The 72,089-nt window shown below is 42.9% G+C and overlaps 3 protein-coding genes across 4 annotated transcripts; 1 reads left to right on the forward strand and 2 right to left on the reverse strand.

Annotated features, from left to right (window-relative positions):
• The first annotated feature begins 4,261 nt into the window (after positions 1 to 4,261).
• Positions 4,262 to 23,648, forward strand: LOC147337101 (uncharacterized). 2 transcript variants are annotated; one of them, XM_086285779.1, is made up of 6 exons: positions 4,262 to 4,511; positions 14,025 to 14,130; positions 19,124 to 20,392; positions 20,718 to 22,559; positions 23,141 to 23,201; positions 23,380 to 23,648. In XM_086285779.1, the coding sequence occupies exons 2-4, from the start codon at positions 14,113 to 14,115 to the stop codon at positions 21,408 to 21,410; spliced, it is 1,980 nt and encodes a 659-aa protein (XP_086141905.1). In that variant the 5' UTR covers positions 4,262 to 4,511; positions 14,025 to 14,112; the 3' UTR covers positions 21,411 to 22,559; positions 23,141 to 23,201; positions 23,380 to 23,648. The 2 variants fall into 2 exon arrangements, with proteins under 2 accessions (XP_086141905.1, XP_086141904.1); XM_086285778.1 differs by lacking the exon at positions 23,141 to 23,201.
• Positions 21,847 to 25,491, reverse strand: LOC147337102 (uncharacterized). Its single transcript, XM_086285786.1, has 2 exons — positions 25,142 to 25,491; positions 21,847 to 24,254 (listed from the first exon to the last, which is right to left on the reverse strand). Exons 1-2 carry the CDS (start codon positions 25,399 to 25,401, stop codon positions 23,984 to 23,986), a joined length of 531 nt encoding a protein of 176 aa, XP_086141912.1. The 5' UTR covers positions 25,402 to 25,491; the 3' UTR covers positions 21,847 to 23,983.
• A 21,089-nt stretch (positions 25,492 to 46,580) lies between these two features.
• On the reverse strand, positions 46,581 to 58,811 carry LOC147337103 (protein NLRC3-like). Its single transcript, XM_086286253.1, has 8 exons — positions 58,708 to 58,811; positions 58,415 to 58,493; positions 58,067 to 58,253; positions 56,120 to 57,938; positions 55,032 to 55,205; positions 54,589 to 54,756; positions 47,422 to 47,468; positions 46,581 to 47,273 (listed from the first exon to the last, which is right to left on the reverse strand). Exons 1-8 carry the CDS (start codon positions 58,809 to 58,811, stop codon positions 46,738 to 46,740), a joined length of 3,114 nt encoding a protein of 1,037 aa, XP_086142379.1. The 3' UTR covers positions 46,581 to 46,737.
• Between the last annotated feature and the right edge of the window lie 13,278 nt (positions 58,812 to 72,089).

Here is a 72,089-nt window from a genome sequence, read left to right on the forward strand (position 1 = left end):
CACTCGGACTGGCGGCTGCTTCGGGTCTCTCCTCCTGCCTCCCCTTCCCTCATCCACCTGTTGCCTCTGTGGAAGCCCCGCCATAGCCACCACCAAACAACGGAGTTATTTCTACACATCGACCTGCATCTGGCCAATCCACCACCTCTCATTGTTCATGCCATTACAAAAAAAATAAAAAAATAAGTCACTGGGGATATGCCCGATGGCCAGTCCAGCTATGTTAACCTGCAACCAAATCTGCAGCTCCATACAGCAATGTTACGACTTAGATTATATCTTATAACGCATAACTCTTATGTTAGCTGCCCTCAGTAGCATACTGTCTGAAATATTCCACGGCTGCAATAATTCTTTAAGTGTTATTTTTTTCCTTGGTATTCTAATTTCACCGAAGTTTACTAAACTCAACAAACTTGATATTACTTACCGGGACATTTATTCTGTCCTCATTTTCTTTCACCGAAAAATTGTTTCCTGCAGTGCCATCTTTCGCGCTTGGCTCTCCTACCTTTGCTAACGTGATGCGCATAGCGCAGAAGGATGCTGCATTCACTTACACTCGGATATCTGAGCGTCACCGTGAAAACATAATCGGACATTTGATATTTGATTGAATTTTATTGTTTTGCCTTTGGGGTGGCACCTGGGGTGGCCAGTCTGGTTTGGGGGGTGGCCTGTGCCCCCCCAGGCCACCCCGCTGGACACGCCATTGTGTGTTGAAAGCCCATTCACTCACACATTCACACAGTATGTGTGTGTCTGTGTTACACTGTGGACATCCCTTCTGTTGGAGCGCCATCTTGTGGCAGGTTTAAGAAATGTTCTTCTTGTAAATCCAAACTGATGCACCTCCATAGCAGACTGTGGAGGCTTTCAGTGACATGAAGACTTGATTTATACTGTCATATTCTCCTGTTACACAAAGCACAGCACGCTGAACATGGATGAACTGAAACTCCCAGCATGTGACTGAGGAAAAGCACAAATCATTCTCACACTGACTCCTGCTTGATTTTAGATTTGCTTTCAAATCCTCACACTTTCATATGAAGCACTAAATGGGCTCCAGACTGTTTATCTCAGCTTCCTGTCAAACACACTGCTGCTCACACCGAGGCTCAGTTTACTCCTCCAGCCTGGCTTAACCTGCTGTCTGTTAAAAACAGTCCCACACTCCTCTGTTTAATCCTTCTGATCAGACTCTTTGATTTTGTATTGTTTTTACCTGAAGTTGTGTTTTTGACATGGTTCTGTCTGTGAAATAAAGCTCACACACACACTGCTACAGTCCTTCATACACTTAGAAACGAAGCTGCTCCTTTCCTCAGTGCTGACACATAAAGAAGAGTTGCTTTTATATCCAACACGTCTCTGTTCCAGAAAACAGCTTCAGCAGCCTCTGAGTCTGAACTTGGAGTTGGTTATAAGCCACAGGCCTGTGTGCACAGCAATGAGGAAATATAATGCAGTAAGTGAAACATGGATGTGTGGAACAGATTATCCCAAAGGTTGATTCTGTTCATCTGGACGTTCTCAGTGAAACATTTGGTCTCTCGGTCAGGTGACTCCTTTAGTCTCAGCTGACTGCAGCTTTCCAAACCTTTGTCACTGGATCACTCACTTCATCTCCAACGTGTCCCTGACACAGACAGCTGGAGCCGTTACAGCAAAATCATTGATCATCGTTTTTAGAACATTAGCTGGTGTTGGTGGGCAGGCTAGCAGTGCTAATTGTTAGCACTAGTTCTGCTGCTCTCCCTTTGTCTCTGTTATTGTTGGTCTTTAGTGAACAATAGAAAGTGTCTTCATGAGACTGTTGCCTAATGTTCAAATGTAGATAACACCACCTGCACCAACCTGTTACACAGCACAACCCTCTGGTGTAGCTTTGGCTGGAGCACATATTGGCAGCTCCAGTGACATCACCACTCCATGGTGACATCATCTCTACAGACTGTGGCTGTTACATATCCTCACCTGGTAATAATAAGACTGTCCTCAGCTGCACACAGCTCCAAGATGAACAAACTGAAGTAAATACAAATTAGAGTTACGATAGATTGAAATCTTGTAATCAGAGCTAATTCTTAGTGAAACTCTCACAACATCATATCATGATCCTGGGTTAGTGTCTCGGTCTCAGATCACAACATCAGCACAGGCTTGGCTTGGGTGAGGTATTGAGTGGTTCTTGTCCATGACAGCTGCAGGTACAGTGCCATCAGCCATGCTGCACCACATGTCTGCCCAGGAACATTAGTGTGGCTGAGTCTCATGTAAACATTGTGCTAAAGTGGTGGGAAAGTGGCTGCAAGCTGGCTGCACTGTGTCCAATACTCTCAGTATGATATCCACAAACCTCTGAGTGTCACAGAGTGGGCCTGTGCTCAGCTCACTGTGCCCCATTCAATTCTACTTGCATAGTTTTACAAGTAAAATTAAAAGTTGCTCAATGATAAGTTATTGTAGTAACAACTAAGTCCATGGTCATTATTTGTTAATAGTAGCTTAAAGCTTCTGCACCAATCATGGAGCAGCAGGTTTAGAGCATGTGGATCTACAAAAGTAAGTCCCAGTAAGATGGGCTGAGCCTTACATACTAGAAGAAACATGTCATTCCCAGCAGATGAAGCGCCCTTTAAAGCAGGATCTCACTTTAAACCTAAAGAACTTGCTATGAGCATGCAGTGCATTCATGGTTATTATTCATACAATTGTGGGGAGCTAATAAAGTGCAACTATCACATTACATTTTATTATTAAATTGTTGTTAACAATCCCTTCACTTCTGCTTATCTAATTCATGGTTGCAGGATGGCTGACAGCTTCCATTAGGCAGGAGGTAATGTCCATTCTGGCCACAGTGCAACCCACAATGTGTAACTGACACTATTATATTGCATTATGTCACATTGTTACATCTTTTTAATAAATGATGACAGTCAGCTGAATTTGCTGCCCCCTTGGTGGAGGACATCAGGATCAGCAGCTGCTGCTCCATCACAAACACCACAGAAGAAGAACAACACTGGATCAGATTATCTGGACGTGTTTGACAGGGACAGTGTTCATGTTCATGGACATCAGGACAAAAACAGACGATGGAAACCTGCCAGATTTGAGCTAAACTGCTCGTTTCCATGTGTAGTCCCTGGGAGGTCACATGACCAACAAAGACACACAAGCTGTGTCCCAAAACGTCGGCTGCATCCTCCGGAGGCCGCATTTGAAGGCCGATGACGTCACAGCCAGGCGACGAAGGCTGTCCCGATTCCTCGACTCCTTCAAATGCGTCCTTCATTCCCCCGAGTTTGAAGGATGGGTCGGGTGTGTCCTTCGTGGCCCACCATATCCCAGAATTCATAGCGCGGCCCAGCCAAATTTCAGCTGCCAACAATGGCGGCCGCTACTAAGTTTTAAAATTTAACGAGGGAGCACTACTTACTTACAATGAATTCCTTACACTATATAATTTTCCCGTCAGTGTTGGGGAATTCTCAATGGTGCTTGGTGCCATACCCTCAGGGACTTTAATGTTATATAAAAACACTGACAGCTCAATATCTGCCTCAGTCACTCTCCCTGATCCAGCTGAGTCAGCAGTGGGAAAAATCTGCTTTTCACAGGAACTTGGTAACAGCAATAAGAGAATACGTAGTTTATTCCAAGAAGATATCATGTTTCTCCCATATATAGAATATCTTACTGGAACCGACATGTTCCAGATATCACCTGGAAGACAGTCTGGATGATCCCATAAATATCTAATTGTGAACAAGGTGAAGGAAATCTCATATAAAATTCTTCATAAATGTGACCCAGCCAGTCACTATATGGTAACATTTAAAAGAGACATAAATACTAATTGAACTTTCTGTGGGGATCATCCAGAAACTGTGGCACATCTCTTTTGGTTCCTCTACACAGAGATTCTGGAAGAATTTAGCAGTTTTGTTATTGTCCATATTTTAAGGGAGTTTTCTTTACGATGGAAAATGTTTTATTCTTTTTCTTTAAGTTCCCCAGGAAGAATGATAAATGTTTTTTATAAAATATTTGTTAATACTTTTAGCTATTTTATATCCATGAATGTAAGTTTATTAATAAAACACCATATTTCTGCCTTTTTATAAGGATATGAATTGTACATACAATCAATTTCAGACTCAACCAACAAAAAGCCTCTCAGAACAATATTTATATGTTGATTTTTTTCGCCTACTCATATCATCATTTTTTTACTCCTGGTTCTGTATGTTCATGTTCTGTTCTTTTGTAAACTTCATCTGTTTGTATGTTGTATACTCATTGTGTTTCAATAAAGTTCGATTTAAAAAAAAGGTACGTTCTAAACGAAGCTTCAGACGTCACTGATCACGTGACTCTGGCCAAACGAATCAAGCCTCGACACGGTGCTTCTGAAGCAGCGCGTTGATCTTTCTGACACACGCACCGGAGCGTCAGCTTCAAGCGGACCATCACTACGTCTCACATCTAAAGGTGTCAAGGTAACTTTGAACTGAGTTCAGTCAATCTGGAGTTTTTCCAAGTTTTCTGTTGCTCTCTGTGAGAGAAGAGCGTTAAAGGCGGGGCTCTCCAGAGTCCAGCAAAACAGGAAACCACAGCTGGGTGTGTGTAAGTGTGCAAACCAATAGAATGCATCGTGGTGGGGGGGGCATCACGGGCAAGAAAAAAATAAAAGAATCGGTCGTACCCATGCTTCCCCGACGTCATGCCAGCGCATATTGGGAAATTCGTAGGCACCGATCGGTTTTCTATCAGCCATTTGCTGGGAGTAAGGGCGCCCTCCGTTTGCGAGGTGCGCCTGCTGCTGGCGGCACAGGGAGGAGAGGGCGGGGCGGCGGGGAGTCTCTGGCTGGCTGGAGCGGCATCTAATAACCAACTCGCAAAACAAAATAAAAACAACACAACAAACAGATATTATGATACAGACTTATAATCTGCACCGATGTTTTTTCTAAATTCTATAAAGTGAGCGCGAGAGCCCTCGGTGCGCCTGCGCGCTGCTGAAGTCAAAGTAAACTTTATTGTCATCTCCGCTACAGACAGTCCAGCATATAGAGAGACGAGACGACGAGGCTGCAGTTACAGCGGTGCAAGTAAACAAACAATAAATATAAGAAGAGTAAGAAAATAAATCTACACTTTAGGACTCGGGGTAAAGGATCAATAACAATTTAAATTTATAATTTACAGTTTGATGATTTAAAGTCTCACACAACCCGTCAAAAGGGGCGGGGCCGGCTGCTTCCAAGTAGAGCACATTTCATTTATAATGATGTAAATCCAAGCCCATCATGGATTCACGATCTGAATCCTGGGTTGTGTGAAATCCCAGAAATCAACCTTAGACAAAGTGAATCTGTGAACTAAGGTGTAGGTCTGTTAGGCAGGGCTGTGCAGAGAGGTTTAAAGGGGCGGGTGCTCAAAGTTAAAAAGGGGCACATTGAACCAGGCTGAATAACAACAACACACTTTCATCAAGAATCTAATATGGGCAACAAGGCAAAGCAAACGTAGCTGATGCTTTACCTGATGGGTACAATGTTGCTGTTGAGGGGTTGCTGTGGATAGTGCTGGAGGGCAGGCAGGGCTGGACTGGGACAAAAAATCGGCCCGGGCATTTTGACTGGAGACCGGCCCACCAAAAATGTGACGTCATTCATGGATAAAACCGCAAAGGATTCTGGGAACTTTTGGCAAGCGGTACTAGCGCATGCAGGCTTTCAATTGAACTCAGTTACACAGCGATAAAAAGAAACACAAAAAATGGCAAGAAGCTGCTGTATTATTAACTGCAATAGCCGGTGTTGTGCCAAAAAGTGATTGTCTGCCAAAAACTGATTTCCGGTATTTGCAAAGAAACTGATTGCTCGTATTTAAATTGCTATAAGTAACTTGTTGGGCTATAATATGTGAAACATATGTCAAATGCATCCCTCATGGATGACATAAAGTCATACTGAGCTACAAACAACATTAGTGTAACAAGGTAGAAGCCGCAATCAGTCTTTGGCAGTGACTTTTATATAACCTTTATTTATGCCGTAAAAAAAATCTAATTAACATTAAAAATGTATTTTTTAAGAAGTAGTTGGACAGCAGAAATGGCTCAAATATTACAATTATTTTTCAACTACTAATTAATTACCGTTGAGCTCAAAGGTTATATTAATACACGGTTAACGAATGTGTATTTATGAAGACGATTTGTGAGACGAACAAAGGTAAACGTACCTTTGTTCGTACGATGGTCTTTCGGTGCATTTCAAGGTCCTGTACCCATCCGTCGGTAAACTGTACCTGGGCTTGTTGCAGTGACCTGAAGTTACTAAACTTCATGAGTGTATGCACTCACTCCAAGAACCGTATAATTATAAATCTGAGCGTGGTGAAAGTTGGGCAGCACGCTAACGTCTTTTGTCCCTCTGTGTGCTCGTAAGGGTCCGACCCTTTCACTCCTTTGATTTTTCCTCGTATCTTTTCTTTGTCTTTTCGTCGAGTCTGTCTTTGTACGGACCGGCATTGTTCTCCGTCGTTTTGTACATACCTTTTTTGTGCGGCAAAGAAAAATCAAGAAGGTATTGGAACCGGAGAATGAACGTTTTGCGGTGCTGCAATTGCAAATGCTTGTATTTGATGCGGTACTTGGATTGTTTTGCCAGGAGTTCCCGGCATGCAATGCGCAAAGTCACGTGGTCTGTCAATCGCTATAGGAAAAACCATAAAGCCTTTGCATGAAAACAACTGCTTTGATGTACACTGCCTTGTTGGTATATATGTATCAATCTGATAAAGTTAAACCTACACCATTCCCCCTATTCGGGATTTTAAACAGTACATAGCGGAAACAAAAAGACTGCTTGGTAGAGTTAACCTCCTGAACTATCTACAACACATGGTAGAAACCTGAAATTAAGACCAAGAACACTAGAGGTGAGACATGATCATTAATTAATATTAAAATTAATAAATGACAGATTTAGGGATATTTTCATAAAGTATTTATTTACCAAAACAATAGAAAACAGCATGGTAGCACAATATATTTTGCTAACACAGCAACCTTTAAATATGAAAGGAGACAGAGAAAGAAAGGTGAGAAAGAAGAATAAGAATAACACTTAATTGAGTTTTTGATGGCATTTTACACACAGTACTAATACAGTATCTAGAAAATATGGGAAAATACTGGCATCATATACAGTACTTACTTCTGAAGAAATTATATGGGACCCTGAAAAACAGGACACAAGTGAAAGGACAAAGAACTGTGAATGGCAATTGATGGACTTGCTCAGATGATCACAGTACTGGCATCTTTATTCCAGAAAGGAATTAGAGAAATCATATACACTAGTACTTACGTTGATGAACTTAAAAAGTTGAATGGTCTCGAACCTCTTAAACAAACAATGTATGATCAGACCCTGACAAACAGGACAGAAAGGAATAAAGATTAGATGAATATTAAAATCTATAAAGGACAGATTATGATTGAATTGTATCACCAAAGACTATTCACTCATCAATAAAAGGTCACCTACAACACTTCCACAGCAGCAACACTGAACATATCTTAAGACATGGAAACCTTTATGAAGTGAAAGGACAGACAGTGAAGGTTGAGAAAGAATTGTACTTAATAGATTTTTTCAGACGATGACAGTACTGGTATGCTTACTCTAGAAAAATGGTTGAATCATATTCCATATAGTACTTACTTAAAATGAACACACTTCAGTCCTCCTAAAATGACTGACAGCATCTGAAATGAAACAATGACAGATTAAGACTGTAAGAATATATGTTTATAAATGCCTAATACTCCAATCTCATATTTATTCTATCTATTAAGATGGACAAATTCTAAGCATTTACCAATCACTTGACTTGTTTGAAGTGAAGGTAGATACTAAACGTATTCATTTAGGCAATAACAATAAAGCTGAATTTAATATTAACAATAGATAATTAGGAATGTTTTGCTCATTTTTATTTCACCTCACCAGGTTACAAAAGGAGCTTTCTCAGCAGGTCACTCTTCTCAGCTACCCTGTCAATGACCATGTCAGAGTCCAATGACATGAGAATGTCCTTTTCAGTGGCCATCAGCATAAACATCTCCAGCTTGTTTGCAGACAGGCTGCTTCGGAGTCTGCTTTTAATGAACTTGAGTGTAGAGAATGTTCTTTCACAGGCAACCTGAGTGAGGGAGAGGGTCAGCAGGTACTTGTATGCCAGCCCAAGGAGACGATAGGCATCAGACAGCATGTTGAACCGCCTGAGTATTTGATAGCAGCACAGTGGGCAATTTTTGCAAGAACCACAGCTTTCGGTCACAATTTCACTTTCTTCGTCCCATTCTTCAGATCTGTCCTTTGCTGTTCTGGTCGTGTACTCATCTACATGTGATGTCTTAAGCCTTTCCCACTATTCAGCAAAACGTTTCAGTTCTGACTGAAGGTTATTAACTGTAGCCCTGCTGTCAAATTTAAGTAGACAGGCGCTGAGGTTCTGAAATGCATTACTTGGAAGAGAAACTGTTCTGACCTGGCTAAACTTCCTGGGGTCCAACCATGCCAAATCGGCAAGAAGAGGGCCATGTATGACAAATCGTCTGTGGATTGCTTCAATAACTGTCCAGGATGATGTTGTGCACTTTCACCTCATATGATTTCTCAGCATTGATTTGCAACTCATCTTCAGGCATCTCTCCGGCCATGCCTTTTCTCCTTTTGGCTCTCTTTTTAGGTAGTTCAGCCTCCACTTCCATGTCTGTGTTGTTCTCCCTCTCCTCTAGTTTTTGATTTGTCTGTTTCACAAATGTGTCTGCAGCTGTCTTCACAGTTGGAAAGTCCCTGGCAATACTTTTGAGGCCATCTTGTGTGGCAGTCACCATATGATGGGCAGAGAGAATGTCCATCCCCTTTGACTGGAGGTACTTTGACAGAGGAGTTGTTTGCTCAAACACTCTAAGAAATATCTGTGCTGTTAACACAGTTTCATGCTTCAAGAGACACTCTTTAAAGCCTCGTGCTTTGGCACGAACAGCTGGCTTTTCTTTTTCCCTCTTTTCAATGGCTTCCATCGTCAGCACTACATCAACGAAGAGGCCATCATCTGGTTTTCCAAAATGTCCAAAGATTTTCTGGAGGGCATCATGCTTGGCCCACCACCGTGTCTCACCTATTGGACTGAGGCATCTGTGTCTTGTGTTTTCGGTTTGTTTCTCCCACAGATTAACCCTGTGATAGGACTCCTTGATGAACACAGCTATGTCATTAAGTAAATTAAAGAGTGATCCACTTTCAATGACACTTTGTGTTGTGTCAGCAATCACAAGATTAAGTATGTGTGCATAGCACCACAAATGCACATGAGTTGGAGACTGGGCAGTCATAAGTGCTGAAAAGCCTTTGTACTGGCCCTGCATATTTGAAGCACCATCTGTTGCATTCCCAGTGCACATGGCCTTGTCTAGATTCAGATGCTCTAAAACTCCAGAAAGCAAGTTTACAAAGTACTGCCCCGTGGATGCTTCGCACCTCACTATGGAGACAAGCCTCTCCTGCACAGACTCAGTAACATACCTGATGATTACTGAACACTGATCATAACCTGTGATGTCTTGGGTTGTGTCTAGCTGAACAGAAAACATCCCAGCTTTCTGGACATCACTGGCGATGCTCTCTTGAAGGAGATGGCCAAGTGCATCAATCACTGAGTTGACAGTTGTTTTGGAGAGTAGGGTGATGAGAGATCCTCTACCTCTTGATCCACTGGTCTGATGCAACTTCTTGCTTTTTTTCAATGCAGTCATTCAAATGTTCTCCAAGGCACATATCATACTTGCCTAATAACACAATCAGTTCCAGAAAGTTACCATGATCGATGGTGTTATCACCTAAAGTGTATGCAGCCTCATTCTCCACATGCCTATAGCTGAGTCCCCTCTTCCCAAGTACTTTGATCACATCCACTATACGCTCTAAAACTTGCCGTCTCTTTTTCACTTGTGCTCTGTGAGCTGACAACTGACTGCCAGCAAACAAGCTCCTGATGTTGCCTTTTGAGCACCTTAAGAAAAAAGCTTCAGCACAGGTCTGGTGTGTATTGCTCTTTTCATGCTCCTCTGTGCGCAGATGTATATGTCGCCAGTCACTCATGCCTGTTATAAATGTGCTGGTGTCAGTCAGCCTTGCAAATGCCAGACACACAAAGCAGAACAATAAATGGCGTTCTTTGCAATAAGTAAGCCACTTCCTGTTGGTGCCATCTTTACAGCTGAACACCCTCATCACAACTGCACTGCTACTGTTCTGCTGTGGGTGGTAATCTAAGAAGGCCTGTAATATGGCAGGTTCAGGGCGAGCAAAGTAATCGATGCCCTGGCTCTCACTCTCCTGCTCTTCCATCTCTCTCTCTTGCTCTTCCATCTCTCTCTCTTGCTCTTCCATCTCACTCTCTTGCTCCATCTCTCTCTCTTGCTCTTCCATCTCTCTCTCTTGCACTTCCATCTCTCTCTCTTGCTCTTCCATCTCTCTCTCTTGCACTTCCATCTCTCTCTCTTGCTCTTCCATCTCTCTCTCTTGCACTTCCATCTCTCTCTCTTGCTCCATCTCTCTCTCTTGCTCTTCCATCTCACTCTCTTGCACTTCCATCTCTCTCTCTTGCTCTTCCATCTCTCTCTCTTGCACTTCCATCTCTCTCTCTTGCTCTTCCATCTCTCTCTCTTGCACTTCCATCTCTCTCTCTTGCTCTTCCATCTCTCTCTCTTGCTCTTCCATCTCACTCTCTTGCTCCATCTCTCTCTCTTGCTCTTCCATCTCTCTCTCTTGCACTTCCATCTCTCTCTCTTGCACTTCCATCTCTCTCTCTTGCTCTTCCATCTCTCTCTCTTGCACTTCCATCTCTCTCTCTTGCACTTCCATCTCTCTCTCTTGCACTTCCATCTCTCTCTCTTGCTCCATCTCTCTCTCTTGCTCTTCCATCTCTCTCTCTTGCACTTCCATCTCTCTCTCTTGCTCTTCCATCTCTCTCTCTTGCTCTTCCATCTCTCTCTCTCTTGCTCTTCCATCTCTCTCTCTTGCACTTCCATCTCTCTCTCTTGCACTTCCATCTCTCTCTCTTGCTCTTCCATCTCTCTCTCTTGCTCTTCCATCTCTCTCTCTCTTGCTCTTCCATCTCTCTCTCTCTTGCTCTTCCATCTCTCTCTCTCTTGCTCTTCCATCTCTCTCTCTCTTGCTCTTCCATCTCTCTCTCTTGCTCTTCCATCTCTCTCTCTTGCACTTCCATCTCTCTCTCTTGCACTTCCATCTCTCTCTCTTGCTCTTCCATCTCTCTCTCTCTTGCTCTTCCATCTCTCTCTCTCTTGCTCTTCCATCTCTCTCTCTTGCTCTTCCATCTCTCTCTCTTGCACTTCCATCTCTCTCTCTTGCACTTCCATCTCTCTCTCTTGCACTTCCATCTCTCTCTCTTGCTCCATCTCTCTCTCTTGCTCTTCCATCTCTCTCTCTTGCACTTCCATCTCTCTCTCTTGCTCTTCCATCTCTCTCTCTTGCTCTTCCATCTCTCTCTCTCTTGCTCTTCCATCTCTCTCTCTTGCTCTTCCATCTCTCTCTCTTGCACTTCCATCTCTCTCTCTTGCTCTTCCATCTCTCTCTCTCTTGCTCTTCCATCTCTCTCTCTTGCACTTCCATCTCTCTCTCTCTTGCTCTTCCATCTCTCTCTCTCTTGCTCTTCCATCTCTCTCTCTTGCTCTTCCATCTCTCTCTCTCTTGCTCTTCCGTCTCTCTCTCTTGCTCTTCCGTCTCTCTCTCTTGCTCTTCCATCTCTCTCTGCTGCTCTTCTGTCTCCTCTGTCACAGACTTCTCCACTTTTGATGATAAATCAGCTGGTGCAACATGTAAGGATTGGCACAATTTGTTAAGATTTTGAGAAATTTGAGAAACTAACCTTAAGCATAAAATAAAATTTACTATCAGTAACTTCATAGCACCCGCCCAGCAGTATATAAACTCTGTCATGCTAGTTACGCTGTACGAGTTATTAACCTGTGCAGTTAATAAAAGGACAGGTAATGTTTGTCACGCTGTTGCACACACAGCACGCTCGTTTGTTTCAGTTTGTCAGTAGCAACAAGACAGCTTACCAACGTGTACGTAATAAGCTAATACTCCTGGGTGCTACACACTACAGTGCACGCTGTACACCTACTTACTGGTTGTGTGGCATCAGTCTGTGTCTCTGAGTTAACTTGTGTTTCTCCTACAGCTCCGGACCGCAACAAATGCGCGTGCTCTTTGTGAGCTCGTTCCCGGCTCGTAACCAGCGCGTTCTGCTGTCAAGGGTGATCATTGGTTAAATGTGATCATGTGACTGATGCAAGCCAGATCCTTTTATTTAGCGAAACTGTGATTAATAGTTAAATATTATTGTTGAGGGGCACAGACAGGACTCCGCACGCACACACACATTAAAAACAAAAATAATAATATTTTAAAAAAAAAAAGTTGCCTCAACAAAAGGGCACCTTGGGCACCCATCAGGAAAGGGGTGGGTGCTCAAGCCCCTCTAACCCCCCCCCCCCCCCCCCCCCCCCCCGCACGTGCCTGCTGTTAGGTTAATTGTGCTGATCCTCAGGTTGGGGGATTTGCGTTTGTACTGGAGCGCAAAATTCAATCCAATGGAAGATGGACAACAAAAGTTCAAAGCCATCAGGTGCTCAGGTTAGAAAAAAGAGAAAAGATGCAGGTAAGCAGACGTGTGATTGGATAATGGCAGCTCATCCTGAACCAGTCAGACTAAACTCCAAACAATACATTATGTTACAGATTTTAATATTAATTAGTCATTGTTACTTGTTGATTTGTCCTTTTCTCATTGTGTGACGAATTATGACGACTGTTTGGTAGCTGTTATTGTCTCTCTCTCTCTCTTCATGTGTGTTTCTCTGGTGAAACAATAGTTTTGTGTTAATGTTAGGGCTGCACGATTTTGCATAAAATGAGAATCACGATTTTTTGGCTTAGAATTGAGATCATGATTCTCTCATAACAATAAATAAACATAAAACAACAAATGTCTCACGTTTTGTTGTTGCAGCAAAATGTTGTCCTGCTTGAAATTCCGTCACCACCGTTGCTCGACGCTGCGTGTACAGAGCAGGTAGTGCAACAATAGAAAAATAGTTGCGGGACGGCACTGTGTAGCGTTTGTCTCTAGGGTGTTGATCATTTTCCTAAATCCCTCGTTTTGCACAGTGTTGATGGAGCCATATCTTTGGTCAGGTGATAAGTGATAGCCTCCGTAATGTCTTTGTGCCTGCGGGAGTTCGACGTGTATAGGGAAGCGCTGTATAAGGTTCCCGTTATTGATGTTTGGGTGGTTGACCGGGACGGATTTTCTCCTGTCACTTTCTCGTCATCCCTGACGTGCTCTCCGTTGTTTTTTCCCTGCTAATTTTAGCATCACACGGCACAGCTTCTGTATCACGTGGTATAAGGCTCCGCCCTTGTCATTTGTTGAGCAGGAAGAGTGAGCGCTTGTTTTCATGCAGATTATGTCCCGGATCAAAATGTGAAGGTTTACAAATCACCACTTCTTTAGTTAATATCATTTCAGTCTCAGACAATCTCGTTTCTCTTACAGAGGTTGAATGCACCTTCTGCGGATGGCGGTACCACACAGTGTGCGTGGACTTCCCCTGCACAGAAGGCAACTACAAATGCTGTGAATGCTAAATAAACAGAAACAAATGATCCCTGTTGTCTTTGCTTGATGATTGGTTTGAGTCTTGACAATCCACATTGCTGGCATTGCATCTTTCAATGCCAGCAATGGCAGGTATCAGTGCTCAAACCTTTTGTGTTTGTTTCCAACAAGTTGCCCACCTCGGGAAACAAAAATGTGTTCTTTTACTTGTCAGATGAACATATGAGACACTTTGACTCTTCAGTGCAGTGTGGAGCCTAACAAAGATCTGTTTTGTGTCCCAGCTGATCAGCAGGAGGAGGAGAGTCTGACGGAGCAGCAGAGGAACATTTTCAGCTACTTGGACTCAGCTCAGCCACTACAGAGGAAACAATGAGCTCAACACAGAAGGTGACAGACAGAGCAGGACCATATGACCAAAGATATTTATCACCATATACATCTGAACATTTGCCATAACGATGTAGCTGACGATAGAATTGACACCAGACAAAATACTTTACAGCTGCACAACTTTATTAAAAAGCCATCAATGTATTTTCACTGAAACAAGCAGCTGTTGTTTATGTGCATTAAAGTTATATAAAAATGTAACAGTGCAAATGCAAATTCCTCGCTGACAGTTTAACCAAAAGGCGTTTCCAGTGGAAACTGGCCGACACATCCTGAGCATAACCATGTATAATATCCACTAAACTTCAGAAGAGGTTATACAGTCGTGGCCAAAAGGTTTGAGAATTGCATAAATATTGGAACCTGGAGAAGTTGCTGCTTAAGTTTTTATAATAGCATTTTGCCTGCACTCCAGAATGTTATGAGGAGTGATCAGATGAACTGCATCGTCCTTCTTTGCCATGAAAACGAACTTAATCCCCAAAAAGCCTTACCACTGCATTTCATTGCTGTCATCAAAGGACCGGCTGAGACCATTTCAGTGATCGTCTTCTTAACTCAGGTGAGAATGTTGGCGAGCACGAGGCTGGAGATCATCATGGCTGTATCCCGATTCAGGTTCTGCAGCTTTAAAGTCCTCAAGGGCCGCGTACTCAAAGACCGCTAAGGCCGAAGTGCGAGGCTCGTAGGCTCGTGAAATGGGACGTCTAGCCTCCGTCGCGCTGCCCAGGTTGCCTAGCAACCATGATACTAACAGCTGATAACGTTTCATACAGCTTTGTTTGACAGAAATGAAGGAGAACATATTTAGTTCATTTGTTTCTACATGAGCTCTGTGTGATTTGATGAGTATCTGAGGCTGAGACCACAGGACTGTGAAACATGATTGTTGGGCTTCATTTCTGTGCTGAACAGTCGTTTAAGATTAGCTGTAAATAACAATTAGCTGATGTTGTTCATGAGACTAAAGTCATCTCACTGTGGTAATGTAAATATAATATGGCCAATATTATAGTTATTATATTAATCACTTCACTCACAGACAAGTATCTGTGACAGTGTGTATACAGATGTATCATATATAAGAGACAAATATTGTTTATTTAATATGTTGGTACTAAATGTGGCTCAATGCTTACATATATGTGTAAAAAGCAAATGTAGGAGCTGTGATAACTGTGTCTGATAGAATGAAGAGTAGACTGATATATGAAATATTCCTTTATTGTGTGAGAAAATCAGACCATGTCATAACTGCTTTAAGTCACACAGAATAGATATCAGAGCCTTAAACAGGCTGACGTCTGCTAAATGGGTCAAACTGGGCAGAAAGTCTACAAACACATAACATCCTTATAGAATATGATGTAACACTATAGATCAACTTAGCTCAGAATATATAAAGCATATAAACAGTTACAGCAATATGATGCAACAAACACAGCAGCTACTGATCCAAAATACTCAAAGCTTCATAGAACTGAAACCAACATTTATTTTAGCTCCATTCTGCTGCTGATACAGACTTTAGGTTTCTGAACATTAAACTTGTTGCTGCCTTTCATAGTGTGTAACTTGAAGGCCCTGAGTACTTTCTCCCACACTGAAAACACTGGGATGATCACATTATTTGAACATTACCTAATAAGACTGATTCAGCACAGACAGTTATGTTAAACTTTCCTAGCAGTCCTTCACAAACAGGGAACAGTCTGTCTATTCTCTCCATCTGTCAGCTGCTGCTGGCTCTTCCTCCTCCTCTTCCTCACACACTGCTGAGTTTGTCCTGGTGGATCATCAGGGCTGCAAAGCCTCACAGATGATGTGCAGCAGTGGCTCCCTCAGTCTGTCCTCACTCTGGACACTTGCAGTCGTCACACATGGAAATCAAATGTGTGATAAGCTGCAGGATTCAAACACAAGTGTAACTTATAAACACATGTTCATACTTTTATTCCACAATCAGAGAGAAAGAAACAGAGAGAGAGTGCAGGACAGACAGACAGGTGACAGTCTCAGGTGTACACACTGCTACACAACAGCAGCAGAGAAGCAGGATTTAGTGTTTGTGTTATTACGAGTGTAAACAAGAAGAGTTCCAGATGGTGCAGTGGACACATGTGTGACTGCTGTGATTAAAGCATCTTTCTTTCAGCTTAACGAGTGAACCGTCAGCTCGTTCAAACACACGTTAAAGTGCGTTTGGCTCGACACCACCGAACAGAGGCAGCAATATAACACAGCTAACATTAACAGTGCAGTGAATCCTGCTTGTGCCGTGATGTTCAGGACTGCAAACCGAGCAGCATCACTGACTTTCAGCTTGTTGTGTTTGTGGATATATGACTGACTTTAATTATCCACAAAATCATCACATTCTCTGTCAGATTAAGGTCGACTATTGAACGGCGTATATTTTAAAGGCTTTAAAACCAAGTTAACGCTGAAAGTACAAACATCACTAATGTCACATAACTCTGCCGACAAGGCATAGCTATGGCTATGAAATGCTCTTTGTGTATCACTTCTTCATTATGAAAGATGTCATTAATGCACTAGTAATGTCTCATCTGGAGTATTGTTCAATCATTTGGTCAGCAGCTAATAAGACAGATCTTAACAGACTTCAGTTAGTCCAGAATAAGGCGTCCAGATTAGTGTGAAGATGTTCATACTATACTAATATTGATAAAATGCATAATAACCTTTCTTGGCTTCCTGTACAGGCTAAAATATTCTATGGCTTACTTGTAGTTCTAAAGAAAGCAATTCTGTTAAACACACCACATTTATTCTGCTCAGCTGCAGTATCCAGATGAAATACATCATCATATTACACAGTTTTCAACAAGCTGCAATTTAGTAAATGCTCGAGTTAAAAGTAACGTTTTGTAAAACTGTTACATTTAGAGCAACTTTTAAGTGGAATAAGTTGCCTTAAAAAATTAGAGAATTATTCAAAACTTCAATGAACACTTAAAAGCCGATTTACAGAGCTTTTAGTTGTTGTAAATATTGTAAGACATGATTTGTTTTTGAAATTTGTGTAATGTGCCTCAATGTTATTGATATTATTATTATTGATTGCTTATATTTGAACAATTGTGAAACCTCACTGTGGATGTAAGAGTGAAATTATGTGGATATCTTGAATCCACTTTATTGTGTAATATTTTATGTGAGTATTTGACGGAAGACGAGCAACATCTGTTGTGGAAGCTAACGGGGTTCCTTTAGAATAAACAAACATAGGATTTATTATCACTGAATAATTCTGTATAAATCTATACAAATTATAGAAATATGTAATAGGAAACAACAAAATAATCTAAATTATAAAATAATGTGTGTGTGTGTGTGTGTGTGTGTGTGTGTGTGTGTGTGTGTACAATCAGGAGGGATGGGCATGATTTTAGTGTTTGAACAGTCATGAATTATCTTTTTTTTTTTTTATTTAAGTGACATCAGAAACAGCAGTATGCGACATCACGTGATGGCGGAGCTTCAGTTCATCCTTTGTCATCTTTTTTTTTTTTTTAATAGGACAGGGGAAAGAATGAAAGAAAGAGAGGGAGAGAAAGAAAGAAAACCAAAGGGGAGAAGAGACGGTGAGAAGGGGGGGAAGAGAGAAAAAAAAAACAAACAACAAAAAAAACTCCTGGGTCACCTGTATGGAGAAAAAAAAAACAGAGGAGACAGCAAACAACAAAGAGCAACATAATAATAGAAAAAAAAAAGCACCATCACAATAAACTAGCTAGTCATAGATATCAATAGTTATTATTAAATAATAGACGATATTGTTCAGCACGCAAGATAGACAGCGCACAGTGTGCTTTGAGGCAGCAGCCAAGAAAGCTTTAGTCCGCGTCTGTGAATACCCATGTGTACACCTGTGTGCATACCTGTGTGGATCAGCATGCTTGCATTCCAAAGGTTTCTCCATGTAATGATCTGCTAGGGAGTGTGGGGAGCCACAGCCCTGTCCTTTATGGTATCAAGCGGGTATGGAGATCAAAACTCCAGACATCCAGGGGCCCCCAGAACACAAGAGACCAAGGAAGACCCACAGAGGGGCAGCTGCGCCACTGTCCCAGTAAGAGCTAAGGAGAGTCCCAGATGAGGGCTCATTCAGCAGCCGCGGAGCAGAAGCCAGGGGGAGTTGCAGTGATGCGCCCGTGGGCTCCGCCGGCAGCCAGCTGTGCCTGAGTGACCGAGCCCCAGGCCGAGAGGCCAGGGGCTCGGTCACCTCTGAAATGGCCCGAGCGAGCCGCCAAGGAGTGAGCCGGTGTGTACCCGGACGCCCACCCCCAGATACAAAGAACCACCAACGCACCGACACCTGAGGGAGTCCGCCACCGGCAGGGGAAGTGGTGGTGGGTGGAGATAGGCCTCCAAACCTTGGAAGGCCCGAGATGTCCCCAGAGAGGTGGTGTCTGATACCCAACCTGACATATAAATACAAACATACAGGCACACACAGACACAAACATCCATTCCCACCCTCATGCTCTCATGTGCACTTCACACTCAACCGAGGTGGAGACAAATATAAAGAGACACTGTATACGCGATCACACTCCCCAAGCGTACTCTACAAACCGGGTCTAGGTACCCTTGCCCCTGGAGGGGGGAACTGCACCCAGACCCAGGTGGTGTTACCCTTTTCCCTGCGGTGGGGAGAGGCAGACCGCCCCGACTCCGCAGCAGCAGGGAGGCCCCACACCCCAGACCGCAGCCGGACGGCCAACTCCTCCTAGCCCCCCCGCTCCAGCAGGCCGCAGAGAACGGGGGTGAGAGAATTATCTTTAACAGCAGGTTGGATGTAATGTGTTAGAACTACCAGCAGGTGGGGATAAGAGACCTTTAAGGTGTTTGGTGCCACGCTCCACCTTCAGGTTTAAAACTAGTGTTAATGGAGTTTGAAGGTTGAGTTTGTTCCACGACTGCATTTCACTCACTGCCTCTGTTTGTATCTCTGTCACTGCAGGACCAACATGGAGCCAGAAGTCAGCGCTCTCAGGAGGCCGACAAACCTCACAGAAGAAAGGGAGAGAAAAAACACACCTGTGACGAGTGTGGGAAGGGTTTTACTGTGAGGGCTAAACTAAAACGGCATCAGGTCATCCACACTGGAGAGAGACCGTTCAGCTGTGACTTGTGTGGGAAGGGTTTTACTGTGAGGGCTTCACTAAAACAGCATCAGGTCATCCACACTGGAGAGAGACCGTTCAGCTGTGACTTGTGTGGAAAGTCTTTTTCCTTGAAGGGTTACCTAAAAAAACACCAACTCATCCACAGTGGAGTTAAAGCGTACAGCTGTGATCAGTGTGGCAGAGCTTTTACTCACAGTAGCAGCTTACAGAAGCATCTAGTTACCCACTCTGGAATTAAGGCATACAGCTGTGACGAGTGTGGGATGGAGTTTACTCTGAAGGCTTCACTAAAACAGCATCAGGTCATCCACACTGGAGAGAGACCGTTCAGCTGTGACTTGTGTGGGAAGTCTTTTTCCTTGAAGGGTTCCCTAAAAAAACACCAACTCATCCACAGTGGAGTTAAAGCGTACAGCTGTGATCAGTGTGGCAGAGCTTTTACTCGCAGTAGTCACTTACAGAGTCATCTAGTTACCCACTCTGGAATTAAGGCATACAGCTGTGATCAGTGTGGCAGAGCTTTTACTCACAGTAGCGGCTTACAGAGTCATCTAGTTACCCACTCTGGAATTAAGGCATACAGCTGTGACGAGTGTGGGATGGAGTTTACTCTGAAGGCTTCACTAAAACAGCATCAGGTCATCCACACTGGAGAGAGACCGTTCAGCTGTGACGAGTGTGGAAAGTCTTTTTCCTTGAAGGGTTCCCTAAAAAAACACCAACTCATCCACAGTGGAGTTAAAGCGTACAGCTGTGATCAGTGTGGCAGAGCTTTTACTCGCAGTAGCAGCTTACAGAGTCATCTAGTTACCCACTCTGGAATTAAGGCATACAGCTGTGACATCTGTGGAAAAACTTTCAGCCAGAGAGGGAACCGAAATAAACACCTACGCATTCACACCAGACATGATGTGTACTGCTGTGAACAGTGTGGCAAACAGTTTACAACAGACGCACACTTACAACGACACATGTTTACCCACACTGAGGAGAGACCTTATCAATGTGACCTGTGTGAGAAGACTTTTAAAGCTCCACATCACCTGAGACGACACCAACAGATCCACACCAGAAAGAGAGTCTACAAGTGCAGCTACTGTGAGGTATGTATTTATATTGTTATCTTGTCATTTTAGCCTGACTGTTTGGAACAACTCTGCTCATTAAACTGTGTTAGCATGTTAGCAATTCTACTGCATGGAAAAGCAGCTCTGAGTGATTATTCAGATTTTCCTTTCAGTTATGATTTTAGTATTACTGTAGTATTATGGTGGTAGTATTGTAGTTATTGCAGCCCAGTAAACTGAGTGTGTTAACTGAAACAGTCAAATGTAGTTGGACGTCTGCAGAGATGCTCTTTATTTCAGGCGACGTTCAGGATACAAATGTTGAAGGACTGACTTACACTGTCTTTGTGTCTTTGTTTAGAAGCAGAGCGACACAGATGGATCCAGTTCTCAACCCTGTCATCACTGTGGTGGTGGGAAAGACTTTCATTGTGACCTCTGTGGAAAAACTTTCAGTCGGCAAGCTGCCCTTAAAACACATCAACGTAGACACACTGGAGACAAACTGAAATACTGCAAAGAATGTGGGAGAAGCTTCACCACATCACATCACTTAAAACAACATGAACTGATTCACAGTGGGGTTAAAAAGCACCTCTGTGATCAGTGTGGGTCATCCTTCACCACTGCATGGAAGCTTAAATCACACAAACGAGTCCACACAGGAGAGAAACCACACAAGTGCAGACACTGTGAGAGAAGGTTCTCACGGTCAGGTCATCGTAACATTCATGAACGAACACACATAGAAGGAAACTACAGCTGTGACCAGTGTGACAAGAGCTTCAGGAATCTCAGTTCATACTCTGCACACAAACGATCCCACGTTACTAATAAACTGTTTCACTGTTACCAATGTGCCCAAACATTCACCTCATTGTCTGCTCTGTGCAAACATCAGCGCGATCACTCAGGGCTGAAATCACTCCCATCACTGGATCACAGTGAATCTGAAGACACAGAAAGATCCTCTGGTTTCTGTGTCAGACTCAAAAAGCTTGAGATCAGGCTCCACAGAGTTCAGATAGAATCATTTAAACTTGTGTTGAACTGAACTGGTTGCTGGGCTGAACTTCTACATAATACAGATCTACATGGGATCTTCTTTTCTGTTGTTTTACTGAGTCAGTTTTGTCCTTTTTTCTCTGTCCTGGTTTTGCTCGTCTGTAAATGATTGAAACTCAGTCAAATAGTTCATTGTTCTCCAGCAAAACGTTTTGGAAACTCATGTTTAACCTTTAAAACTCTGACATGTTTTAGCACACAAGGCTTCATCGGGGAGTTCACTCATGATTGGACCATGAGAACAAAGGTTTTTAGTTCTTTCAAAGAGAGTCTTGGAGATGTTTGATGTTTCTGTTTTTCTGAAACCACCTGAAAGAAAAACTATTTTTCTTGCTTTATGTAGTGTGGAAGTTTTTAATGTTTCTTCATCTGTGATGTTCTTGAATGTGTTCACGTGAAGATGGTACAAATAAACTGTCCTTTCAGCTTTAGCTCCTAATTTATTCATTATTTATGGATGTAGCACAGCAGCCGTCTCTTGATTAACACATGGAGGGCTCGGGATCTGATGGTGTCGTCTCCCTAATTTGCCCACTCAGTAAATCTCACTCATGGCCAAGAAATTGAAATAAACCTTGTTTCCCTGCTGGATAGTGATCCACTGTAACTCTGCTCCTCCATCCTGTTTAGGATTTCTGTGGCTGAAGTAAAATTCCCTCCATCCATCACTTATCCCAGCTAACCCAAAGTGAAATAAAGTTTTGCTCATCTTAAAAAAGCATTACAATAATGGGCATTACCAATGCAAACTGAATGATACAGAAGATGAAAGAAGAGACTTTGACGCGTCAGTGTAGCGCGTCTGGCGCGTTTGACTCGCGAATAAAACCACGCGCGTGAGTTTTTGTGTTGCATTTTGTGCATACGCGCGTTTCGCGTCTACCGCTCGAGTTGGAAAAATCTGAACTCCAGCGTCAAATCGCGCCGCGACAACCAATCAGGAGCCTGGTGACGTGGCTGTTACCTAGGTCAAAGGGGCAGATCCAGCCAAAGCCTTTCATACTTCAATGGAGGGGGAGGCTAATCAATGCGGTAGCAAACAACTCGGAGCTGTACAACACCAGCTGCTTTCAGTACCGAGACAGGAATAAAAAGGACCGAGCTTGGAGGAAGATATGTGAAGAGATCGGGCAACCTGGTAAGTTCATTCATTTCACTGACCCGGGGAAGCCGCACAAAAGCTAGCAAGCCACCGCTATTTTCCCACTGACGTACAAATACCGTTCTGCTTTTATGCATGTTGTCATTTAGGAATATATTTTATTGTCTATTAATAAACAGCACACAGTGGTCCCGCTGTTCATCCGTCACTGCTTTGCTTTTTCGCTGATTTTTTATTGCACAGTACAGCATTGCATTCTGCAGCCTGATTGACAAATCTCCTGCGCTTGCCAAATTTATCACGTTTGGTTTTGATAACCATCGCGTCCAATAGAAAAAACAGCACAAAAACACCCATAACTATGAGCCTCATTCGGAAATAGACACCTGCACCGCGAGGGAAAAAGGCGCACGAAAGTGGCAGGCAGATGAAGACAAACCGCGGCATATTAATACTTTTACGTTTTGCAATCTACAAAGGTTTGCACTTTGAGAATCAATTGTGAGAACTGTGACCAGGGGCTAATTATTCTGAGAACCCCTGCAATAAATGAGGGACCACTGTCTACTCTACGATTATTATATTCAACCTGTTAACATTTAATACTGTATTGATAGAACCAACTGATTCTGCAGCAGAGCATCCCCAGTCCCTGAGCTCCTGCTGCTGCACCCACAGGTATGTACAGCAAGCACTGATACCTTTTTAGTCGGTGGGATTCCCTTGTGATCACCTTTACGAAATATCTACAACCAATCTGATTATATCCTGTTATTGTTTTTTTTTTTTTTTCAATGTTGAAATTAAAATCTAGTAGCAGCCTTCTCATTTCTTTGTGTTTTGTGCTGTTTTACAGGCCCACAGAGGAGGACGGCTCCGAGGCAGATGAGGGACGGGTCCCAGGACGGTCCATTGGTGGTGGAGCTGGCCATCCTGGAGTCCCTGAAGAGGCCACACCAGTCTCCAATGGAGCATTTCCTCCTCAGCCTTGTTCCTGCTCTGGAGAGCAGCTGGTCCTTTTTATTCCTGTCTCTCTGTAAATTCTTATATTTTATATATTTATGTTTAATGTTTTTCTGTTTGAGACTTTTAATATTATTTCAAATAAATGTTTATAATGACTAATGTCTCAGTTCTACTACACCGCAAATGTTGGCACACGACTTGACACATGTAGAATTTATTTCATATTATACTAATGACAAAATATACTGATACAGTGGGATGCAGAAGTTTGGGCAACCTTGTTAATAGACATTATTTTCCTGTATAAATTGTTGGTTGTTACAATAAAAAATGTCAGTTAAATATCATACAGGAGACACACACAGTGATATTTGAGAAGTGAAAAGAAGTTTACTGGATTTACAGAAAGTGTGCAATAATTGTTTAAACAAAATCAAGCAGGTGCATCAATTTGGGCACCACAAAAAAGAAATGAAATGAATATTTAGTGTATATCAATGTGTGTGTCTCCTATATGATATATGGGGTGCCTTTGTCTGGATGTGCTTCCCATCCAGAGCTGCACAGCACAGAGGGAAGTTCCAGCGCTCCTGGAATCCCTCTGTGATGGACCGCCAGTCTCCAGGTGAAGGCACAGCCATGAAGTCGTCCACTAGACAGTCCCAGATGGACGTCGCTGCCTGGGGGGTGATCTGGCTCACCGTGGACACACCGACTCTGAAACAGAACGCGATGGTCCTGAAGGAGTCCCCGGTGACAAGGAACCTGGACAAAATTGTTCAAAATCAGTATTATGTGTACTGCAGTTACAAAATACATCATTCAAATTCCAAAATACTTTTGTGATGTCAGATATAAATCACAAAACTTAAATCTTACATAAAACATTTTGTAATTATAAGGATAATTACAAAATGTATATTAGATAATATCTAAAACAGCTGTGTTTTGTTTTAACTTTAACATATCATAATTTGATTGGTAGCAACTTTTGCCACTACAGTGAGCCAATCACTCATAATTCCTAAACATGTCAATCAGGTAGGAATGAAGTGAGACATTAATAGAAATAAAGAGTTGTGTGTTGACATGTAGCCCTTTCCTTGCTTAAATCATTAATATTTTTGAAAAATTAATCTGTGATAAGACAGCTTATCAAGATAGAACCATGTAACTAGAGATGAACCAAACTGTTCACAGTTTTATCTAACTCTGTTTTAATAAAGGCTGTGACCCCTGTTATAGAGTCTGACAGCTGCAGGGATTATATACAAATATTCAACTATCCCAGAATTAAACCAGGTCTAAATAAAAAGGAGTGAGTATCACTACAAGGTTAACTCAGTGGTCCTAATGCTACAGTTTGATATCAGCAAACACCGAGCGCATACATTGATGTGACACCACAGCCATGCTATCATGCAAACACTGATAACAGCATAAATCGAATTAAATCGGGACTTGATGAGACCTTCTGAGTATCACTAGAAATATTATAAAGAGTCGTCTCTGTACCACAGTTTGCTTTCAGTAAACACCGACAGCATTCACTGTTAGCATAGCACATCCATGTTAGCAGTGTATAACTGGATGGATTAGCATATTAGCACAGATATCAATAAAGGACTACCGTATTAAATAGTTTTACTAACCTCAGGCAGACGGACAGGCGCTCTGCAGGTGGGATTGAGCGCCTGTAGTTGGTGTCTAGGCGGGCAATGCTGGGACCGACGAGGGAAAGCAGGTCCTCAAACTGGCCGACGGTGATAGCGCTGGAATCGGCCGTCATCCAGGCGCAGCTCCTGGAGCAAGTGGTGAAACTCACCAAACTGCTCATGCCTCTGGAGGACCTGATGGACCCAGGTACGGCGAGGACGTCTTTTACGCTGCTGCTCTGCTCTCCACAGTACATAGAGAAGGGAGACTCTCTCTTCAAGCGCTAGCTCGATAGCTGCCATCTTGCAAAGATACCGGTCTGGCACAACTCCCTCCCACATTCCTCCCACATTTCCAGTTCACGCGCGATGGATTTTTCTTGGACACGCGTTGAGACGCGAATGTACACGCGTCAAATTAGGGGCGTTTGGGGCGTTTTATTCGCGTCCATCGCGTTCGGTGTGAACACACCGTTAAAAACCTTGTTATGGCCATTCATGCTGTACAAAGTAATTAGACATGTGTGGTATCTACAGAAACATCAGAATCTCAGCTAAAAGTTCACAAAACCATCTCAACAACCACCAAACAGCTGAAACAGCAGGTGAACAGATCACACAAAAAAGATCTAAACACAAATCCCCCTGATCATCTGTTTTTTAAACATGAAGCGTCGTTTTGGACGTTCATTTACTGCTGGTTCAGTGAATTTTGGTTGGACAGTGATGAAACCTGCAGCCTCAGAATCTGTGAGAAGTCTGCTTTCAGCACCCAACAGCATTGTTGTGTTGTGTGCTGTGGATCCACCTCTGCAAACTCATCACTGTTTCACCATCATGTTTCTACTTAGACAATAACAAAGGAAGCAGTTCCCAGGAACTACTTCCTGTCTTGTTAACATAAGAGTACGTTGCCCTTCAAAACACCTCCACTTCTCCTCTTATTAGAGGACTGCCTTATTATTAATCTGCTAATTCTGTCAGTTGATGAAAGAAAAATGCTTGAAGTTTGGATTTAGAGGTTTGGACCGGTCACTCCTCACAGACGGACAGCTGGACCCTGCAGACTGTGACCTCTGACCTCTGCAGACACAAACATGATTGAAGCAGCTGTGATCACACAGACTGCAGATAATGCAGCTGTTTCCTGTCAGTAACATCCTCTTAGATTAGAGTTCAGCTTTTTACAGGAAAACTGGACAAAACTGATTTTTGTTACAAACTCATTTTCATTTCCTCTCAGCTCACAAACACAGTCAGACAATCAACCAGAGTCAACACTGATTATAATGTCAGTGCAGAATTATTTCTGTTACTCAGTGAGTTCAGCTCTCTGACCTCGTTGCTCCAGGTTCACCACTGAAGTCTGGATTATAACCTTTGGACCGGTCACTCCTCACAGACGGACAGCTGGACCCTGCAGACTCTGCTCTGTCCTCCTCTTCCTCCATCATCATCTTCAGTCAGTCTGAGAGGTAAACCACAAACACTCAGTGAGTTCACATTAACAGGAGGAACTGAGTTACAGTCGCTGACCTCTGACCTGTCATGTGACCATGAAACCAGGTCAATATGTCTGTAGGTTCAGTCATCCAGGTCATGTGATCTAAGGAGCTTGGAGAGAAAAGAGACGTCTTTAAGTTTCTGGAAGACGTTTCATCTGAGAAGCTTCTTCAGCTCTAAAACCAAACGGTGGAGAGTCCCAGATATTTAAACCTGAGAGGGAAAGAAAGCATGTCGCTGACCCACCACTGATGTTATTTCAAGGAGGAAACTGAGAGCCTTTGCACCAGGAGCACAAACATCAGCTCCAGCAATGATCCACTGATGTGTTTTTATTCCATGTATGAATGTTGTTATTGACAGAGATGACGTTTGTGTGTCAGTGATGCAGTGACTGTTGTTGTTACCTGTACAGGCTGGTTAGACTCTATGAAACAGATCATACAGATCTCTGCATGTTAGAAGAGACTATTAAAGGTCATGAATGAGACAAAGGCAGGGAGGCGTCCTTTACAGCTAAACAGCAGAGTGAGAGAACAGCCAGCACCTCTACATTTATCACATTATACAGCACATGTATGATACTGACAGGGATGAGAAGAATTTAGTGATTCTGATCCCATCATTGATATTACTTATTGATTCTCAGTAGCTCTGCTCTGACAGTCACCACCATCACTGAGCAGCATATCAAAGACATTTGTGCACATTAACTGCATGTTGTGGCTCAAATGTTTGTGCATGTTGGAGGCATTTCCTCTTTGTTGTGATCAGTGTTGGTCATTACTCAAAACAGTCATTATTACACATATTACACAGAACACTTTGATTAAAAGTAATGGAGTACGTTACTTCATTACTCCTCATAACATTACTTTGATGTTAAAATGAACAAATGAGCATGTAACAACATAAAGCTGAGGTACAGCCCCACACACCAACACAGATCCTGATGAGGTCACGTGATGTTTCTCTGAGTGTTTATGAACACAAATCAAAGATGAAACAGCACAAAGACACTTCAAAGTGATTCTACTGTAGAAACATGAACAGGTAGAAACCTGCAGCCTGACTGCTCATCACTTTGTTACCTGTTCAAGTTCAGCAGCAGCAGCTCACTTTATCACGGTGCTGGTCTGGGGTCAGTGTTTACTCAGCTTTAACTCACTCTGGGTTCTAGGTTAGCCTAGCTTTAGCTTAGTGTTAGCTTAGCGTTAGCATGCTGTGTGCTAGCTTAGCGCCAGAGCTCTGCAGGTGTCTCCTGTGTAAATATTAATCACAGTGACAGTAAAGGAGGTAAAGGGCTGTGACGTCATCACGTACGCTGCGTCCTCTGTGGGCTCTGAGTGAACTCAAAGTACAAACTACAAGTACACAAACACGAACGTAGCTCAGAGTGGCGGACACACTCGGCCTCGTTGGTCCAGCTGTGAGTCCGTTACCGTGAACTATGGAGCGGCAGATTTGTGCTGAACTAAGCTGCACACAGCTGATGTTAGCCAGGAAACATTACACACTGACTTTAATGGAGAGACCGGAAATACAAACACACACAGTTTGTTGTGTGAAGAAATCAAACACGAGCTGAACAAACAGTAAAGTTCCTAAAGACAAACTGTTAAAGGAGGAAACAAAGCAAACTTACAGTTTCTTCACACACCAACAACAAGCTCCACTCCACACCTGGACACTAAACACGGACACACAGGTGAGCTGCTTCCTGGAAGGAGGCGGGACTCCACCTGAAACTCAGCACAGGTGGGAGGGGCTCAGCTCTGTGTGTGCTGATGTGTTAACTTTAAAAATATGCCGTCTGACTGCTCAGACTGAGTCAGAGTAAAGTTCACATGCTGACGTGTGGAGACATGAAACCTTGTTGTAGCTGCAGGTGTGAACACACTGATCCCAGATCAGCTCTGCTGTATTTGTAACATGAACATTTCTGCTGCAAAGCTTCAAATGTTCAGCATGTTTCTCTGTTTCCAGTCTATAGATCCAGTCACACTTTCTACCTTCACCTGTGCAGTAAAGACTGAGAGCAGAGCTGAAACCAAGCGTCCAATCAGTGAGCAGCATCAACACCTGAGCTTCATTCAGACTCTGTTATTGAAGATGTTGTTGGTACAAAGTTCATCTGCTGCTCACATGAATCCATGAAAGATTTATTTCACTGAATGTTTCTTCAAAGCTCATTTCAACCTGTTGAAGTCATGAATGAAAGTGCAGACTGAGAGTGGATCACATGATGTTTGAGGTGTGTCATGTGACATGTTCAGTATTGTCACACATGTCTAGATTGTCCCTGATATCATAACTGCTCAAACACTGATGATTATATTTGAAGAATTATTCCTGATGGCAGCAAAGTTTGAATGGAGCTCTCTGTCTGTGCTGATTTGTCGCCCTCTGGAGGTCAAAGCACAAACTGCATGATGTCACTGTAACCACCACAGTGACAGGAAGTGTTTTTATGACTGAAACACTGAAATGATGCTAACGGCTGTCGTTAGGCTCACTGACAGCAGTGCTGATGTGTTCATGTCAAACACTGGCTCAGGTCAGACTCCTTCATCCTTCTCCAGCGTGAGGCCGCCCTCAGACCCACAGGAGCTCTGACCTTTGACCTCCTGACCCTAACCATTTTAGTCTTGTTGCATCTGCAAATCCATCCAAACTGTAGCCGAGCAAAAGAAGCTGGAAGCTGTTCTATGAATGATGTTGTTGAAGGAGCTTGGAAAGAAAAGCGTCTGGACTTCTTTAAGTTGCTTGAAGAGGGACATGGACGTCTTAACGCCCACTCACATCCTGGGACATTTGATCACAGGAAATCACATGATGGGGTGGGGCTAGATCTCACAATGGGTTCACCCAAAACCTTGGCTGATTGAGACCCACACCCGTTCTCACACCGTGGCTCGTGTGATTAGGTAGAGGATCAACAGGGGCTCCATGTCCCTGAATTTAAACTGAATCTAAACACACCGTGCACAATGCCAAGTTAGATAATGGTTAAAAGAACAAGATAAGAATAAATAAAAAGATAAAATAAGGATAAGAAATAACTTAAAAAAATAAAAGAAAAAGATAAATAACTGCAAATAAGTACAAATAAGTAACTGAAGACACGTGTGGTCTGCAGATGTCGATGTACATGGATGTACATGGAGTTTAATGTGCAAAATGAACTTAGTGTGCAAAGTGACCTGATGTGCAAACTGCAGTTTGAGGTCGGTCAGCTGTTCAGGAGTCTGATAGCAGTGGGGAAGATGGAGTTGTTGAGTCTGGATGTTCTACATTTCACACTTCTGAACCTTCGTCTCGAGGGCAGAGGTGTGTCTCTCCTCTGGACTCTGTGATGGTAGCTGCTCTGCAGAGAGGGCAGCGGGGTCCTGATGATCTTCTCCACAGTTGTTATCACTCTCTGCAGGCGTTTGCGGTTTGCAGTAGTGCTGCCGTACCATGCAGTGATGCAGCTGGTCAGGCTGCTCTCCACAGTGCAGCTGTAGAACCTGCTGAGGATCTTGGCCAACATACCAAATTTCCTCAGCCTCCTCAGGAAATACAGCAGCTGCTGAGCCTTCTTGAGCAGCTGTGTGAGTTTGAGTCCCTCACTGACTCAAACTCCTTCAGTGACACTTGCAGCCTTGCAGATTAGTTTGCTGATCCTGATGCATCTCTGGAGCTGATGCTGTCCCCCAGCAGACAACAACAACATAGATGCTCTCACCATAGACGCACACACACAAGTGAACACAGCAGCACAGATGGTTTCCACCTGCTTCCCTCTTTCTTCACACAACTGTGAGGATGATGAAGAGGTTTCAGGACGAGGTGGTCAGCAAGCACAGGATAAAGCAGGGCCATGAAACTCTCTGGTGCAGCAGATGTTTAATCAGACTCAGCTTTAGGCTTCTTTTCCCACCTGGCAGCAAAGTAACAGCTTCACTAATGTGAACAGTCACAATGTTAAACGTTTCTATATCTTCATATATTTTTATCTGTTGATGCTGCAGAATAAAGTCTGTTAACAGAGTGCAGGATGTGTAGAGCAGGTCCAGCTCTCCCTTTACTGTGTCCACTTTCATCAGCCCCTGTGAAGTGACACAGAGTGCATGTGTGTCTGTCAGCTGTTGTTTATTGTGAAGGATGGAACAAATGAACACACACTTTTAGAGAAATCTGAAAAAGCAACACGTGCTTGGGCTCCTTCTGTGCTCGTCTTCATTAATGCTGATCTTTCTTTCCTGTTTGTTCTTTGGCACAAGCTTCAGTCTTTTCTCCCAGGGCTCCTTCACACTTAGAAACACACTTACATTCATTTATACACAAACATCATGAAACAAAGGCTTTGTAAAAGAGGACATGAGATCCTCTCTGAACAGCACATTCATATCAAACACAGGACTGAACAGGATATACTGAGTCTGTGCTGTTTTCATTGTTACTTGCTGAGTATTTTTCCAGTGTTTGAAATGTGACTCAAGTCTGATTCTTCTACTGTGTGTGAACTCTAAGCAGCTGCATTAAACAGCTGCTTTTCAAACCAGGCTCAATCCTATGACTCTGTGAATGTAAACTTTTGTCACCTGCATGAATAACAATCCTTGATCTAGTCAGGACTGCAGTGCTCCTGTGATCCCAGCTTATAGATGGAGGCTAGCATGAGAGGCTCAGCAGCTAAAGCAGCACACCTGGGTCTCCCAGCCTATTAAAAGCAGCCCTTTGCTTCACCTGCTTCACTAAACATTATTATTATTATTTAAGCAGAGTGGTGTGATTCATGTAGGCATTGCTGTGTGACAGGAGGACTTTTCTTGAAACAGCTCGTGTGACGTGAGCTGACGTAAAAACAGTGATGTTAGCTTGATTCTCTTGGCTAAAACTATTTTAAAAAGAGGGTCAATCATGCAAATCTGCCAATAGAAGCCAAAGTTACAGCCCCTCAGAGTTTAAAGAGAAAAGGCCCGTTTCCAACACTCGGTTGTGCAAAGGGAAACAGGCCCACAGTGCCTGAGTGTGTGGGTAATTCTTCAAATAATATTCAAAAGCAAACATTTTTAAGCATGTAAATAAAATTCAATCATTTCTGCTCTTCAATACCTAAGAAATGAAAACTGGCAGATGGTCCCAAAATGTGAAACGCCTGGCTATCTGTGCATTTAGTGCTGCAAGTTTTCACTGTTTACCTTCAGAAGCATAAATCTCTGCACAGATAATGTTCATATGTGGATTCCTGGTTTCTGCAGTTAACTGTGACCCAAAGCGTATTTTTAAAGTGGTTCCAGGCAATAAAGCCTAAAAATAAATACATCTACTTCCTTTTTCTGTGTTCCAGCCTCAGTGACTCTGACACAGTGCTGTAATATTTACACCTCTGATGAAAACAGAGTTTGTAGTTGCAGAGAAATACTCGACTCATTTTGGGCATTTACGAGCAGGAACCTCAGAAAGCCCCTCGCTGCTTCACTGGTTAAGAAGCAAAGCAAACATTAGTTCACAGTAATGTTAATTAAGGCCCAAAGTTTAGGAACGAACGTCAGCACTTCACTAATGAATGTAATGCTGATTCATGTGCTTGTTTTGTAATGTGCATGTTGTGCGTTGCTATTTCCCATATTCTTTGGCACTGATAGATGAAGAGTCTCAGGCAGGACCGAGGCTGCCAGCTGCTGACAGTGAGCAGGGAGAGAGCAGCAGAAGCTGGGCAAGAGCAGGGCACCTTCAGCCCCCTTCATCAGTCAGAAATCATTTGGGTGTCTGTGTGAAATGTCTGATTTTTAAAATCTTTTTGTAGACATATTTATTAAATGTTTAACAATTATATAGAAGAAAGACAATGTAAAGAACAAAACATGACAAAACAAAAATGAGTTGAAGTTATGAACTGTTTCTGAGAGACAAATAACACCAGGATCCTTTTTGTGTAGCTGACAGCTGGTAACTGTGCAGGGGCGGGTCTAGCAAAGTGTTGCCAGGGGGGCAGGTAGGGCATTAACAGGGAGAGGGGGGCACAAAGACATACTTTTCTTTCTTATTCTCATTTAAAATGTCTCACTTTTAATAAATAATTATCTGAATCTTACAACAAACGTTTTCATCTGATGTAAAATGTATAGAAATCCATTATTGTACATAGTCATTTTTTAGGGTCCCATCATAATTTCTTCAGAAGTAAGTACTGCATATGATGCCAGTGTTTCCCACATTTTCTAGATTCTGCACCAGTACTGTGTGTAAAATGCATCAAAAAGTCAGTTTGATTCTTTCTCAGCTGTCTTTCTGTCTCCTTTCACTTTTTAAAGGTTGCCATGTTAGAAAACATATTTTGCCCTGCCGTGCTGTTTATTGATGTGGCAAATGAAAGGTTTATGAAAACATATCTAAATCTGTCATCAGTAATCAGCAATGATCATGTCTCACCTCTAGTCTCTGTCTTAATGTCAGGTTTCCACCGTGTGTTGTAGATGTTCAGGAGGTTAACTCGACCAACAGTCTACTTCCTGTTTAGAATACCAGGACAGGGAGGATGGTGCAGGTTTAAGTTTATTAGACTGATGCATGTATACCAACAAGACAGCGTCCATCACTGTGACAACAGCGTTTGTTTTCATTCAAAGGCTTCATGGTTTTTCCTTTAATACCTGGGGGGCCGGTCTCCAGTCAAAATGCCCGGGACCATTTTTTGTCCCAGTCCAGCCCTGGTGTCAGATCTGCATGCAGTGTCAATGAGACGATCAACAACAGATCAGACAAAACACTCAGGCGGACACTCCTCTGTAGAAGGAAACATGGAAAGTGTGAGGTAATCAGTGCACAACATCACTTTGTATTTCAGGCTGTTTTTATATAGAACTTCAGCACCAATGTAAAAGTTCTGGTTTTAGGAAGATGAAGAACATTTTCAGGAAGGATGCCGTCTGCAAGCAGAGCTGCTTGAACCTCAGCGCTGAGGTCCAGACTACTTCCTGTGAAGCCACGTGATGTAAATCTGCTGCTGTAACTTCACAGTTTACTGAAGCTAAATGCAACGTTACCATATAATCTGTTTTCAACAAAGGTTTCACTCCGTCCAGTGTTGATGGAATGATTCAGGCCGTACTCGTCAGGCTTCCCGTCGACCACACGCATTTCAGTCACAAACCCCGTGACTGACAACAAGGGAAACAGCAGAAGAAAAGATGTGAAAAATACTGGATGATGATGATGGAGGATTAACCGCGGTGGCTAAACTGTTTCCTGTCTTTGTGGGCGTACTCACAGGGAAGTTTCCAGGCACGTCAGTCTTGGTGGCTAAAGTCTCCATTTTCCAACATGTATCGCTACAGGTGCAAAGACACAACATTAATCATCAGTGTAAATATTTTAATGCTGTCCAAACGGTGTTTGCTTTGTCTGTCCTCTCGCACTCACAGAGGAAACGAGGACGCCACCTTCAACCCATCTTCAGTTGGCTCAACCATGGCCGGACTTCCTGTTGGCTTTGTGACAGCAAACCACTTGAAATGAGAGCAAACTGCAGTCAAGCACCACTTACAGCAACCTGTGGACACGCAAATGGAAAGCACTGAGAATCATACAGAAGCATAAGAGCTGTTTATTGTAACACGTGTGTGTGTGTGTGTGTAACTAATTACTGATTACTTCCCCCAAAAAGTAATCCCGTTACTTTACTGATTACTTATTTTCAAAAGTAATTAATTACTTAGTTACTTTTTAAAAACACGATTTCCAACCTGAGTAGGTGATAAAGCGATAGATCTTTCAGCCCAATTCTACTTTTTCTGCATAATCCATCATACAAAATGTAATCAAATGGAAAAGTCTCTCTTTTTAAAACTTGTTTTATTAGATTTAATCTTTTAACTTTATGCATCAAGCAAAAATTTAATTATCTGCAACATTCTCTGACTGGAAGAAATTAGTTTAACATTTAAACCTATTTTCTGCACATTCCAGCACATAAAATAAAATATTTTTTGTGTTTACACTCAGTCTTTCAAATAGATGCAAGTAAAACACAGCAGAAAATAAATAAAGTCAAAGACTCAGCGGTCCTGTTGCTCTATTTTCACCTGTAAAGCAGGAGTGGGGCAGGCGGAGGTTTACCCTGGTGCAGGTGTGCCGCGGTCAGTGGAAGAATCCGTGAGTTTCTCTGTGAGTTTCCCATTACGTCGTAGCTACTCGGTGCTTGTTGGAAGTTTAGGGGGTTTTTTTTTCGCTGTAAAAAGAAGTTTTCTTCCCACGCACAGCGGACACTAATGTTTTTGTCACTTTTTATGGAATCAAACTCAAAGTAAGGTCAGTACTTCCACGCTTTAAACGCTGCACGCTCATACTCTCTCTGCACTCGATATGTGATCCATTGTTGATCTGCACACAGCTGTTGTCACTAACGTCGCACTCGCTTACGTCACTGTCGTGAGACATTCTCGCAAAAAAATCACGGTTTTAGTAACGCAGTAACGCAGCGTTCCTACGGGAAAGTAACGGTAATCGAATTACTGTTTTTGCAATAGTAATCCCTTACTTTACTCGTTACTTCAAAAAAAATAATCGGATTACGCGTTACTGGAGCGTTGTTCTCCTCTGTAACAAAGCAGTGATAAAGGAATAGATGCTGATTTTATTAACTTGTGTCTTTGTGCTGCTGGATTCAGTCTGAAGCAGGCAGCAGTGCTGAACCTACCAGTGTAAATGTGATGGTGGAAGCAGAGGCCAGCACTTGGCAGTGCTAAACACAATAAAAGACTCACAAGTTCCTGCTCAAAGGTCAGCTGCCTTCAGATCAATCATTAACCTGCAGCAGGTTGTGGCCTGATGTGTTTGTAAGAGTTTCACTTTCAGGAGGAGAAGATTTAAACGAGTCACACAAATGTGAACTACAAAGTCTGTGACACACAATTTATGCAAACTGCATGAAATCTGACCTGAAGAAATCCAGTCTTCTGCCTGTTGTGGTTGTGACAGCTGCTCGTAGGAGAGTTTGTTTGTAGGAGGTGGAGATGTTCTCAGATCAAGTGCGTAATCGTCTCTTTGTGTAGACGCTAAAAGCTGTGAGCCAAAACTCTCTGCTCTGAAACTCTTCACTCAGTCCTCACGCTGAGAGTTTAGAGGCTGAACTTCTTGTTCCTCCATAACACTTTTCATGAAACAGCAGAAATGAGCTTGTGTTTCTCAGCAGTGCGCACACAGAGAACCGATCCTCTCTGCTCAGTCTGAACAAATCAAAGTGAAACGTCAGTGAAAACACAGCTGCTGATCAAACTGTGTCAGATTAATGCCTCAATGTTTCACTGTGAGGTTAAAAAATACATAAAAATGATTTAAAGAAGTAGGAGGCAGATTTTCACAATAAGAGCACTTTGTTTTTAATTCAGTTAATGTCAAACTGTCATCAACACCTCTGTGTTGTCTCCGTCTCTGAGCAGATTCAGGCATTACTCAAATAATAAAGGCTTTCTTTCACTATTATACTTTTCATTAGTCTCCAGGTTGATGATTATAAACAGAATTATTAAAGTTTTTATCATTTCAGGCTGAAAATCAACATGAATTTGGTTCTAATCAAAGAAGCTCCTTTAATGTGTGTCATTAAAATCCTCACACAGACTTAAAAAGGCGACATTAACATTAAAATAAATGAAAGAAGCTTCAGCTGAGAGCTTCATGCAGTCATCATCAGCAGCTCATAGCAGTCACAGCTCTTTATTACGCAGCTTTGCAGGAATTAAAGTGGCTGAAGTGTCAGAGTTTGTGTGAGAAGCTGCTTCATGGACAGCTGTACACACGTCTTTATTATTTCTTCATAAATCAAACACACAGGTTTGTCTGCAGATGATTTAAAGTGTGTCGTTGTGCAGTTAAAGCTGTTTGTGTGACGCCCTGACCTCCTGTGAATGAAACAGCCAATCAGATCCATCAGAGAGAGAGCAGGAAGTGTTGTGTGTTTGTGACAGAACAAGGAAACAGTGATGATGATGAACATACAGGTCCTCTGATGTTTCCTGTTACAGTAACGCTTGTTCATCTGTTGCTCTCCTACACTTTCCTATAAATAAAGGAGAAAAAGTCCGTTTAGTTTCATTTCCTACAGCTCAGAGTTACACTTCACATTCCTGCTGTCACATCAAAAAGCTTCACTTTGGTCCAACATCTACATGTTAACATGAAACACAGACAGACTCAGAACATCTGGAACATCTGCAATTTGACCCAAACTGTTATAGCAGGATATTTTCTGCATATTTCTTATGTTGGACCTGTTTGAACTGTAAACGACCTGTAATCATCTGTAAATGGTGTGAGACACACTGAGGCCACCTACAGGGCAGCTGGGGAACAGCAGGGATCTGAAATCATACGAGACGTTAGTGAGTGAGAAGAACAAACGGACTTAAGATGGCTCGAAGTGATCAAAGTTGGTCTAAAACAGAAGATAAATCCAAAGCAGCATCAGATGAATGTTACCATTTCCAGTTACGGCGCCCTTCATCTAATATGGAAATGTGTTGGTTTTTTTTGCCGTGTTGTTGTTCTTCCTATTGTGTTTAGTAGGGGTGCAACGATACACAAAATTCACGGTTCGGTTCGATACTTTGGTGTCACGGTTCGATATTTTTTCGATACAAAAAAAATGTTCATGCCTTTTTAATTTGTCATTTATTAAGATTATAAATATATATTTTAACTCAAAAGTACAGTTTTTGAATTTAACCCTAACCCTTGTGCGTGTTTTTTATTTTGACAGCGAATGCGCACCTGCGGACCACTTATGTGCAGCCCTGGTTATTTAGCTCATCATATTGCAGCCACAGAAATTCTTTTGTCCATGAAACCATAAAGCTGCACTTTCTTTTTGCCTTATAGTCTGATTTGTCATAACTTCTCCGTTTTGTGGTAAGCTTTTCTTTGGCTGTCACTTCTTCACCCTGACCTGTCTTATTTGGCTCAGCAGAACTGAAATGCTTTTACACACGCACTCACATAAGCTCAGCGATTCTCTGCGCGATCAACCTCTCACATGTTTAAGCTGCAGGAGATTTCACTTGTCATGTTTGCATAGTAAGCTAACGATTAATAAGACGATGTCAGAGGAATTGGTGCACAAATTATCATCACTCACAGATCAGTGCTGTCGCTCTCTATACACAGTTCGCACGATTGCAAAGTGAAAGCAAATTCAAACACGACTTCAATATGTCACATATTGACAGTGGCTCACCGATGCCAATGACATAATTACCCAGCTACATTTCTGAAAGAATGCAAAAGCATTGACATATATTTTTCCTTCCTACAATAGCCCGATGGGCAGGGAAGAGATAGATTTTGGTAGCCCGACTGGAAAAATCGCTAGCTCCGGGACGTCAGGCTAGCGATATTGCGAGCCCTGTATCTGATTGAGGAATCACTCATCTTTGGAAAAGAGAGTTTATTACAGAGAAATGTCTCTTTCCAAAATAAAAGCTATACTATCCGCTTCTTCTGGGCTATATTCTCAGCAGCATAAGGAGAATCATGTGCTAACAGCTGTCTAAATGACTCGGCTAAAGTTAGTAGCATGCTTGTTGTTTTTGTCTTTGCACTAGGATGATGTCGGTGTAAATGTGCAGTCATATTCGTTGTGTTCCCACTAGTGCTTTCAGGTTAATCTCGTTGAAATGACCTTAACGCCACAACACGGCAAATCTCCGTTAACGAGCTACCGCCGATCGCCCCGTGCATGGGGCTAGACGGCCAACACGTTAACGAGCTAACTGCGCTAACACACTAGTTCCCACCCATGTAATTGAGCATTGCGTGACACATCCAACATACTGTTTTACTTTAGTCCATGACTCGCTTACCTTCAGGGTCATACGTCACATGAAAACCAAAATAATTCCAAACGCCAGATCTGAATGAGGGTGGGGGAGGTCCACTTCTGTCTCGCTAGCTTGCCCTGCGCTCAGTGGATCTGCACTCGTCAGTGCAGCCTAGGCGGAGTAGTCGAACGCAGATTCACTGAGCGCTCCACACAGACAGCATCGTCAGAAGGAAAGTTGATAAAATAAATTACAAATTTTGTATTGTTCGATACATATGCGTACCGAACCGAAAGCACTGTATTGAACGGTTCAATATCGATACGAATATCGTTGCACCCCTAGTGTTTAGGCCAGAGATGCTCTTCAAACAGCGGACAGACATGACCACATTACAAGAACATGGTGTGAGTCCGATTTGATATTCCAGTCAACGCTGAGAGACCTTAACCAGGAAGTCAGAGGTCAGCTGATGCTGCGAGCAGGAAGTGAACCAAGGGAAAGGTCCACTCTACTCAATCTCAAAGAAAATATGCTGGTATTTGTTGATGTTGATGGTACAATAAAAATATATAATATAATAAATAATAAAATATCATGTGATGATGAGATGTGTTGTTGGTGTTTGTATTTTCTGTAAATGTCTTTTTTAATGTAAATGCTTTGTTCCAGACGGACAGGGAATCAGTTGCTGTACGATGACATCATCTTGATGTTGACGAGGAGGGCGAGAAAAACTAGTTTTGTCCTGCAGATGGCGATCTTGCACCGTGTTCAGAGAGCCGACACTTTGATGGTGCTGCTCTACTCAGCTTACTTTAGCCTGGGTTGGACTCTATATGAGCAGCTTCCACTCTGGTTTCACTCTTAAACACACTTGTTTGATTTCACTTGTAAAAGTTGAAGAATAAATATTTTATTACAAAATTATTTGTTGATGCATTTTTTTAGGGTCAAATATCTTGTTTGATTTGAGGAATGAACTGTTAGGGTGGAAAAAGTGAATCAGGTTAAAATAGTGGTGCTTTATATCAGTGAAGATGTATAATGTAATTTAAAATGTTGATGATGGGTTGTAGTGGGCTTGTACTTACAAAACTGTCTCATTTTGTTGGAACGATCCACAGTTGCATCCATTCACGGATGACATCTGACATCATTTGACATCTGGTCTGAACACGTTTGTACACAAGATGCCTCAGTTCTGGATGTTCCCACAGACTCCTCTGTGCACCTAAAGAAAAGGTCAAGGGTCAGCAGCACATGTAGTTGGGACAATTCTTCAGTCGCACAAACTACACAATGATTTTCCTCCAATGACGACTTTTCACTTGCAGAAATGGTCCTGTGTGATTTCCAGGCTGGGATATAAAAACTAGTTCCTAATGGCAGCGACTCACTCAGTAAACATGTGTTTCCTTCACCAACCTCACACACAGATCCAATAAGATCAGGAAGTGGGCAGTATAGTACAATATGTGTTATTCTGTGCTGCACTGCCCAAACTAAAGATCTGCTGAAGTGTTGGAAATGATCCAGATGTTTATTTTGGACGATACAGCAGAAGATCAGACATGAAAGTGGAGATAACACAGAAGACCTGCAGCAAAGGTCAGAGGTCAGACTGGGCCCCTGGATTCAACAATGAGCCAATGATCATCAAGCAGTGACTAAAGCAGAGCCCTGACGTTCTGACATTCATCACACAGTCAGAACAAATGTCTGCTGATGACTTCATCTCATGAAACGACTGATAGATGTCAGTTCATTGATCAGCTGAGCTGCTGATCTTCATCGTCACAGAAACATTCAGCTTGTTTCAGTCAGTAAATAACTCCCACTACTCCCAGTTTGAACTGTTCCCACTCAAAATGCTGTGAGAACAATGATCATTGTAGAACTTCACAAACATCACGTGTTGTTTTCCACATGTAAGATCAGCAAACACACAGAAACTTCCTGTTGCCACACACGGCCTCTAAAATCTCTTCCACGCTTTCTGTCTGAAGTCCACTCTCTGTGTCGGATCCACAGGAAACAACAAGATCTTATTAACATGGTTTTCAATGTGTCTCCTTCCAAAAAGTCCAACCAATGAACAAATGTGTGTATTTGTGGAGGCCGAACAAAAGCATGACACATTTCTCTGTTTCTATAAACTGGAGTCAAACACAAACATGAAGAGTTTCACTGACAGACTCCAAAATGCCCCCACAGTGGATCAAAGGGAAATCCTACAGTGTGGCCAGAGACTCTTAATGGCTCCAACATCAACACATCCACAATGTTGGATCCAGTTCTGCCTCACAGAGTTACTAAGACACACCCTCTGCCACCATCACAACAGCTCCACCTGCTCCACCTGCCTCCTCAGCATCTGTACACCTGAAGAGAAAAGAAAGGCTCCAACAGCTCAAATCTACAAAGGATTCATGAAGTTTCATCCAACAATAACATGTTTGCCTTCCACAGTGTGCTGTTAGACACCACTGTACCTCTGCCATTTCAAAAAGAGCAGCTTGGGAACATTTTGGCTCCAAACACTTTGTGTTTAAGTTCTTTGTTTTCTTTGTGAAGCCGACAACATCTGGAGCTTTGTGACTCATAGAAACATCATTTTGTTCTTTAGATGACAGCAGATTGGGACTGAATAATCAATCACTATCAAACCAATAAAGACAAACATGCTGATTTTACAGGAACTTTGTTGGAGAAGCTGCAAAGACATGAAACTGGTGGAGATCCCAAACCAGTTGATAGTGCTGGTTATTCCAAATAAAGCTGTTTCCCTTTGAGATGAAATGACTTTGTGTCCTGATATATAATAAAGATGTTGTTGTTTTTGAGCCCCTGTATTAAAAGTAGTTTAAAGTCAGCTTGAGTTTGATGTCTTTATGTCAAAGCTGCTCATGATGTTGAGCTGCTGATGGAATAAAAACAATATAAAAGCATGTAGTCCAGACTTAAATGTAGCCTGTTGTTAGCTGAGGTCCACACACAGTGTTTGACAGTGTAAAGTGTGTGAAAGGGCTGCTGGTGGAGCTCACTAGGATGAGCAGGTGACCACGAGGTGGAGAGCAGCTGGCCTGGCTTTGACCCGGGCCACGCCCCCTTTCTCTCTGCTTTGCTGTCACTTATCTTCACTGCTCTGTCCAATAAAGCTGAAAAAGGCCCCGAATCAAAGAAATCTGCTGCAGCCTCTGAAATGTCTTCTGTTTCCTTCCCGACGGCTTTTTCACTGTCAGCCCATCAGACAGTCCAGCAGCATTTATGATGATGTCATGATGTTGAAGAGGCTGCTACGGTGGCCTCCCATGACCCCCAGCCTCATCACAGCTGAGATGCAGACATTTGAAAACATTCAGCAGACAACTGAATAACAGTCCAACACAACAGTCTGTGTGCAGACACACACTGAGCTTTCATAGAGTCAAACACAGCTGGTTGAGTCATTTCTCTGTGAGTCTAAAGTGAATCTAGTATTTGAAAGTCCACTTCCTGTATTTGTTGTTGAAGACTTCTTCAGCTTCTTCTCGAGGACATCAGCTGCTTGTTTGGCAGCAGAGGCAGTTAAGAAGCTTCCTGAAAAACACTGAACAGTGAGTTCACTGTGGCATATGACAGATTCAGCTTTCTGTGTGCAAATGTGTCTGTGTCGACCTTTCAAATGCTGTTGAATCCAAAACATCAGCGGCTCCTCGGCTGCTCGCTTCATGCACTTCTGTCTGTGTGACAGTCCAATGACATCACAGCTGTTTCCAGCCCCAGTGTCTCAGGACTGGACACCTTTAAACATGTCGAGGATCAAACAGCGTCCAGCTAAACACACATGAAACTATCAGAGCTGACAATCATTCCAATAACATCTAATGGTTCATGTATGTAGACACAGGACTACAAGGAAATGGCTCTCAGCATCTGGCTGTGGGAACACATGAGTCCCTGTTTGTGTTCAGATTGTGTGCATGTTTTAGACGTGTGTCACATGTAGAAACACAACAATCCCACAATGACACACAGATGTGTTTGACACAGCTGTGCAGCTGTAAGTTGTTTCTAATGATTCATTGAAGCTCTTCTAACATTCTGGAGACGATCAGTACATGAATCTGTTCAACACGACAACAATTTGACTTCAGTGTGAACGTTTGCATTAAATAACCTTCTTCATCCAGCTGACAGCATCTTCATCCTATGATGTGAACAGTTCCTCCTGTTGATGACAAACCTCTGACAGGATCTGCTTGAGGAGCTTTTTCATGTGCAGCTCTCTGAGCTCAGGGCTGAGCTGCTGTTTCATCTTTAAGAGCTGCTGCCTCCTCGCCGGACTTGTTCTCCTCTTCTTCTCCTAATGACACCATTTCTGCTTCATATTAAATTCAATAAAGATGCTGACATGTATCTGTAGCAACAACATCATTGAATCTAGAACAACTGGAGCCAAACCAGTGGCTCTGCTGGGATCACTGGTGAGCCAACACTTCCTTGTTGATGCAGATTTCAGGGCTTCCTTTTGCTCCTCCGTTATAACTGTTCTCTCTTCTCAACACATGATGACACAAAGGAATCAGCAGTGACAAAGATGATGCTGAAGAGAAGCACACACTTCACACATATAACAGAGCAGTGCAGTTACACACACCTCTGCTCGACATCAGGCCTCAAACAAAGACACAAAACACTAACTTGACTCTAAACAGAAGAAACGAGCAGCTGTTTCTGTTCTGTGCTTATTTATATTTGACACACATGCTTCTCTTTGTGCAAACACACATCGCACTATAAGGGTAACCTCGCACACAATGATTGGACAGCACAGTGATGATGCTGGGAGATCCTATACGCAGCAACACAGAAACACTGAGAACTTTAAACAATGATGGAAAGTGTTATAAATGACTTGTTGGCCTCTGATCTGTCACAAACAGCTGAAACGTGTCTCTCATGAGTCACATGAAGGTTTTTGACAGAAAGGACAAAAAGTAGCTGCAGTCAGTTTGTGTCATTTTTATATTTATTCATCTGGGAGAAAAATCTGAGGGACATTAAAATGTGTTTTCAACAGAGACAAGAACATGAATATAACAGAACAGGTAAATGAACATGTTTCAAGTAAACAGCTGGACTGATCAGGTCCAAACACAGAGTGATAAACTTGTCAAACAGCTGTCATATCTTTATATAGAAGCTCTTTATAAATGCTGCTCACTGCAGTCTGTTTACTAATAATGTCAAAGTGTTAGAAACACAGAAACATCAGAATGGTCTTTGTTCACAGAAACCTGTCTGGGATCCTTTGTTGTTCTTTTGATGCAGAGTTACATTATAAATATAAAGAGTTATTTCAGAGTCTCATCAGTTTTCCTGCATGTCTTTATTTAACACATCAGCAGGGCTGAAGCTCTCATGTTAAACACACACTGATCTATGGACACGTTCATGTGTTTCTAACAGAACCAGGCTGTTATCAGCCTGCACTAACATTATGTCACACACACTGAATGTAACAGTGACAGTTTACATCATCACACAATCAGCTGTGATTGTTTCACTGTCATCAAACGAGTCAACAGGAAGTAGAATCAATAGAAACCAATCATTTACTGACAGCATGTCTGATGGAAATAAGTGCAGATTATGTATGAAGTCTAACTGCACACAGTAACTGTGTTACAATAAGGACTTAACAGCGCCCTCTGCTGGAGTGTTTCAGTACTGCGTTAACTAGAATACACCACCTCCTCCTCACACCACCTGCTACAGCTCTACTCTTCTATGACTACAGTCATCCACAGCACTGATGTGAGGTCACATGGTTCATATGTAAGGAGCACAGCTGACCTCAGGTCAGTTTAATGACTGTGAGCAGCAGCTGTGTTATTGTCACTGTGACAGGGAGACACTCTCAGACACAGCGCTCATGTCAGCTTGTTCTCATGCAGGAGGATCAGGAGCTCCATGTTTGTCTTTCTGTTTGAATCATGATGTGTTTGTGCCATCAGAGTCTGTCATGAGTACTCAGGGTTTCACAGCAGCTCTTCTGGATGCTGACGAGGACTCCAACCTCATGTTTCACCTCTCTGAGCTTCTGATGTCTGTGAACACTCGTGTTTCTTCTCTGGGCTCATCTGGACAAAAACACCTTTCTGTGTTTGGCTGCAGCCTCATTCTGACTGACAGGAAGTGTGTTATCCATGAGCTGCACTTCTGTGAGGAAGTTTCCTGCTGTGTTTCCTGTCTGTGGACAAACACGAGTGTTCCAGCTGAGGACTTGGTTCCTTCCACCTGTCCATACAGGACATCACGCTGTCTGCAGCTCTGTAAATGCAGCTCCAGGTCCTTCCACGTGCTGCTCTGTATTTGTGCAGTTTGTAGTGTGTCCTGGGAAACGTAGCACACATGGTGTTCTTCTGCTGTTTCCTCCTTTCACTGAGTGTGAAACACTGACGCTGTGCTGTTGTTCACAGAGGGGAGCTGATTCTAGCTGCAGCTGGACTCTGTCATCTAACTGAATGTGTTGGTGCTGATCACGGGGCTCTGAGGGGGGAGCAGCAGGAGGACTCTGGATGCTGACGTCAGTGTATCTGTGGAAGCTCCCACAGCGTGTCTGTCATTCAATATTGTGCTGTATATTGTATCTATGCAAAGATGAACAGACTGTGTGTTCACTGGTCTCTGTGCTGCAGCTCTGATGTCATCATCACTCCCTCCTCCACCCTCAGCAGTCCCAGCATGCTGCTGTGGTGCACCCCACCCTCACTCTACACCTGAGCCACAGACCACACCCTCCACCTCAATATACACCACAGTTTTCTCTGCTGTGGAAATGAGATCAGGAGGAAATCATCATTATTATTATTTAATAAACGCTCACGTTAATGTGGGCTTATTTGTTTCATATTAGAAACATTAGTTGAGTGTTTTTAGTATAAAATGGTCAAAGTCCCTCTTTTTGCTCCTCCCCTCACCTGTGGATGGGCGGTGCTGTTACCGTGGTGACAGCTTGGATGTGTTTCAGTCCTGCCTGGTTATCACTGCAGGAATCTTTCACATTTATTACAGGTAATAACTCTGATTTTTCTGTGTATTATGAACCAAATGTATCCTGATACACACAGAGATGGATGAGCAGAGGTTTTTTTGCAGTTTATGTAGTTACTATGGACTTAATGCATACATATTATTAAAATTAGGGCTATAACAGTTGTATTGATGTATAGCAACTTGAAATGCTCCCACAAATGGCTCCACAGCATGTAAAAATATAACAAAAGCTCTGGCGGACTTGGTTCTGTGGTCAGTCTTAAAGGGTGAAGTTAAACTCTGTAATCTTCACTGTGTCACAGAGTTCAGTGAGTCCCGTTATTCACAGTATCAATCAGATCATCAGAGAACAGCTGATCAGCAATCAGTGGTGCCAACAGCGCCTCCTGTGGTGAGAGGATGCAATAATGCAATGTAGCATTTTTCCACTCAACACTTGCAGTCATGGAAACTGTCTGTTGGATCTGTGTGACGTTGCTTTCTTGGTTAGAGTTCCTCACAAATGTCCAGATGATTCTTCTAATGAGGCGTCGACCATGTTTGCAGCTCTTTGGAAGAAAACGTCGCCCTTTGCCATCCTTACTTTTCTTTGACTTCTTCAAATGCAGCTGAACTCCAGCTGGTATTTTCTTGGACTTTGCAGCTGTTTCTGGTCATCAGTTCATTCCTGCAAACCTCTGAAGCTGAACAACAATGATGCTGCATTGCTGGCTGATCCCAAAAGGTTGATTCTGTTCATCTGGACGTTTTCAGAAACGTTTGCTCACTGATCAGGTGACTTCTTCAGTCTCAGCTGACTGCAGCTTTACAAGCTTACAAACAGCACATTTGCACAATGACTGAAAGCAGCAGCACCTGATATATATGATACTAATATAATACATATACATATATAATCCATACTAATGATGAAGGAACTGAGCTCACAGTCCATTGTTCATTCAGTGAACTACTCAGTTTATTTTGGGCCTCAGAAATGCTCACTCTGTTTGTACATCACTGTCAGCAATAGACTCATTCTGCTGTGTGGACAGGAACACATGTGACATCACTTCCTGTTTGTTTGTGACTGAAGAGGAAGAAGTTTACAAGGAATCATTTAGAAGAGTTTCAAACATCAACTGATTGAATCCATGAATCTGAAAACGTGTTTGTGAGTGAAAGAGACAGACATGTACAGACTGAACTATCTGTTCAACAGTCAGAGTGTTTCTGTAACAGGAGACACTCTTTACACTCCACTCAGCACAGGGACACTGAGGAACCAGACCAGAAACTAAACCCAGGATAAAGAGTTTGAGTGAATGTGGTGTTGAAGGTGTGGAGGTGGATCAGAGTGTCAGAGGAGACTCTGTAGAAGGACAGAGTGCCAGCAGGACAGTCCACATACACTGCTGCTCTGTTAGAGACAGAGGAGGAGGAGGAGGAGGAGGAGATGGATGTTTGTCTCTTATTGTGCCAGACAGACTGAGGACCATCATCAGAGCAGTACAGACTCCAGGACTGATCATTCCATCCAAACACACAGTCATCACTGCCTCCTTTCCTTCTGATGCTTCTGTAACTCACTGATATATAAACGTTTCCTCTCCACTCGACCTCCCAGTAACAGCGACCAGTCAGACCATTTCTACACAGCAGCTGTTTACAACCATCAAATCTGTCTGGATGATCAGGATATGACTGAACCTCCTCCACATGTGTCACCTTCCTGTTGTTGTCAGACAGTTGGAGCTTTGTGTTCACTGTGTTTGTGTCGATTGTGAGTTGACAGGAATCTGATGGAGAGAACAAACACAATCCAGCTGCAGTTATTGATCCATCATCTGTTCATTGATTGACACTTTGATGATGACTCCTGACATGATGAAGATGGTTGAATGTGTGCTGCTTTGTTTTCATGAATCCCATTAAAAACACACTTACACTTCCTCAGACCTGGTCTCAACCATCGGACTCCAGCAGGCTCCACCCTGAAAGGAGGAGGGGGGTCAGAGCAGCACAGTCAGCATGCACACATGGACATTACATGGCTCTCACACACACACTGTTACACACTGAGCTCAAAGCTCGGCTCCACTGTTTTATTCAAAGAAATCTACATTTATTTATCAGCACATTTAAAAACAGCTTGAGCCAAAGTGCTGCACAGAGTAGAGAGAAAATAGGAAACATACACAGTAATGACTATAAAGACTGGTCAGGATTGAAAGCTACAGAGTACAAATGTGTTTCCAACCGGCTTTTAAAAATGTCCAGTGTTGGTGACGACCTGATGTGAAGGGCGACTGTTCCAGAGTTTGGCTGCAGCCATCGATAAAGCTCACCTCTGTTTTTACGTCTAGTTCTGGTCAGAAGCTGCTTATCTGCAGACCTGAGGGCTCCACTTGGATTCTTTTGTTAAAGAGAGATAAGATGGAGCCAATCCATTCACAGATTTAAAGACAACCAGATCTGGAAGTGGATTCTACCACGTACTGGTAACCAGTGGAAAAAGCTGGTGATGGGTCGTCTAGCACAGACCCACCGCTGGAACCAGACAATTGATGAGGGAGAGAACTGTGACAGCGCCGTTCCTTCACTTGACCTCAGTCGCTCTCGTCTGCTCCCTCGTAACACTGCTCTTTATTGAGCTTACATGAATATGCACAAGTTCATTATGACGTCTTACACAGGTATGAACAAAGAGTACCAGTCTGTGCATAGTGTGTGTGTGTGTGTGTGTGTGTGTGTGTGTGTGTGTGTGTGTCTGTGTGTGTCTGTGTGTGTCTGTGTGTGTGTCTGTGTCTGTGTCTGTGTGTGCGTGTGTGTGTCTGTGTGTGTCTGTGTGTGCGTGTGTGTGTGTGTCTGTGTCTGTGTGTGTGTGTGTGTCTGTGTGTCTGTCTGTGTGTGTGTCTGTGTCTGTGTGTGCGTGTGTGTGTGTGTGTCTGTGTGTGCGTGTGTGCGTGTGTGTGTGTGTCTGTGTGTGTCTGTGTGTGTCTGTGTGTGTCTGTGTGTGTGTCTGTGTGTGCGTGTGTGCGTGTGTGCGTGTGTGCCTGTGTGTGCGTGTGTGCGTGTGTGTGTGTGTGTCTGTGTGTGCGTGTGTGTGTGTGTGTGTGTGTCTGTGTCTGTGTGTGTGTCTGTGTGTGTCTGTGTGTGTCTGTGTGTGTGTCTGTGTCTGTGTGTGCGTGTGTGCGTGTGTGCGTGTGTGTGTGTGTGTCTGTGTGTGTCTGTGTGTGCGTGTGTGCGTGTGTGTGTGTGTGTCTGTGCATAGTGTGTGTGTGTCTGTGTGTGTGTGTGTGTGTGTGTGTTCCAGATGTGACCCTGTGACCCCAAAGCTGGTGCTAAGAGTCCAGCGGTCCCCCTAACAAAGGGCTCTTATACTTAACCAGACACAGAGTAGGTGTCCTCCTACACCAGGGGTCTCAAACTCATGGCCCGCGGGCCAATTGCGGCCCGCAGGACGATAGTTTTTGGCCCCACCTTAATATGAAAATGTAATGTTAGTTTGATAATGTATGACACTTTACAGTGTTGTGGGCGGAGCTGAATTAACCCACCAATCAGGGTGGGATATGGATCTCAGGGGACACCAGCCGGGCTTGATGCAAGCAGGGAAACATTTCTCAATGAGTCAAAGTTCCAGCAGCGTTGCCCTGGAGTGTTTCTTTCTTTCCTGTGCCTGGCTGGCTTCCTCCTTTCTATTGGGCAAACGCCGACATTCGCCCCAGCGCGCTGCGTTCACAACACTTCAAAAAAAGTTGTTTTTTTAAGTTGCTGCCCAGCGGGACATTATACGTATATAGATTTATACACACGTCAGTGGGATTTAAAGTTATTTTTCCACAGAGAGAGATCTCATATTAACTCTCACAGTGATGCGTAGGCGGCGGGATAAAAGAAAAGTCATGAACTCAATGCAGCCCAATTTAGTCTGCAGTCACATAGCGACACCTGTTCATCGGCAACAACAGTCCCCGGTAACCCGGACTAATTATAGGGTCGCACCGTAATTTGTGGCTCGATGTTTTTATTTGCATCACTGCGTTTGCATTGCAGCAAACATGAACATTACATATATTTCAATATAATGTAAAAGCAGTCAAAACAACTAACATCAGAAACAGCTGATGTTATTTGTTATATGTCACGGTGTCATTTCCGCTTCTTTCTCCTGTAACAACAGCCCGGCGCCGTGAGCAGTCGCCTTTTTTGCGCTCGCTATCCCTGCACTTTCTACCATCTGCAAACGCCACGGTGTTCGTGTCATCATGAAAGACATGAACATCGAGCGTAAAAACAAAGGAGACTGCTACCGGCTTTTTATCTGCCGATCGCCGTGCTACGGTTGCAAGACAAAGAAGCAGAAATGACGTTCTCTACGTGTTGAGACGTTCCCCGTCCGTCGGCTAAACGCTTGATTGAAACTTCAATGCGACAGTGACACCAAGTAGAATTATAAATGTCACATAGCGCCAAACATGTCTTTTTCAAAGCCTGCGGTGAAGAGAAAGGTTGGTGATGAGCACCGACAATTTCAGGAAAAGTGGGAAATGCAATATTTCTTTGTTGAGCACAGGGGCACCCCGACCTGTCTTATTTGCACAGAGAAAGTTGCGCTGCACAAGGAATACAATTTGAAACGTCATTACACAACTAGACATGCTGAGCTGGATGCAGAATACCAGGGAGACGAGAGAGCGAACCGGGTTGCCAGTCTTAAAACAGATCTACTGAGGCAGCAAGATTTCTCCAAGAAAGCAACCAAAGAGAATAATGCAGCAGTCGGAGCCACGTGGTTAGTGAGATGATTGCTAAAGCAGGGAAGCCATTCACAGAAGGTGCATTTGTCTAAAAGTGCATATTGCAGGCTGCAAATATAGTCTGTCCGGGAAAGAAAGGTCAGTTTAGCAACATCAGCCTTTCTGCCAACACCGCAGCAGATCGCATTTCTGACCTGTCAAGTGACATTTATGACCAACTGTGTGAGAAAGCCAAATGTTTCAGTGTATACTCAGTCGCTCTTGATGAGACCACAGACATCACCGACACTGCCCAGCTCCCAATGTATGTCCGTGGTGTTGATGACAGTTTTGAAGTGATGGAGGAGCTGCTCACAGTAATTCCAATGCATGGCCAGACCACCGCTCAGCAGATATTTACAAGCTGTGTGATGCCATTGAGAATGTTGGTTTGCCATGGAAGAGGTTTGTTGGAATAACAACAGATGGAGCGCCATCAATGACAGGGAGGAAACATGGACTGGTGGCACAAAACAAACTGGAAGAGGAAGGCGTGGAGGAGGCCATTGCTCTGCACTGCATCATCCATCAGCAGGTCCTTTGCAGCAAATGCCTGAAGTTTGACAATGTGATGTCTATTGTTGTGAAATGCATCAACCAAATCAGATCCAGGGGCTTAAAGCACCGAAGGTTCTGTGCTTTTTTAGAGGAAATGGAGTCAGAATATGGGGATGTGCTCGACTTCACTGAGGTACGTTGGCTCAGCAGGGGAAATGTATTAAAGAGACTTTTTGAGTTGAGAGCAGAAGTGAAGCCTTCATGGAGAAGGATGGAGTTAGTGTTCCTGTGCTAACTCATCCCAAATGGCTCATGGACTCAGCTTTTCTTGTTGATATGACACATGAGCTTAATGTACTGAACAAGACGTTACAAGGCCAGGGGCAACTTGTCAGTGCTGCCTATGACAATGTGAGAGCATTCTCCACAAAACTGGCGCTCTGGAAAGCTCAGCTCTCTCAGACAAACCTTTGCCATTTCCCAGCATGCAAGGCACTCGTGGATGCAGGCACACCATTCAGTGCTGACGAGTATGTTGATGTCATTTTGAGGCTACAGGAGGAATTTGATCACAGGTTTGCTGACTTCAAGACACACAGAGCCACCTTTCACATTTTTGCGGACCCCTTCTCCTTTGATGTGCAAGATGCCCCTTCTGTGCTTCAAATGGAGCTCATTGAGCTGCAGTGCAACTCTGAACTCAAAGCAAAGTTCAGGGAGGTGAGTGGAAAAGCAGACAAGCTTGGACAATTTTTGAGAGACTTGAGCCCTAGTTTCCCTCGGCTTTCCCGAATGTTCAAGCGGACCATGTGCCTTTTTGGTAGCACATACTTGTGCCAAAAGCTCTTCTCCACTTTGAACTTCAATAAGTCCAAGTACAGGTCCAGACTTACGGATGATCATCTTCAAGACATACTGAGGGTCGCAACTGCTTCCTCCCTCAGGCCAAATCTGGCTCGGCTATGCGAGAGGAAACGCTGCCAGGTCTCTAGCAGCAAGGAGTAGGCAAGAGAAGCCATGTTCAGAAGAACAATTCATTTTCTACAGTGTTCCATTCATGTTCAGAAGAAGGTTATAGAACTGTTAATACAGACATTTCAATCTAAATACAGCAGATATAGAAGACTGAAAGATACACACAAGTTCACTGACTAAAAATATCTTATTATTATTTTATTTATGTATTACAGATTGATTTATTTTCTTATTAATTCTTAATTTGTTTATTTATTTTTCATATTTTGTGTTAAAAAATAAAAATAAAGAGATTTGAGAAGATTGGAATTTTTTAACCATGCCTTTCTTGTGGAAAACCTAATGCGGCCCAGCCTCACCCAGACTCTGCCTGCAGCGGCCCCCAGCTAAATTGAGTTTGAGACCCCTGTCCTACACCATAAATCAGTAAGAGAGGGTACGACCTCTCTCATGGCCCCAAGTGGTGTGTGCATGCCAGAGCACTCTGGAAGGCACACAGAGTCTTTACAGACTACTGAGGATCAAACCTCTATCATCATGCAATCGATTATACAACTCTAAGCATATATGAGTAAATATTTCTAAGCATAAATGACAATCAACAATATAAACCTTACAGCTGGTTTTAATAACAGAATTCATTTGTTTCTCAAATGAGAAAGAGCTATTGAGAAACACTCCTAAATCTTTAGTTCTTAACTTTTCCAGTGGGCCAAGGTCGACATTATCTGCTAATGCTAAATAGGCTGCCGTTATTAACTAATGCTAATTTGATGTGAATTAGCATTATGCACTAATGCTAACACTTTTTAACAATGTGAGTAGCTAATGCTAACACTATTTCCCTTAACTTCATAACAATGTGAACGGCTAATGCTAACACTCTTTTTCCTAGCATTACAACATCTGAGCTGCTAATGCTAAGTAGTCCGCCATTAGCACCTACGTCTAATTTAAGGCAAATACGCATTAGAACCTAATGCTCATATCGTTTTCCTTTGCTTTATAGCAATGTGAGCAGCTACTGCTAAATAGCATTAGCTAATAACAGCAGTCTAATTTAATGCAAGTTAGCATCATTTGTATTATGACGATGTGAGAAGTTAATGCTAAGTATGCTGCCATTAGTGGCTAATTCTAATTAGGGGTGAATAATTATTACAAGCTAATGCTAATATCGTTTTCTCTTCCCTTTTAACAATGTGAGCAGCTAGTGCTAGGTAGGCTGAAGCTAGCCGCTAATGCTAAAGCTAAAGATAATTTGATGTGAATTAGCATTACATTAGTGAAGAGTTAATGCTAAGTAGACTGCCATTAGCAGGTAATGCTAATTTTAGGTGAATAGGAATTGGCAGCTAATGCTAATACCATATTTTCTTGCTTTAACCCTTTAAAACTGGTCAGAGTGGGCACACTCCGTTTTGTGCAACTATTGTTAAATCCCGGTAGCACTGTAACCACGTGAGCTAGCGCAATAATTTTTTTTGCATATGAAACCTGAGGAGTTGTACTTACATCTTATGCCATCAGCTTGTCCTAGGTTACAGTTTCCTTCCACATATGCTTAGGACTCATATTGCACTGCTGGAAATAGTTTATTTTGATGCATATGCTGTTATTTTGCAAATTTGCAGTATAATATTTATTTTCGTTTTTCCTGCAGTATATATAAATTGGTGTATTTCAAAAATAAAACTATGAAGGCACTCAAAATAAATTTCCTGTGGTGGGAAACTATTTTGTGCAACTTTTTTGTATTTACAGTTTTGAGGGAAAAGCCTCTTAAATTTCTCTAACTAGAAATATATGTTAAAAAAACAAAAACGATTTTCAATTTTTTTGTAGTTTATTGCACTTTTTTGCAATTTATGTAATTACTATGCACTTAATACATATTATTATTAAAATTTAGGCTGTAATGGTTGTATTGATGTATAGCAACTTGAAATGCTCCCAAAAATGGCTCCACAGCAGGTAAAAATATAATATAAGCTACTGGGATTTAAAAATAGTTACGCAAAACAGAGCGTGCCCGCTCCGATCAGCTGTAAAGGGTTAACTGTACTCCACACATTCTGAACTGGTGTAGTTCTTCCTAAAGTACTGCAGTATTCCTGCCAGTACATCCTTTTAGTTTTCCTAACTGTTTCCTCTGATGCTCGTTGCTATTCTTTCCTCAATGCAAATTCATGCTAAGCTCCTTCATATCCATCCCTGTTTCTAAACCTGTAATAATTGCTTTAATGTGTCTTTGGCCTAATTATGAGTCTGTCCACATGTTTGTAGTTCCCCACTTGCTTTGGTTTCTTAGCTCTGATTCTCTGAAATTTATCCTTGAAATCATTTACTGGCATCTCTCCCTCTCACTCCCACTATCCCCAGAACACCAGAGTATTCATCTCCTGGCATCTTTACATTTTCTCCAATCATCCCTGTTTCTAGAGTCTCGCCCCATCTGCAGGCAGTCCAAGAGAAACTGCCTCTGCCATTTTCTTTTTCTTAATCTTTGATTTTTCTCTTCACTTTCTCCATTGGGTCTTCTTAGACGCACTTTCCAGAAAGCAGCAACATTTTTTGTGCCCCATTTTTCAAATTGTGCATCTTACTTCAGCTTAATGTGTTTCCTGTTTTGTTTTTACACAGGTCATGTAAAAGAAATCCTACCAGAGACTCGACAAAGCTGAACTGAAAGACAGCACGGGCAATAAATCAGAGCAGCACAAAACTTAAGCACACATATATAAGGTGATTTAACAAATCATGTCTGTTGTAAATGAGTAAGCCATTTATCGACCTGACTCAGGTTTTAAATCATCATCAGAAAAGACTGAATCCTGACCTGAGAAGTGTACACTTTGGACTCTCCACTGCAGAAAATAGAAGCTTCAGTCCTGAATCCTGCAGGTTGTTGTTACCCAGGTCCAGCTCTGTCAGACGGGAGGACTGGGAGCTCAGGACTGAGGACAGAGCTTCACAGCTTCTGTCTGACAGGTTACAGCCACTCAGTCTGAAGAAAGGATGACAAGAAGACATGAAACACTTGTGTTAAAGTATATTCATGGTGCCATGAGGAGCTACTACATTTACAATATTTCAACACTGTTTCAGGACATGCTGGAATCCTTATTGCCTCATGTTACAAAAGACAAATGTGGCAGTTTACTGTGACTTGCATGGATTCATTAAAAAAACAAAACATACACACAATGTTAATTTTTTCCAAATGAAATTGATTAAATGATGTTAATTGATGAAAAAAAAATCGATATTGCTTGATCTGACCTCAGCGTTTCCAGTTTGCAGTATTGACTCTTCATCCCAGCAGACAGAAGCTTCACTCCTGAATCCTGCAGGTTGTTGTTACCCAGGTCCAGCTCTGTCAGACGGGAGGACTGGGAGCTCAGGACTGAGGACAGAGCTTCACAGCTTCTGTCTGACAGGTTACAGCCACTCAGTCTGAAATCAAGGTGGAAGGGAGACAAGATCAACCAAACAAATCAGAGCTTTATTGCTGTTTTTGTTGTTTTTAAGCAGAAATCAGTGAGGTGCTGGTAGATTCTGTTCCTTTGGTTTATTACCCAACAACACACACATACACTAACATTTGTGACTTTTGTAATAATAGCATTTACAATGCAAAGCAACAGCGATCACAGATTGAAGGGGCCTGAATAAAACTACAATGCAGTGATTTTTAAGATGACCTGTTCTTCCAATTTCCAACAACAGATTTCTCCAACCTTACAGTTAAAAATAATTCTTTATCTCATACTGAATCTTGGTGCAACTCCCCCCAGTTTATTAAAATGAAGAGGTGCTGACGTTGCTGTAAGTGATGTGTGATGCCACTGATTTCCTTTCTGATCCAATACAAAGTAAAATTCAGGCTGGTATCTGCGATACTGATGAAAACTATTCCTTCAGAATCAATACAAGACATCATAAGAAAATATGATGTTTTGTATAACATAAAAAGCCTGAATTTTAAAATATTCAGTTAATAATCAAAAACAGATGTGACTGAAAATAATAAAACTGAGAAACATTTTATGGCCATTCAATCCTTTTACAACCATTGCAAGAGCTTGGTTGGCATAGCCGGCAATACGTTGGATAGTAATAAGTCCGGTGGGTGATGGGCTCCACCAGGGCTGCCCTTTGTCACCGATTCTGTTCATAAATTTTATGTTTAAAGGCTGTATCAAAAGTTCATTCAAGTTACAATATTGTGGTCAAAAGTTCTCCTTTTTTCTTTTATACTATACAACTACGCTGGCTCATGGTTTTAGGACATGGATCTGTCATGGAAGAAATCTATGACCACTTTTAATCAACATTTTAAAAATAAACATGATCACAGATTTACTCACAGAGCTTTGTTGGAGGCTTTGACCACTGGCAGCAGCCTCAGAAGAGCCTCCTCTGAAGCAGAGTATTTCTTCAGGTCAAACACATCCAGATCTTCTTCTGATGACAGTAAGATGAAGACCAGAGCTGACCACTGAGCAGGAGACAGTTTATCTGTGGAGAGACGTCCTGATCTCAGGGACTGTTGGATCTCCTCCACTAGAGAACGATCATTCAGTTCATTCAGACAGTGGATCAGATTGATGCTTTTCTCTGCAGACAGATTCTCACTGAGCTTCTTCTTGATGTACTGGACTGTTTCCTGATTGGTCTGTGAGCTACTTCCTGTCTGTGTCAGCAGACATCGTAGGAGAGTCTGATTGGTCTGCAGTGAAAGACCCAGGAGGAAGCGGAGGAACAAGTCCAGGTGTCCATTTGGACTCTGTAAGGCCTTGTTCACAGCACTCTGATAAAGATGTATTTTCTCTGGAAATGGTTTAAACCACAGCATAAACTGGAAAGGCCACCAAGAGCCTCTTGTTTGTTGTTCTTCCAGTAGATTGAGTCCAGCGTTGCTGAAGGTCAGATGGACATGAAGAGCAGCCAGAAACTCCTGAACACTCAGATGGATGAAGCAGAACACCTTGTCCTGGTACAGTCCTCTCTCCTCTTTAAAGATCTGTGTGAACACTCCTGAGTACACTGAGGCTGCTCTGATATCGATGCCACACTCTGTCAGGTCTGATTCATAGAAGATCAGGTTTCCTTTCTGCAGCTGATCAAAAGCCAGTTTTCCCAGAGACTCCATCATCGTCCTGCTCTCTGGACTCCAGTGTGGATCTGTCTCAGCTCCTCCATCATACTTGACCTTCTTCACTTTGGCCTGAACCACCAGGAAGTGGATGTACATCTCAGTCAGGGTGTTGGGCAGCTGTCCTCCCTCTCTGGTTTCCAGCACATCCTCCAGAACTGTAGCAGTGATCCAGCAGAAGACTGGGATGTGGCACATGATGTGGAGGCTTCGTGATGTCTTGATGTGGGAGATGATCCTGCTGGCCTGCTCCTCATCTCTGAATCTCTTCCTGAAGTACTCCTCCTTCTGTGGGTCAGTGAACCCTCTGACCTCTGTCACCATGCCGACACAGTCAGGAGGGATCTGATTGGCTGCTGCAGGTCGTGTGGTTATCCAGAGGCGAGCAGAGGGAAGCAGTTTCCCCCTGATGAGGTTTATCAGCAGCACATCCACTGAGGTGGACTTTCTAGGGTCAGTTAGGATTGTAGTTTTGTGGAAGTCCAGAGGAAGTCGACACTCATCCAGACCATCAAAGATGAACACAACCTGGAAGTCTTCAAAGCTGCAGATTCCTGCTTCTTTGGTTTCAGTAAAGAAGTGATGAACAAGTCCCACCAAGCTGAACTTTTCCTCTTTCAGCACATTCAGCTCTCTGAAAGTGAATGGAAATATGAACTGGATGTCCTGGTTGGCTTTGTCTTCAGCCCAGTCCAGGCTGTATTTCTGTGTTAAGACTGTTTTCCCAATGCCAGCCACTCCCTTTGTCAGCACTGTTCTGATTGGTTCGTCTCTGCCAGGTGAGGCTTTAAAGATGTCTTCTTGTCTGATGGTTGTTTCTGGTCTGTCTGGTTTCCTGGATGCTGTTTCAATCTGTCTGACCTCATGTTCATCATTGACCTCTGCAGTCCCTCCCTCTGTGATGTAGAGCTCTGTGTAGATCTGATTCAGGAGGGTTGGGTTTCCTGCTTTAGCGATGCCCTCAAACACACACTGGAACTTCTTCTTCAGGGTGGATTTAAGGTTACGATGACAAACTGGAGCTTGAAGCTCTGAATGAGAAGAAAAATAAACACTCAATTCCAAAAAGAACTAATCTTTAAAACATGTTGCTCCATCTTCCATCTCTGGAAAATGTTCATTTATCCAGCAGCTTAAATCTTTAGATAAATCCTCTTACTGCTCTGCAGACGGTCAGCCAGCTCCTCCTGTTTCATTCTCCTCAGGAAGTCCACTGTGATCTTCACAAATGCCTCTCTGCTGCTGCTCCTCTGACTCTCTAAGCATTCTGGGTAATCTGGACTCAGAACCTTCTGGATCTTCTTCAGCTCGTTCTTCACAAAAGTGATGATGTTGTCCTCCAGCAGCTGGAACAGAATATTTATGAATGAGCCAATCAGACTGAAATCATGGAGCCAAACATCAGATCCATGTTGGACACACTGACGATCCACTGGTCTACAAAGAGCAGCATGGAGATGACTGTGAACAGAACAGATGTAACAGTAGTTGTTGTACATGTACAGACCATAAATATGGAGTCCAGCTGTGTTTGATGCTGCTGGGCAGACTGACCACTGGGAACCTCTGAGCTCTGCTGCTCCACTCTGTGGAGGAACCATGAAGGATTAGATCAACACAGGATAAAGATCCAGGAGTTTCTGCTCAAATAACTTCATCTGAATCAAGTCTGTCAAGTTTTAAACTCTCAGATTGTGAACATATCAGTAATTTTCAGTCTGTTTTCATGGACGTCCTTTCAGTGGTGATGTCAGGGATGATTTTGAAGAAGCTCATCAAACTGAACCATCAGCAGATCACTGCTCCAAAACCAGAACATGATCCGAGTCTCCCTCCACCACCAGAACACCAGCTTTACTAACGTGGTAGATCAGTGTAGTACAGATCAATAACTGATGAGTCATTTGATCAAAATCACTGAGTGCTTCACGTCTGACCCTCTGATGCTTCTGTAGACATTTTGCATATTTAATGAATGTCTGACAGTTTTACATTCATTCTATGAACACAGTGGAAATGTTGTGTTATAGTCTCCATGTTGTTTCCAGCATCATAAATTCTTAAGTTCAGAAAATTAGATTCTTTCTTCACAGCTGAAAAACAACAACATTTATTCTCTATTGAAATCTGCATCGTCCACTCCAAAGGTCACAATCTGAAGGTAACATCTGGTTTTGTTCCCTGTGGTTAACTCTGAGCATCAGTATGGTGGGATTTATCCACTACATCCACACCACTGTGGTTCAGTGTTGTCCTGATGGAGTAACAGCAGCCAGTATGATCCAGGCTTTAGCTGCTGGGTCTCTGTGTGACCTCTCAGACTGTTTAACAGATCAGACACAAAGAGAATCAGAGCAGCTCTGTTCTTTAAAGACAAACATGAACCCACTCAGGTCACACTTTCCCCACAGATATGAGCATCACTGTCCTCAAACAGCAAATGACCAAGTCGAACATTTGGATCTTTTCTCTTTCATTGTTTTCTTTTTAATGAATCTTTGTAACAATCTGAGGATGTTTCAGGTCATATTTATCCAGGAAACACAAACATGTAAAGGAGTCATCACAGCTCTCTGACCTCGTTGCTCCAGGTTCACCACTGAAGTTTGGATTTAGATCTTTGGACCCGTCACTCCTCACAGACGGACAGCTGGACCCTGCAGACTGTGACCTCTGACCTCTGCAGACACAAACATGATTGAAGCAGCTGTGATCACACAGACTGCAGATAATGCAGCTGTTTCCTGTCAGTAACATCCTCTTAGATTAGAGTTCAGCTTTTTACAGGAAAACTGGACAAAACTGATTTTTGTTACAAACTCATTTTCATTTCCTCTCAGCTCACAAACACAGTCAGACAATCAACCAGAGTCAACACTGATTATAATGTCAGTGCAGAATTATTTCTGTTACTCAGTGAGTTCAGCTCTCTGACCTCGTTGCTCCAGGTTCACCACTGAAGTCTGGATTTAGAGGTTTGGACCGGTCACTCCTCACAGACGGACAGCTGGACCCTGCAGACTCTGCTCTGTCCTCCTCTTCCTCCATCATCATCTTCAGTCAGTCTGAGAGGTAAACCACAAACACTCAGTGAGTTCACATTAACAGGAGGAACTGAGTTACAGTCGCTGACCTCTGACCTGTCATGTGACCATGAAACCAGGTCAATATGTCTGTAGGTTCAGTCATCCAGGTCATGTGATCTAAGGAGCTTGGAGAGAAAAGAGACGTCTTTAAGTTTCTGGAAGACGTTTCATCTGAGAAGCTTCTTCAGCTCTAAAACCAAACGGTGGAGAGTCCCAGATATTTAAACCTGAGAGGGAAAGAAAGCATGTCGCTGACCCACCACTGATGTTATTTCAAGGAGGAAACTGAGAGCCTTTGCACCAGGAGCACAAACATCAGCTCCAGCAATGATCCACTGATGTGTTTTTATTCCATGTATGAATGTTGTTATTGACAGAGATGACGTTTGTGTGTCAGTGATGCAGTGACTGTTGTTGTTACCTGTACAGGCTGGTTAGACTCTATGAAACAGATCATACAGATCTCTGCATGTTAGAAGAGACTATTAAAGGTCATGAATGAGACAAAGGCAGGGAGGCGTCCTTTACAGCTAAACAGCAGAGTGAGAGAACAGCCAGCACCTCTACATTTATCACATTATACAGCACATGTATGATACTGACAGGGATGAGAAGAATTTAGTGATTCTGATCCCATCATTGATATTACTTATTGATTCTCAGTAGCTCTGCTCTGACAGTCACCACCATCACTGAGCAGCATATCAAAGACATTTGTGCACATTAACTGCATGTTGTGGCTCAAATGTTTGTGCATGTTGGAGGCATTTCCTCTTTGTTGTGATCAGTGTTGGTCATTACTCAAAACAGTCATTATTACACATATTACACAGAACACTTTAATTAAAAGTAATGGAGTACGTTACTTCATTACTCCTCATAACATTACTTTGATGTTAAAATGAACAAATGAGCATGTAACAACATAAAGCTGAGGTACAGCCCCACACACCAACACAGATCCTGATGAGGTCACGTGATGTTTCTCTGAGTGTTTATGAACACAAATCAAAGATGAAACAGCACAAAGACACTTCAAAGTGATTCTACTGTAGAAACATGAACAGGTAGAAACCTGCAGCCTGACTGCTCATCACTTTGTTACCTGTTCAAGTTCAGCAGCAGCAGCTCACTTTATCATTGTGAAAACAAAAATGTCAAAAACCATTGCTATTCTCTATAAAACAAAGCATGTCCTGAACAAAAAATCATTATACACACTTTATTGTACTCTGTTGCTTCCATATATGACTTACTGTCTGGAGATATGGGGTAATGCATATAAAACGAACACTCTTCCCATTTTCAAGTTACAAAAAAGAGCTATAAGAATTATAAACCAATCAAACTATATAGAACCAACTAACATTTTGTTTATTAATCTGAATACCCTGAAATTTTATGATTTAGTTGAATATAAAATGGCACAGATAATGTATAAAGCACAAAATAACTTGCTTTGCCCCAGTACTCAGAAGCTGTTCAAAGTCAGAGAGTCAATATGACTTAAGGGGAACAGATTTCTTTAAAAAAAACAAGATAAGGACAAATATAAAGCAGAGATGTGTTTCTGTTAGAGGAGGTAACCTGTGGAATAGTTCTGACAGGGATTTAAAAAGGTGTAGTTCATTTTCCTTGTTTAAAAACATGTTTAAAAATAGAGTATTAGAAAAATATATAAATCAAGAATGAAAAGAACAAAAAAAAAAAAAAACAACCTCTTGATTCTTTTGCTTTGATGTAGTTACTTATCTAAGGTGGAAAGTTTTTTTTTCTTGTTTGTTTGTTTGGTTTTTGCTTTGTTTTCTTATTTGCTTCAGGCCCTGTGTACAGGAGCTGCATGCAAAAAGATATTTTGTGAAAAGGGTTGGCGTAATAAGCAAATGCTTCAGCCAATACCTTTTGATTAGCCTTGTTTCATGCTTTCTTGCTTTATGGTCGATTTTTGTTCTGTTTTCACTGAGATATTTGAATGCTAATCAATAAAATCAAAATCAAATCACGGTGCTGGTCTGGGGTCAGTGTTTACTCAGCTTTAACCTCACTCTGGGTTCTTGGCTAGCCTAGCTTTAGCTTAGCGTTAGCATGCTGTGTGCTAGCTTAGCGTCAGAGCTCTGCAGGTGTCTCGTGTGTAAATATTAATCACAGTGACAATGAAGGAGGTAAAGGGCTGTGACGTCATCACGTACGCTGCGTCCTCTGTGGGCTCTGAGTGAACTCAAAGTACAAACTACAAGTACACAAACACGAACGTAGCTCAGAGTGGCGGACACACTCGGCCTCGTTGGTCCAGCTGTGAGTCCGTTACCGTGAACTATGGAGCGGCAGATTTGTGCTGAACTAAGCTGCACACAGCTGATGTTAGCCAGGAAACATTACACACTGACTTTAATGGAGAGACCGGAAATACAAACACACACAGTTTGTTGTGTGAAGAAATCAAACACGAGCTGAACAAACAGTAAAGTTCCTAAAGACAAACTGTTAAAGGAGGAAACAAAGCAAACTTACAGTTTCTTCACACACCAACAACAAGCTCCACTCCACGAAGTTCAGGAAGTGAAAGAAAACTTTGAGCAGGAAGGAAACACCCAAAGAGACGTTTGAGGACAATCAGGAGCATTGGAACACTGTGCTGCGTTCAGTTGCACCTCGGAAACTCCAAACCTCTGGCAGGCTGTGATTTATTTCTGCTGGTTTTCCTGTTTGAAGCACAAACATCCGTCATCAATTTCTTGTTCTTCTTCCTGCAGCGTTTAAATATTTCAGCACTGAACTGATGTTTCTTCAAAGCTCATTTCAACCTGTTGAAGTCATGAATGAAAGTGCAGACTGAGAGTGGATCACATGATGTTTGAGGTGTGTCATGTGACATGTTCAGTATTGTCACACATGTCTAGATTGTCCCTGATATCATAGCTGCTCAAACACTGATGATTATATTTGAAGAATTATTCCTGATGGCAGCAAAGTTTGAATGGAGCTCTCTGTCTGTGCTGATTTGTCGCCCTCTGGAGGTCAAAGCACAAACTGCATGATGTCACTGTAACCACCACAGAGACAGGAAGTGTTTTTATGACTGAAACACTGAAATGATGCTAACGGCTGTCGTTAGGCTCACTGACAGCAGTGCTGATGTGTTCATGTCAAACACTGGCTCAGGTCAGGCTCCTTCATCCTTCTCCAGCATGAGGCCGCCCTCAGACCCACAGGAGCTCTGACCTTTGACCTCCTGACCCTAACCATTTTAGTCTTGTTGCATCTTTAAATGCAAATCCTGTGAAATGGTCAGGGGCGGCTCTAGAGAAATTTTCTTAGGGTGGCAAAATCAAAGCCTTTTCCCCCCAAACACATATGCAGGTGGTTACATGTGGTTAAAATGATTCAAATGCAGTAAGTATGCACGTTTTTCATATAAATATAGTCTATAACTTAATTATTGTCTGTACCCACATGATTACACACTTTAGTTACATGAAACATGTGAGTTTTGATGTTATGTACTGTACAGCCTGTATATTAAATACATATGTAGCCCAATAAGTATAAACTCCAGAAAGCTACACAACATGGGGCGCTTCATTTACAAACACAAGTCTAACTTAAGTTTCACTGTTTTTGTTAGAAAACAGTCACATTGTTGCAGCTTAAATGACACAAAATGTCAGAAATCTGCACTGTCATGAACAAACATGTAAACCTCATTTTTCATGATTTGTTGGATTCACCCTCTGAGGTCTGAAACACAACCGGACATTTGTGACTCCTTTGAGTTTACGTTTGTATTTCACCCTCAGATTGTTTCATTTTATTTTTTCCTCCTCTTGCTTTGTTTGGTATCTTTTCAGCTCAACTGAATTTAGTTGTTTTTTCACTGACATACTGCATTAGTATTACTATTACTATTAATAGAACTATTACTGATCTGAAATCACACAAAGAACCTAAAATCCTAGCAGTATTTTTTACTGTAAAAAAACCACAGACGTGTTGGGTAAATGTTTATAACTTGAAATGCAAATATAAATTGTACATTTTGTAAACAGATACAACTATTTATCTAAAAATGCAGCCAATACACCTGCTGTTTTTTCATTTTCTACAACCATTTAAAATAGCACTCACCTTCCTTCATTTCCACAGTGTAACATCCACCCACCTGTGTAAAATCAGAAATTCCCATGGTGTTGTTCAAAATGTGCTCTGGCACAATCATAAGCATCGCTTGCTGCTGAAAACAAGAAGAAAGCCGGTCCTGCTATGGGCTGAACCATTTGTTAATGTGGAGGGGGGGACACTATGGAATATATCCAGTTCTAGCATTTATATTCACTGCTGACTGTAACTACGCTCAAACTGTTAAACTTATTTTAATAAACAACACTGTCATATGCAAAACTGGGGAGGTACTTGGGGTGGCAAGGGATCATTTTAGGGTGGCACTTGCCACCCCATGCCACCCTTCTAGATCCGCCCCTGCTGATGAAGCCAACAGGTTCGCTTCATTTGCAAAAAGCAGATATGAGTTTCTGAGGCCACAGTCTTCTGTGGCAGAAGGGGAATCAGGGGAAGCCCTGGAGGAGTCCACCACCCACCAGAAACAGGTCTGAGCTCTCACTGCAGTTGTAAAGGGGCTACACAGCCCACATGAGGCTGAGGGATGCAGCCTTCTGTCAGACTGTCACTAACACAGAGAAACACCCGTGTACACTCATACTCATGGGCACATACACCAATCAACCTAACCCCACTAACTGCTCGTCTTTGGACTGTGGGAGCCAGAGAACCCAGAGAGGACCCAGACATGGGGAGAGCATGCAAACAGCTTAGATGTTGGATTTGAACCCAGAACCTTCTTGCTGTCAGGAAACAGTGCCAACCACTTTTCCACTGTGCTGCCTGTTTGACTCTGATACACCCATTTTTGAGCTCTTAAAAACAGCCCTCCACACAACAGAGACAAACCATAAAGGACTTTGTGGCTTGTAGCAACCAAAGAAAGTTTAAGGTGCAAAATCAATAGGTTGAAAGGAAAGTAATAAAGGAAACATGTAATTATAACAGTAATGTTGGCTGTGTATCACGTGTGGCATGTCATTGTGGGGCTGGCCTCTGCTGGGATTGAGAATATGTGATGGCGGGGGCAGGGTTGGTTACTGGGGTTTATCCTGATCTCCTGTTTAGTGGAACTGTGCTCCTTTGAATCCACAGCACTAACCTGGCACACACACATAAAATGCATCATTGCTACAGAGCACAGCAGGACTCATTATGAGTGGTGGGGCAGGCTGGATGGTGTTGAGGAGTCGTATCGCAGTGACATTGGCTCCCCTGCTTCACTCTCTCCTGCCCCACTAATGCAACTCACTAATCCCTCTGTCCCCTTTAGGTGGGGCTCACGCTGACAAGATAAAATAAGCTGCACGACTGGTGGGTGGGGGCTGTGCTGTCAGCCCCCCTGGGTCTGCTCCTCTGTGATCCTCAGTGGGCCAGTATGCCTCTCCTGGTAGCTCCATGGGGGATGGTGTGGTGGGTTGGTGGGTGCCATGGCGACTATGTGCGGACTTCACATTTTTGTCTGCTGTGACAGCTCCTTGATCTGGGCGGGGCCAGTGGGGTGTGGGTAGGTCCTTTGTGGGGCTTTGGACGTTGCCTGAATATTGTCAGGCAGCTGGGTGCTGTGCCTCGACCCTTTCTTCCTTTGCATTTGTGGTTTGGTGCCATAAATGCACAACATAGAAGAGCCACCTCGACGGGACAACACTCAGCGGTTCATCTGTCTCTCTTCCACAGCATGTCTTTATCCTGTCTTCCTTCTCTCACCCCAACCAATCACAGCAGATGGCCCCGCCCCTCCCTGAGCCTGGTGCCGGAGGTTTCTTCCTGTTAAAAGGGAGTTTTTCCTTCCCACTGTCACCAAAGTGCTGCTCATAGGGGGTCATATGACTGTTGGGTTTTTCTCTGTATGTATTATTGTACGAGCTACCTTACAGTATAAAGCACCTTGAGACGACTGCTGTTGTGATTTGGTGCTGTGTAAATAAAACTGAATTGAATTAAGAAACAACTCTTAGATTCCTCACATGATTCTCCTGTATTCCTACGGGACGCCAAGGTAATATAACATGGAAGTGTGTCACAGTGCCTGGTGGCCACATGTTACCCATAAACTGTCAACCTGACCGTACTGTAGCTACGTCCAAAGACTAGTTAAAGATTAAAGCTTTTTGGGGGGTTAAATCTGACATAAATAAAGAAAGAATAACATTAAAGTCGATTCTTTTGATCACTGTGGTTCTACTTTGAGGATATGATGTGTAAAAACCCTCAGTTGTGGCTGGTGGATCTCACATTCCTGGTCTTTGTAATTCCAGTTCAATGAAGCCTCATTTTCACCTTTTTCCAGGTAAATTTTCCCAACTGTTCTAATGTCCATGCTGTGGCATTGTCCCATCATTTGTATTTCCTGTTAATGGATTTTTAAAATGGTCTGGGAAATTACTATATATGAGTAACTTCCTGTTGTATTGCAGCTTAAGGCCATTGTCACTGAAATAAAGCCCGAGTTGTAATAGTTTGCATCCAGAACGAGGAAAAGGAAGAAACCCAAACACTGCTCAGTGGATGAGTCCGTCCTGGAATAAATACCAGGACAAAACTAAAAAGAAGAGCTTGTTTCCTCGAAGCAACAACAGAAAGCTCTTTGTCTCTACAGATGTTTCTGGGAAACACGTTAACAATATTTAAACATTTGTTCTTAATAAACGTTTTTACTTAATGATGCTTTATGATATTTCTATCTGACCTAATGCAGCAGCGTATCCACATGAACTCTGCAGTGTTTCTACCCAGAGGCCACCGTGGTCCTTCTTTACTAATGCTGAGGGTTTTCTCCCAGCCGTGATAGCCTTTGACAGGTAAACTGAGTCATTCCAGCCCAGTGCAAAAATAACCTCCCTGTCTGCTCTTAACTTCACGCATCGATGCTAAAACGTTGCATAACTGAACCTGCAGACTGTGATCCTGTAGCTGTCGAGGAGAGGGCTTGATGCCGTCCATCTTCTGCTCAATTAACAACGCCTGCAACCTTTTGAGCCTTGGTCCTGCTACAGTCACAAATATAACATCATCACTCTTTATTTGATCCACTACACTGCTGTCATTTCTCTGTTATGGCCCCACAAGGTCACTGAATTCTGTCATTCTTCTCCAATCCATGGTTTTCAGTCACTGGTGGGCAACATTACTCTACCACGACTGCAAACAGTGGACAGTTGGTAGGTAGTCCTGCAGGACGCCTGTCTCGAGCCAAGGCTACTTGGAACATCTCTCCATGGAGGAACAATGAAGACATGAAGAGAAACTATAAATCTTTGGGACTTGTGCTCCAACAGCTTTGTTTAAAGGCCTGAAAGTGGCGACGTCTCTCCCAGAGCTCCAGCTCAGTGACATCTATGTGTGCCTTGTATGCTTCAGCTGACGCTGCTGCCAGGATGAAAGCTGTCAAACCGAGCACAGCTACATGTTCCACCTGGATGGGTAAATAATGTGTTTGAGGTGAGAACAATCAGGAAAGCTCGCCAGCGGCTTTACTTCCTGAGGAGGCTGAGGAAGTTTGGCATGAACGCCAACATCACCTCAAATTTCTACAGGTGTGCAGTCGAGAGCTTGCTGACGAGCTGCATCACAGTTTGGTACGAAGCTGCTCTGCCAGCAGCCGTAAATCACTACAGAGGGTGAAGGCAGCAGAGCACATCACTGGCACGAGGCTTCCTGCCATTCAGGACATTTATCTCCAGCGGTGCCTCCATAAAGCACACAGCATCATCAAGGACCACAGCCACCCAGCACATCAGCTGTTCTCCTTGTTACCATCGTTACAGGAGTCTGTCTGCTCGGACTACAAGACTCAAAAACTGTTTCTACCACCAAGCCGTACGACACCTCAACCACAACACTTAAACACACACAACACAGCACTCAGAAGCTCCCTGCAGCTTCACAAGTACTCTGTTTAATCTGCACTGGTCACTCCACTTTATTGTCATTGATATTTATATTTAAAAGTGCAATACTGAAATTTTCTGCTGCTCATTCCTGTGCAATGTCCCATCTGCCCTCCCGTCATATTTCTCTTCAAGATTTTCTTATTTAATCACTAGTGTACATATATTTATAGATACAAATATATTTAGTCATCTTTTCTCTTTTACCATGTCTCTCTAATATTTGCTCCTTACTATTTTTCTATTTTCTTTATTATTTTCTTTTATTATATTTTCTCCTACTGTATCAAGCTGCCGAGTGACTGCTGCTCGTCAAACACATTTCATTGCAATGTTGACCCTGTGCTAACTTGCATATGACAAATAAAACTGAAAACTGAAAAGAAGAAACTGGTCGTTGTTAAAGGAAAGGTCATCTCCACATAAGCAGCTTAGATGACCTTCCACGTGTAAATCTTACAATGTGTTGACTTGGACATGAACAGTGTAGGACCAGAAAAGTCCCAGCAGTGTTAATTTGTCACATTAATGTAAAATGAAGTATTTTTCTGATGTTGGGTTAATCGTTCCTACAGTTTAAATGAGCTGTCACTGATGTTCACATGTGGCAGCCATACTCTACGGCTTCTGTAAATAAACACTGATTACTGAATCCAGTTTTGGCTACATTAAACTCAAAGACGTTCAAAGGATGGCTGGAAAGCTACAGACTGCAGTACTGTTTGGCACCAGTAGCAAAGTATGTCTGTTGTGGAGTTGTAGACATGTAACTTGAACATGTTTGTAACTTTTTACTAGCATTTTGTTTACTATGTTTCAGATCTATGGCACTAAATGGGGGACTGACCACGTTTTTGACCTTGACTTACTGGGTCCAGTAAAGATATCATAGCCAAAGGTGGCTCTGCTTCCAGTTCTGGCTTATAGGAAGATCTCTGAAGGTTGGGTGTAATCCTCTCCTGACTTTGGATCACTCTCTTAGATCTAAACCTCCAGCTCTGGACTCGCCATCCTCAAAGACTGCTCCATAAGAACACAGGCATGTGTGAACAGCCCACTCCTCCTTTGGTCAATGGCACACACTTTTAGACGATGTGTATTCAGCATCTGGCAAGAGTGGAATCAACTGGGGCTATTTCTAAATTAGCGTCACCATTGATTGTGGTGGTGGCAGCAGCTCATTCTGCTGGCTCTGTGTAACAGGGTCATAAATCACATTGTTATAATGTGTTCTAAACCCCCAAACTGCTCCTTTTATACCTGACTTTTAGGACCTCCAAGCCTGTAGTTGTGTTCATTATCAGTTAGAGCCCCTCCTCGTTCTTTTCTTCTTCTTCGGTGCAATCCTATAAATACAGTGTACCCCTTTTGCCTCTCCCCTTTTCTACAATCCCCCTGTGGGAGAGGTGGGTGTCATTTCTTTCCAACACTTTAAAACACACATATAATGCATATTTAGCCACCTGGATGTTTCTGGTTGCAATTTTAGTTCGATTATTGTCATTATTAAGCCTGTTTTTGTTAGATGTTATAAGTGTGTCGTATGTGTGTATCATAAATGTGTTTTAGGCGCCATAAATGCTAGCATGAATATATACTCCTTGCTAGCTTGGGAGCTGTGGTGGGTTGAACTAACCCTCTTCCCCACTGTTTGTATTTGGTCGTAGGAGCTGGAGTGGGCAAATTATTTACTGGGAGGTCTTTCTTTCTTTTACCTTTTTTATCAGACACAACGCAGAATCACACCGGTTACATCTGCAGCTCGTCCATCACCTGTTCTTCCCATCACTTAATGTTTTTGCTGCAAGACGTTGGAGTGAGTGCCATCTATTTTGCTGTTGTTTGGAGGCATTTTAGTTCAGTGAGAGACAGGAGGTCACGCAACAAACTGCTCAAACGAGTGGAAGCCGCTGCCCTCTGCTCGTCAGCTGGGAAACCTGGATCTCCCTTGTTGTGTTAACAGACCTCTCTGCATTGAATCATACCTGTTATTAACCTCTGTCTCTCTTCCACAGCATGTCTTTATCCTGTTTTTCTTCTCTCACCCCAACCAATCACAGCAGATGGCCCCGCCCCTCCCTGAGCCTGGTTCTGTCGGAGGTTTCTTCCTGTTAAAAGGGAGTTTTTCCTTCCCACTGTCGCCAAAGTGCTGCTCATAGGGGGTCATATGATTGTTGGGTTTTTCTCTGTACCTATGAAGCGCCTTGAGGCGACTTTTGTTGTGATTTGGCGCTATATAAATAAAATTGAATTGTCAGGGTCAAAGTTCAGAGGTAAGTTTGTTTAGCAAATGAATGACAATAAATCACACATGTTTGCTGATTCACAGATTGACAGCCCGGAGGAACAGGGCTGTGTCGTTCCTGTGATGTGATTCAGCTTTATTTTAGTATTCATTTATTTTATTAGCTTTATTTCAGCCACTCAAACAAAACAACATTATATTAAAACAGAGTGCAGGTCTCATCCAACCATAGTTAAATATGTGCCAACTGAATCAGTACGTTTCATGTAGAAATATCTGTGGCAACCTTTTGTTGCAGCAATGATCTCAAAACACAAGGGGGGGGGGGGGGGGGGGGGGGCTAAGATGAATGTCTGCTGTGAGGACAGGGGGTGTGCATGTGCTCAAGTCACGTGACACGTCATTTACGCAACATTTGGTCGATTTAAAAGTTACAGTGAGATAAAATCATGTTATGGATTGCACTCAGTATATTGTGCCGACATGGTGAGATTGTGTCTGTCGAGCCGAGGAGAGCGTCGCAGTGCCAAAAGCTGTAAAATGAACTATCAGGCTGGAGTGTGCTGCCACAGCACAGAGCAGTCACAGAGTCCTGCAGGCAGAAGAGGAGTGATCGTGTTAGCCACCTTACAAAACAAAAAGACATGAAGTGAAAAGCAGAGCGCAGAGTGAGGCAGAAGAAGACAGACTGGGCCAAGTCCTGCATGTGCGAGAGCGAGCGAGACCCGGGACAACGTCATCCGCCTCGCCTGGACTAGTCCGCCGGCCGGAGGAGGGACAGTGGCTGCACTGTGCAGCCGAAGACTCACTTTGATCGCGCAGGAAACGAGCGACGCAACCGGTCCACCGTCCGTGCAAACTGCGCCAGGCAGCGTATTGCACGCTGGAGGACACCGAGGAAAGTCACAGTAGGAGCGGCGCTTAGTGAGAGGTGATGTCGGGGGGACATGGCTTCTTCTCCGGTCACCCCAGCATCGCTTGAAGGAGAAACACCTTCACCCACCGGGAACGAGGAGCCCGCGACCACCCGACAGGTACGACACGCCTCCGAGACCCTCTGCGCGCCCGGTAACGTTGTAACGTTTTACCGAAGTTCATTCGCAAACACACCAGTTTAAGATGGACCCGAGAATCAGCACACGGGAGCACTGGTGTCTGACTCAGCAGAAACGGCTCGACGTGCGTGTAATGCTTCGTATTTGATAACGATGGAATAATTCTTTAAAATAAGCACACAGATAAACACTGGTGGGTGGAAAAGCTCGTGTTTTGGTGAAATGAGTCCCGCCTAGTCCGGTCTACACCTCATTCAGCAAACATCTGAGTCACCCTGAGACGCCAGTGCGCGTCCTTGTGATGCAAAAAGCCGTAAGTGACACGCTGTTTACACGCAGGAGCAGTTTAACACATGCAGGTTGTGCCAGTAGGCGTTTCCTTCAATGTGACACCAAACGTGTAAATCAGTGCTGGGAGCGGATGTTGGACCTGATCAGTCTTAATCTGACAAACTGTAGTTCCTGCTCTGTTTCTAATTCAGCCCCATGACAGACAACCAGCATGTTCTCCTGTCACGTGTTATTGACACGCACATATTTAGTCCGTGTGTGGGATGTTAAAGGTGAGTTTGTTCAGGGCACGATCAGACTGAGGCCATTTCAACAGGTGCAAGGAAGTGTTAGTGTGGTTACTACGGCAGCACTGATGCCCTGATGAGTGCACATGGCTGGAATGAAAAGTCAATGCTATGTATAGCATGAACTACTTGTTGTCTAAGGCGGTGCAGAGAGTGAGCAGGAAATATCTGAGGTTGGATATTTCAGTACATACAGAGCTGTGCAGAGACAT

This window comes from Aulonocara sp. 'chitande type north' Nkhata Bay, linkage group LG3, assembly GCF_057382095.1.
Source record: "Aulonocara sp. 'chitande type north' Nkhata Bay isolate Kocher_YH1m ecotype deep benthic linkage group LG3, A_spYH_male_GT1.1, whole genome shotgun sequence".
NCBI classification, from domain to species: domain Eukaryota; kingdom Metazoa; phylum Chordata; class Actinopteri; order Cichliformes; family Cichlidae; genus Aulonocara; species Aulonocara sp. 'chitande type north' Nkhata Bay.

What these genes read in the sequence shown, in the direction of transcription:
- LOC147337103 (XM_086286253.1), bottom strand. Translation starts at nt 58,811, where the DNA reads ATGACTCATCAGTTATTGATCTGTACTACACTGATCTACCACGTTAGT. An exon ending in CATGTTCTGGTTTTGGAGCA is followed by an intron (nt 58,494 to 58,707) that starts GTGATCTGCTGA and finishes GTTCCTCCACAG; the next exon opens with AGTGGAGCAGCAGAGCTCAG. An exon ending in GGCTGACCGTCTGCAGAGCA is followed by an intron (nt 57,939 to 58,066) that starts GTAAGAGGATTT and finishes CTTCTCATTCAG; the next exon opens with AGCTTCAAGCTCCAGTTTGT.
- LOC147337102 (XM_086285786.1), bottom strand. Translation starts at nt 25,401, where the DNA reads ATGTACTGTGGAGAGCAGAGCAGCAGCGTAAAAGACGTCCTCGCCGTA. An exon ending in CGCCTGTCCGTCTGCCTGAG is followed by an intron (nt 24,255 to 25,141) that starts GTTAGTAAAACT and finishes AATTTTGTCCAG; the next exon opens with GTTCCTTGTCACCGGGGACT.
- LOC147337101 (XM_086285779.1), top strand. An exon ending in ACAAGTGCAGCTACTGTGAG is followed by an intron (nt 20,393 to 20,717) that starts GTATGTATTTAT and finishes GTCTTTGTTTAG; the next exon opens with AAGCAGAGCGACACAGATGG.